We start from the raw sequence: 72,089 nt of genomic DNA, 5'->3' as shown, positions 1-72,089 counted from the left end.
AGCCATTCCAAACTCACCAGGCATCTATCAATACGACTACAAGACTGTCCTCTAAACCATGTATACTTGCGATCATTGAGCGTCAAGTCCACCAACTCCATATCATTTATCCATGCTCTGAAGTCTTCAGCGGTTGCTGATAAACCTATCGCCCCTTTCCTCTCATCCATATGCACAATTTCACTGAAATCCCAATGTAACAAAAGGGAATTTGGCACAACCTTGTAACATAACTTAACTCCTCCCACAATAATAGTTTCTCCTTTCTCACATGCGGTCCATATGCCAGACAAACAGCACAGTGAAAGTTATCTTTGGTCATCACACCCTCCACACATAACCACCTATCTCTTTTATAGCAATTTAACATTTTAAAAACCGAAACATCCCAAATTAAGAGTAATCCTCCTGATGCTCTGATAAACCCCATTTTGAGGGTTTATCTTGTATTAATTTTAGGGGATTTTATAACCTTTTACCCACATTTATCCATTGAAATAGCATGGTTTTATAACTTCTCCTTTAATTGTGCTTAAGAGTGAAAACATGCTTTTTAGGTCTTAAAATAACTAAATCTAATTCTCCTTGATTCCATTAGATGCCTTGATATGTTTGTTAAGTGGTTTAAGGTTTAGGAGGCAAAGATTGGATCAAGGGAATGAAGAAAGAAGCATGAAAAGTTGGAGAACTCATGAAGAAATGAAAGAACCGGAAAGCTGTCAAGCCGACCTCTTCGCACTTAAACGACCATAACTTGAGCTACAGAGGTCCAAATGATGCGGTTTCAGTTGGGTTGGAAAGATAACATCCGGGGCTTCGAAACGATATAAGATTTACCATAGTTGCTACACGTATGGTGGCGCGCACGTGCATAGTACGCGCACGTGCCGTTGCTGCCACCTGGTTCACTTAAAGCAAAATGTGGCCAGCGCTTTTAGAAGCCTTGTGGGCCCAATCCAACTCATTTCTGATGCTATTTAAGCCAAGGATTGAAGGGGGAATGAACATACTTTCATACTTTAGATGTTAGTTACCATTAGTCATAGTTTAGTTTTAGAAGTAGTTTCTAGAGAGAGAAGCTCTCACTTCTCTCTAGAATTAGGATTAGGATTAGGATTAGTTCTTAGATCTAGGTTTTAATCTTTGCTTTCTTCTACTTCTACCTTTCAATTCTTTGTTGTTACATTCATCTTCTTCCATTCCTTTGTTGTAATTTCCTTTATGTTGTTCTTATGCTTTGTTGTAGATCTACTATTGTTCCTTCCATTTTCTTTCGATTCAATAAAAGGTAATTCATAATAATTGTTCTTCTTTGCTTTTCTATTGTTGATCTCTTGCCTTTGTAGTTAGATCTCTCTTTAATTCTTGCAATTTATGTTGTTTACTTTTATTGCCTTTTATATGTTTGTTGAAATGCCTCTTCTAGATATAGTGTAGATTTTGTTCCTCTTGGCCTAGGTAGAGTAATTAGTGACACTTGAGTTATCTAATTCCTTTGTTGATTGGTAATTGGAGAGATTGCTAATTGGTTTGGAGTGCACTAAAGCTAGTCTTTCCTTGGGAGTTGGCTAGGACTTGTGGCTCAAGTCAATTCATCCACTTGACTTTCCTTTATTTAGTAAGGGTTGACTAAGTGGTAGCAATGGACAATTCTCATCACAATTGAGAAGGATAACTAGGATAGAACTTCTAATTTTCATACCTTGCCAAGAGCCTTTTATAGTTGTTAGTTTACTTTCTTGCCATTTATCTTTCATGTTTCTTATTAAAACCCCAAAATAACTCACAACCAATAACAAGACACTTTATTGTAATTCCTAGGGAGAACGACCCGAGGTTCAATACTTCGGTTTATAAATTTAGGGGTTTGTTTTAGTGACAAACAACTTTTTGTATGAAAGGATTATTGCTTGGTTTAGAAACTATACTTCGACAAGATTTTATTTGAGAAAATCTAAACCGTCAAAAATCCAATCATCAAAATGGCGCCGTTGCCGGGGAGTTGCAATGGTGTTATGTTATTGGTTATTGTATATATGTGAATAGTGTGAATAGCTTGATTTTTTTGGATTGCTTGCTAGTTAGGACTTTGTTTCATTATTTCTTAGTAGTTTTTGTTTTTATTTTCTCTTTCCACTATGAATTCTCATTTTGGCTATGAGTGTGATTACAACTATGTTGTAGGAAGTGGAGATTACAATGAAGAAACGTATCAAGGATGGGATAACAAAAGGTGGGAGGAGCCATATGCATATGATCAATCCTCATGGCAACAACCTCCACCAATGCACTATGAAGAAGAGCCATTCTATGATGCATACCAATCCAATGGCTATGGTGAATCTACTTGTGACTTTCAAGAACCACCACCATATGCCTATGATCCATACCCTCAACATAATTCTCAACCATACTCACAAGCCTCTTCTTACCAACCACCTTTATATGACCCTAATCCATATCCATCACACCAACCAACTTTTGAGCCATATGAGCCATATATGGAACCACCACAATATCAACCCTTTCAAGAGCCAACCCCATACCATGACCGAGATGAACCACCCCCAATATATGAAAATTTTCAACCACAAGATGAATTCTGCTTTCCACCACAACCTCCCATGGAAGAATACTCATATCCATTTAACCAAGAGCCATATGACCCCTATCATGATATCCAAGAGGAACAAAAGTCAAGGGATCACCTTAAGGAAGCATTGGATCAATTTAAAGCAACCATGGAGTGTGTTGTGCAACAAGTGGAAAGAGTGGAAAACATTGAACCACCACAATTCTACCAAGAAGAACCACCTTCCAATTATGAACCCTTTCCCCAAAATGATGAACCCTTCCACCCACCCCAATCTCTAATGAATGAAACCCTTGGTGTTCTTGTTCAAGAGCAAGAAGAGATGAAAAAGGATGTGCAAAATTTCATGGCCGCATTGGATGCGGTAACAAATCAATTAGCATCTCAATGCTTGAACACTCAAGGAACTCCCATGGCTACATGTGGAGAATCAAATGAAGAACATAGCATGAAGGAGAGATTGGAAACTCCGGTGGGAAATGAGGGAAGTTGCTTTGTATTGGAACAATTGGAGGAAGCTTTAATTGTTGAAGACAAGGAAAAAGTGGTAGAAGACTTAGGAGATGCGGAGCCTCCATGGGAACATAGAGTTGAAGAAAACCCCTCTAAGATGATTGAAATTGATGCTAGGGAGGAAAGTGCACACCTTCCAAGGCATATTCCATATGAAGACTTCGATGGGATAGAGCAAGAATTGAGTTCCCTTGGTGATGAAGAGCAAACATCAAGTCCTAGTGGTGGAGAATCCTTTGAACTTGAAGAACCTTCTCCCGGTGCATTTGAAAATGTTGTGGAGGTAAACTTCTTTCACCCTCCCAATTATAGTTTGATTAAGGGAAAAGGCTTAGATAGTATTAATGAACAAAGGATTGAATTAGAGAAATCTCGTGAAGAGGTGGAAGTCCTTAGAAATAGAAGGATGGGAGTGGAATATGCTTTGTCAAAATCTTTGGAAGCTTCTTTACCTAGGTTGCCATCTACTCCCTCACTTGAATGGGTAAAGTTCATTTCTATTAGCTTTATTGTCCCACTTGAGTATGGCTTGCTTGAAACGGATGGTCAACTTAGGATGCTTTGTGGGATGAAGCGTAAGCGAAAGATGTTTCGTGGTTGGCGTTGCAAATCAAGGCTCATTTTGGTTGATACTTCAAGAGTTGAATATAAAGGTGGGAATAGTGCTCAAATAGATGGGTCTAGGAGGATTGTCGGGCACTTCATAGAGAATTCATCTTGTTCACCACCCGGATGGACTAATAATAATGATCAACCTCAAGAAGGGTGTGAAAATAAAGTGTGGGATCCCGAATTACAAGAAGATGATCAACTTTGGGAGCCACAAGCTTGTGAAGAACTCCATCAACACTTGGCTCAAACCATGAAGAATCTTGGGGCACAATGGAGAACCAAGCATTGGTGGGAGTTCCAAGATGAGTACAAGCACAAGCCACCTTGATGAGGAGCTCCCCATAAGTCCAACTTAAGGACAATAAATAAAAGTGCTAGGTGGGAGACACCCCACCATGGTAAAATCCTTTCATTTTCTCTTTTGTACATATTGGTAGAATTAGTTTAATTTCTTGTTTTGATTGTTTTAATGAGTCTAATTGGTAGTTTAGTATGTTAAATAAGGTTTTATGGTATTTTGGTAGCTGTTTGGAGGTTTGGAATGCTTGGATTGGTGCAAAAACATAGCAAAAAAATGTTTGAAAAAAACAGAGCACCATCCACGCGTACGCGCACTGCGTGCGTACGCGTGCATCAAGCGTTTTGGACCATCCACGCGAGCGCGCCATGCACGCGTATGCGTGGATTGAGAAGTTCCACCTTCCATACCTTGACCCGAGAGTTAGGCCTGCACTGTGCGGAAATTGGGCCTGAGGCACAAACCTATTTGCGCGCTCGCGCACATGACGCGTACGCGTCACTCTCAAAATAAGCCATCGACGCGCGCGCGTCATGCGTGCGTGCGCGTGGATGCCCTTTCTTCCATCCATTTCTTTTCTTCTCCTCTTTCCATTTCTTTTCCTTCTCCTTTCTTCTTCCCTCCTCCAATCCCTCATCCAACACTTCCTAACATCATGGATAACCATTTATTTTAGTTGGTTAATTAGTTAGTTTTCATTTTATTTTCCCTCTTTTCATCATAAGTGTTGGATTATTGACTTTGTTTACTACACATTGTTGCCTCCTTATTGCCTAAATGCTATTTTAGCATGAATGTTTTTCGATAATCTTTGTTGGACTATTTAATTGAGGTTATATTTTGCTACTTGGTTTTGAGTTTTTCATGCTTACCTTTTTCGAATACCAAGTGATGAGAATTGCCTTCGAGTTTGTAACTCTTCTTGAATTACATGATTTGGCCACCATGTGATTTGAGCCTTATTTTGTGATTAGGCAACCTCTTGATGATGGATGATGATGTGCATTTACCTTAATGCATGGTATTTCATGATCATATGCATCCATATGTGTTTGACTTGAATGCTTTCATGCTTCTTTAATGCTTGTTTTACCTTACAAGTTTACTTAAAGCATCTCAAGCATACTAGAATGAGTAAAGTGCATGCTTCTTTGGTGACATAGCTTTTTATGCTAATGTGTGTTCTAAACTGCGCAATTTAGAATTCACACACTTATTTGTCATCAATGTCACACTAATCCACTCACTCAAGTCTAGTGATTTACCTCACTCCAACAAAGTATGCTTCCTTGATTTTGTATTGTCTCATCTTATGGTGTTATATTTTTGTTTTCCATGAACAATGCACCACAAGCAAACATGGAAGAGGAAGAAAGAACTCGCAGCAATCCGGAGATTCGCCGTACCCCCTTGCTCATCTTTGAGTGCACTGAGGACGGTGCAAACTTTTAAGTGTGGGGAGGTCGTCCGACCGGTCGGCGATTTTAGGTGACAAGTTTCTAATTCCAACACTTTTGCATTTTATTTTAAGATTTTAGGATTTTTACTTGCATTTTCTTATTTTTTGCATATATATACACAATAACCTTAGTCAAAATAATGAAAATTTTCAAGATTTCTATCTATAGGGCACGTCAATTGATTTGAGTGAAAACTCTTCATAGAACTTGCTTGAAATATATATATTGTGGATCATATTTTTGAGCTAAGAACACAAGCAAGTGAGATTTGAGCCTAATGGTGTGGTTACATCCTATAACCACTTATTTTCCTTCTTGTGTGCATTATTCTCTTTCTATGAATGTAATCTTTGATTTGTTTGATTCTTTATGTCCATTATTTTGTGTATTCATGCATTTATATGATTGAGGCCATCATTTCATTTAGCTCACTTACCCAAATAGCCAACCTTCTATATTCCTTTGTTAGCCAATTTGAGCCTACACTTAACCCACTTGTTCTCATTTTAGCACATTACAAGCCTTAAAGCGGAAAACAATAAATGTCCTTATTTGGATCTTTGATTAGCTTAGGCTAGTGTGTGTGAGTATCATTCAAGTGTGAGAATCTTGGGACATTGGGTGAATAAAAGGGTAATTTTGTATTATTTGTTGAAAATATTGAGAATTGGGTACATACTCATATATTGATCAAATGTAAAACCTTATGCATTGAGATTCTTGTATATAGAAAAAAAATGAGAAAAACAAAAGAAAAAGAAAAGAAAAACAATATGGAAAAGAAAAAAAAGGAAAAAAATAGAAAAAGAAAGAAAAAAGAAGAAAAATAATAAAAAGGGGACAAAATGCCCCAAAGTGAAGCTCAATAAGATCAATGCATAAGTGTTGTGAAATGAAAAAAAAAATGCATGAATATGCGAAAAGGTGAGAAATGGGTAGTTAGGTTAGCTTTGAAATTGTATAGGATGTCATAGGTTAGGTGGGAAGTTTAAGCTATCAAAGATTCAAATTTCAAGCTCACTTGACCAAATATGCATCCTACCTTGACCCTAGCCCCATTACAACCTATGAAAAGACCTCATGATATATGTATGCATGCATGAAATATTTGTCGATTGTTAGAAGAAAAACAAATCTTAGAAAGCATGATTAGGAGAGAATTGAGTGAATCAACCCTAATCACAGCTTTAGTAAATTCCACTCCAATCTCCTCCCAGCACCTTTTTATAAAGTTTATGTTATATCCATCGTTACCCAGCGCCTTAGACGATTCGTAATCCCATACTGCATCCTTCACTTCCTCCTCCGACGGTAGCATCTCTAATGCTTGATCTTCTTCTATCTCCAACCGGCTGACTAGACCATCTCGAAAGCTGATATTTAGCGTAGCTTCCTGTTGGTACAATTTCCTGTAGAAATCTCTGATGGTGACCTTGATCCTTGCACGACTCCTGACCAAACTTCTGTTAATGACGAAAGACTCAATTCTGTTATTTCTTCTTGTTGCTGATGCAATATTGTGGAAATATCTTGTATTCCTGTCCATCTCCTTGGCATGCCGAGATCTAGACATTTGTTTTCAGTGTATATCTTTCCTCGTATACCACAGTGCACAGCACCTCACTAGTGCCTTTCTTCTTGCTTCTACTATACCATCATAAACCCCATTACTGACCATGTCATTCACTTTCTTGATCTCATCCTCAAACCTTTTTATCTTTTTAGATATATTCCCAAAGTGCTGCTTGTGCTATCTACCCAGCGGTTTTGATAACGCCTTTAGCTTATCTAGGAACTGAGCATCTCCCAACACTCTCCATTCTTCCTTCACCATCCTTAGAAAGCCTTCATGTGTGAACCATGAATTTAGGCTGCGAAAAGGTCTTATACCCTGAACTATTCTTCTGTCTTCTACTATCAATGGACAATGATCTGATAATCCTCTCGGTCCTCCTCTAAGCCGAGTATCCAGGTATGCATCCAGCTATTCCAAACTCACCAGGCATCTATCAATACGACAACAAGACTGTCCTCTAAACCATGTATACTTGCAATCATTGAGCATCAAGTCCACCAACTCCATATCATTTATCCATGCTCTGAAGTCTTCAGCGGTTGCTGATAAACCTATCGCCCCTTTCCTCTCATCCATATGCACAATTTCACTGAAATCCCAATGTAACAAAAGGGAATTTGGCACAACCTTGTAACATAACTTAACTCCTCCCATAGTAATAGTTTCTCCTTTCTCACATGCGGTCCATATACCAGACAAACAGCACAGTGAAAGTTATCTTTGGTCATCACACCCTCCACACATAACCACCTATCTCTTTTATAGCAATTTAACATTTTAAAAAATGAAACATCCCAAATTAAGAGTAATCCTCCTGATGCTCTGATAAACCCCATTTTGAGGGTTTATCTTGTATTGATTTTAGGGGATTTTATAACCTTTTACCCACATTTATCCATTGAAATAGCATGGTTTTATAACTTCTCCTTTAATTGTGCTTAAGAGTGAAAACATGCTTTTTAGGTCTTAAAATAACTAAATCTAATTCTCCTTGATTCCATTAGATGCCTTGATATGTTTTTTAAGTGGTTTAAGGTTTAAGAGGCAAAGATTGGATCAAGGGAATGAAGAAAGAAGCATGAAAAGTTGGAGAACTCATGAAGAAATGAAAGAACCGGAAAGCTATCAAGCCGACCTCTTCGCACTTAAACGACCATAACTTGAGCTACAGAGGTCCAAATGATGCGGTTTCAGTTGGGTTGGAAAGCTAACATCCGGGGCTCCGAAACGATATAAGATTTGCCTATGTTGCTACACGTATGGTGGCGCGCACGCGCATAGTACGCGCATGCGCCGTTGCTGCCACCTGGTTCACTTAAAGCAAAACGTGGCCAACAATTTTAGAAGCCTTGTGGGCCCAATCCAACTCATTTCTGATGCTATTTAAGCCAAGGATAGAAGGGGGAATGAACATACTTTCATACTTTAGATGTTAGTTACCATTAGTCATAGTTTAGTTTTAGAAGTAGTTTCTAGAGAGAGAAGCTCTCACTTCTCTCTAGAATTAGGATTAGGATTAGGATTAGTTCTTAGATCTAGGTTTTAATCTTTGCTTTCTTCTACTTCTACCTTTCAATTCTTTGTTGTTACATTCATCTTCTTCCATTCCTTTGTTGTAATTTCCTTTATGTTGTTCTTATGCTTTGTTGTAGATCTATTATTGTTCCTTCCATTTTCTTTCAATTCAATAAAAGGTAATTCATAATAATTGTTCTTCTTTGCTTTTCTATTGTTGATCTCTTGCCTTTGTAGTTAGATCTCTCTTTAATTCTTGCAATTTATGTTGTTTAATTTTATTGCCTTTTATGTGTTTGTTGAAATGCCTCTTCTAGATATAGTGTAGATTTTGTTCCTCTTGGCCTAGGTAGAGTAATTAGTGACACTTGAGTTATCTAATTCCTTTGTTGATTGGTAATTGGAGAGATTGCTAATTGGTTTGGAGTGCACTATAGCTAGTCTTTCCTTGGGAGTTGGCTAGGACTTGTGGCTCAAGTCAATTCATCCACTTGACTTTCCTTTATTTAGTAAGGGTTGACTAAGTGGTAGCAATGGATAATTCTCATCACAATTGAGAAGGATAACTAGGATAGAACTTCTAATTTTCATACCTTGCCAAGAGCCTTTTATAGTTGTTAGTTTACTTTCTTGCCATTTATCTTTCATGTTTCTTATTAAAACCCCAAAATAACTCACAACCAATAACAAGACACTTTATTGTAATTCCTAGGGAGAACGACCCGAGGTTCAATACTTCGGTTTATAAATTTAGGGGTTTGTTTTAGTGACAAACAACTTTTTGTATGAAAGGATTATTGCTTGGTTTAGAAACTATACTTCGACAAGATTTTATTTGAGAAATTCTAAACCGTCAAAAATCCAATCATCATGCTCCAAATGAATTAACACACTCCCAACTAGCACTATCATTGCCCCAATTACCTGTTACATCAAACTTATTCACCATCTCTTTTTTGTTTCTATCAGATCCAACATATCTATTCTGAACTTATTCTTAAATCTTTTTGCCATATTCAATTTTACAGCTCCTCTCAACCCCCTAACTTTCCAAGAACTTAAAATCATTTATAAAATTTATTACACACCTGCTTACGAATTTTTGGCCGACTTCTTCTGATCTTTTCCTTTTGCTTTGACTGTCTTCGTTTTCATGCTAATTCTTCATTTTATTCTTGGAGAATTGCCATAATGACTTTTTCGTTACTGCACGGAATTGCACCTGATTCAGCGGCCAATTTCCAAGCCTCCTTATTCTCTGCCGTTTTTCTTCCCAACTCTGGCCTTGGGTGACTCCGTATAACACCGATTCTTTGTTTCTATCCAACCTAGCTTCAGCCTCATTTTCTGCTTGATTTTCATTCCCTATTCCTCGCCCAACATCATAATCTTCTTCCAACCCTGTCGCCACCTCCCTACCTACTGTGTCTCTGCGTTCAGCTCCCTCAAGGTACTCTTCAGTCGGTCCTCTTTTGTCTCTCTCATTCCTCATCATATTCTTTTTCAGGTGTTCAAAATCATAGTTCTGCTGCTGTGTTATAGTCTTCCCAGGTAGTGGATTCTCACCATTGCCGCGTCCACAACACTCAGCCACACGGTTCAGATGTCTAGCGTCATCGTTGGCTCCATGACAGTCATTCTTCACACTTCCATCAGCTCCTCCCGCTGCACAGCGGCGCACTTGCACTACCCAAGTGATCTGTGTGTCATCTCCGTAACCACGCCCGACACCGCCATCTTTAGGGTACAGATCCATGGTGCCACCACCTTCCTTCTGCCCGCCATTTTCTTTGTCTCCGCTAGCTCCGTGGGCTGCGCTGCGGCGACCTTGCATGGTTCCAGTCCGTCGCGATTCTGCCTCGTCCTCTCCCCTCCGAATCCGTCGCGACCCAGCAAGGGAAAAGGCATCATTCGCTGGTTCTTTCTCCGAAAAAATACTTAGCTCTTATTATTATTATTATTATGGTCAGCTGCAGTACTAAAAAGTGTTTTTCTTAATTTAATCAGGCTAATTCAACAATTTACTGAAAAATCACTTAAACAAATGTGCGGCTTATTTTTTTAATTGGATACAGCTTATTTTTTTATATATGAAAAAATATTAGTGTTACACAATAAAATAGAAGTTTATAAAGTATTTATATTATTATGATGTCAATGCAAAACATAATCTGCGATATACTTTTTTATTTTATTTTATTCATTTTTAAACAACACAAAACGTAAGTTACATTTTTTTGTTTAGAACAACACAAAACGCAGGTTGTGTTTTGTATTTTTGAAAATTTTTTGAAATAAAACTTGCAAAACATAGGTTGCATTTTTATAAAGCATAGGTTGTGTTTTGTTTAAATAAAATAGTTTAATCCGAGAGCCTTGCTTATAAATACCATTGTCATTCCATAATTCAATTGTACTTGTGTTTTTCTGCTCACAGTTAGCAGTGTCAAAAAAATTTGGGTGATGTGAGGATAAAGCTATGAAAGGTATTACAAATTTGTGAGTGTATTATAATAGTGAGATCATACCAAACATAAGGGAGGGAGTGATATTTATTTGTGAATGTCCATTTTCTTTTACTATTTCATGCACCATCAGTTTTGTAGAGTTACAAAATTATCTTTGTGAGAATATACAAAGTCACATGTTAGAAAGAAAAGGAGTTAAAGGCTATATAGTAGTGCGCTTAACCTTACAGAGTAGGCAGAGAATTGTGATCACTGTGATGTTGTGATTCTTGATTTATGATTGTGGAGAGATGGTAGATTTGTGAAATGAGCTCACTGTGATGTTGTAATGCTTGATTTATGTTTGTGGAGAGATGATAAAGATGATTGCTAAGTGATGGAAAGTATGGTTATATGTGAATTATGATCCTTCGGGCGAAGCTTGTGAATATTGTGCGGGACGCCTGATGAGCGGATAAATTATACGCTTTTGGCATTGTTTTTAGGAAGTTTTTAGTAGGATCTAGCTACTTTTTAGTATATTTTTATTAGTTTTTAAGCAAAATTCACATTTCTGGACTTTACTATGAGTTTGTGTGTTTTTCTGTGATTTCAGGTATTTTCTGGCTGAAATGGAGGGACCTGAGCAAAAATTTGATTCAGAGGCTGAAAAAGGACTGCAGATGTTGTTGGATTCTGACCTGCCTACACTCGAAATAGATTTTCTGGAGCTACAGAAATCCAAATGACGCGCTCTTAATTGCGTTAGAACATAGACATCCTGGGCTTTCCAGAAACAGATAATAGTCCATACTTTGCCCGAGTTTTGACGACGCAAACTAGCGTTCAAACGCCAACTTCCTGCCCTATTCCGGCGTTAAATGCCAGAAATAGGATAAAAGCTGGAGTTAAACACCCAAACTAGTATAAAAGCTGGCATTTAACTCCAAGAAAAGTCTCTATACATGAAAGCTTCAATGCTCAGTCCAAGCACACACCAAGTGGGCCCGGAAGTGGATTTCTGCATCATTTAGTTATTTTTGTAAACCCTAGTAACTAGTCTAGTATAAATAGGACATTTTACTATTGTATTAGAGATCTTTTTATCAGTTTTATGCTATCTTAGAATTTCATGGGGGCTGGCCATTCGGCCATTCCTGGACCTTCATCACTTATGTATTTTCAACGGTGGAGTTTCTACACACCATAGATTAAGGTGTGGAGCTCTGCTGTTCCTCAAGTATTAATGCAAAGTACTATTGTTCTTCTATTCAATTCAAGCTTATTCTTATTCTAAGATATTCATTCGCACACAAGAACATGATGAATGTGATGATCAAGTGACACTCATCACCATTCTCACTTATGAACGCGTGCCTGATAAACACTTCCGTTCTACATGAAAACAAGCTTGAATGCATATCTCTTGGATCTCTCTTCAACGATTCACATCGTCTCTCCTGACAATAGATCATCTAAATCCAAGATCAGAATCTTTGTGGTATAGGCTAGAATCAATTGGCAGCATTCCTGAGATCCGAAAAGTCTAAACCTTGTCTGTGGTATTCCGAGTAGGATCTGGGAAGGGATGACTGTGACGAGCTTCAAACTCGCGACTATGGGGCACAGTGACAGTGCGCAAAAAGATCATTGAGAGGACAGGAGGTAGCCATTGACAATGGTGATGCCCGAACATTCAGCTTGCCATGGAAAGGAGTATGAATGATTGAATGAAGACAGTAGGAAAGCAGAGATTCAGAAGGAATAACGCATCTCCATACGCTTATCTGAAATTCCCACCAATGAATTACGTAAGTATCTCTATCTTTATTTTATGTCTATTTGTCTTTTGATTATCAAAGCTTCATAACCATTTGAATCCGCCTAACTGAGATTTACAGGATGACCATAGCTTACTTCAATCTAACAATCTCCGTAGGATCGACCCTTACTCACGTAACGTATTACTTGGACGACCTAGTGCACTTGCTAGTCAGCTGCACGGAATTGTGAAAAGTGTGAATCACGATTTTGTGTACCAAGTTTTTGGCGCCGTTGCCGGGGATTGTTCAAGTTTTGACAATTGACGGTTCATCTTGTTGCTTAGATTAGGTAATTTTCTTTTTATTTTCTTTTCCAGAATTTTTAAGAACGAATTCTAGAGTTTCAGATGATGCCTTCATCATCACAGGAGCTAGTTGATTCCCATCAATTTGGCTTTTGTTTGTAATGTCTTGCTGAAGCTTGGCTAGCCATGTCTAATCTTTTTAGACTGAAGCTTTAGACTAACATTGCATGATTCCTGGAATTCTTATTAAAAATTTTGAGTTTCTTATTTTCTTTTTCAAAATAATTTTTGAAAAATAAAATAAAATAAAATACAAAAAAATTTATAAAACCATAAAACCAAAAAATATTTTGTGTTTCTTGTTTGAGTCTAGAGTCAATTTTAAGTTTGGTGTCAATTGCATGTTTTCTTTTTTTTCTTGCATTTTTCAAAATTTTATGCATTATGTTCTTTATTGATCTTCAAGTTGTTCTTGAGGATTTTCTGTGTTCTGATATTTAAATTCTCTTGTTTTGTATGAATTGTTGTTTTTCATATGCATTCTCAATTTGTTAGTGTCCATAGTATACAAACTTCTAAGTTTGGTGTCTTGCATGTCTTTCTTTTCTAAAATTTTTTCAAAAATATGTTCTCGATGTTCATCATGATCTTCAAAGTGTCCTTGCATGCATTATTTGTTTTGATCTTGCATTCTCTTGTTTTAATTCATTTTGTTGTTTGTCTCTCTCATCATTAAAAATTCAAAAATTCAAAAATATATCTTTTCAAGTCAATAATACAGGTAATTGAAGATTCAGAACATCTAGTAGAGGAATCACAGAGAAAAGCTGGGCGTTCAGAAAAACGCCCAGTAAGGAAGCATTTCTGGCGTTCAACGCCAGCCAGGGTACCTGGCTGGGCGTTAAACACCCAAAGGGGTAGTATTTCTGGGAGTTTAACGCCAGGATGGCACATAAGATTTTGTTTTCAATTCAAATCTTTTTCAAATCTTCATGTTTTAATTCTTATTTTTGAAATCATATCTTTCAAAATCAAATCTTTTCAATCGTATCTTTTCTAAAAATTCAAATCTTTCTCATTTTTCTTTCACCATTTTCAAAAATCTTGATTCAAAAATTTCAAGTTTGTTACTTTCTTGTTAAGAAAGATTCAATATTTGAATTTTAAAATCATGTCTTTTAGTTTCTTATTAGCCAAGTCATCAATTTAAAAAAAAATCTTTTCAAATTGTTTACCAATCAAATCCTTTTCAACCATATCTTTTCAATCATATCTTTTTAAAAATCAAATTTTCTTCAATCATATCTTTTCAATCATATCTTTTTAAAATCGATTTTTTTATCATATCTCTTTTAATTTGATTTCAAACTTTTTTTTCTAACTTCTTATCTTTTTAAAATTATTTTCAAATCTTTTTCAACTAATCACTATTTCTTATCTTTTTCAAAACCACCTAACCACTTTCTCACTTTTGATTTTCGAAAACCATTAACCATTTTTCAAATTTCTTTTTAATTAACTAATTGTTTTAAATTTTGATTTAATTTTTTTTCTAAAATTACCTCCCTCTCATCTCTTTCTTTTTAATCACTAACACTTCTCCTCTACTAGCAATTCGGACTCTCTCATTCCTTATATGTTCGAATTCGCCTCTATCACCTTACCCTTCTATTTTTATTTTCCTCTGACACCTTAAAGAATCTCTATACTGTGACATAGAAGATTCCTCTTCTTTTTGTTCTCTTCTTTCTCATATGAGCAGGAGCAAGGATAAGAACATTCTTGTTGATGCTAACCATGAACCTGAAAGGACTCTGAAGAAGAAGCTAAGAGAAGCTAAAGCACATCAATCCAGAGAAAACCTTACAGAGAATCTCGAAAAAGAAGTAATGGCCGAACCCAACAATAATAACAATGCAAGGAAGGTGCTTGGTGATTTTACTAGACCAACTTCCAACTTCCATGGAAGAAGCATCTCAATCCCTGCCATTGGAGCAAACAATTTTGAGCTTAAGCCTCAATTAGTTTCTATGATGCAACAGAATTGCAAGTTTTATGGACTTCCATCAGAAGATCCTTTTCAGTTCTTAACTGAATTCTTGTAGATCTGTGATACTATTAAGACCAATAGAGTTGATCCCGAGGTCTACAAGCTTATGCTTTTCCCATTTGCTATAAGAGACAGAGCTAAAATATGGTTGGACTCTCAACTTAGAGATAGCTTAAACTTTTGGGATAAGTTGGTCACGGCTTTCTTAGCCAAATTTTTTTCTCCTCAAAAGCTGAGCAAGCTTAGATTGGGTGTTCAAACCTTCAAGCAAAAAGAAGGTGAATCCCTCTATGAAGCTTGGAAAAGATACAAGCAACTGACCAAAAAGTGTCCTTATAATATGCTCTCAGAATGGACCATCCTGGCTATATTCTATGATGGTCTGTCTGAATTGTCTAAGATATCATTGGACCATTCTGCAGGTGGATCTATTCACCTAAAGAAAACACCTGCAGAAGCTCAGGAACTCATTGAAATGGTTGCAAATAACCAGTTCATGTAAACCTATGAAAGGAATCCTGTGAATAATGGGACGCCTCAGAGGAAGGGAGTTCTTGAAATTGATGCTCTGAATGCCATATTAGCTCAGAATAAAATGTTGACTCAGCAAGTCAATGTGATTTCTCAGAGTCTGAATGGATTGCAAAATACATCCAATAGTACTAAAGAAACATCTTCTGAAGAAGAAGCTTATGATCCTGAGAACCCTGCAATGGCAGAGGTGAATTACATGGGTGAAGCCTATGAAAACACCTATAAACTGTCATGGAAAAATCATCCAAATTTCTCATGGAAGGATCAACAAAAGCCTCAACAAGGCTTTAACAATAATAATGGTAGAAGAAACAGGTTTAGTAATGGCAAGCCTTTTCCATTATCCTCTCAGCAACAGATAGAGAATTCTGAGCAGAATCCATCTAGCTTAGCAAATATAGTCTCTGATCTATCTAAGGCCACTCTCAATTTCAAGAATGAAACAAGGTCCTCCATCAGAAACTTGGAGGCACAAGTGGGTCAGCTGAGTAAAAGGGTTACTGAAAATCCTACTAGCACTCTCCCAGGCAATACGGAAAAGAATCCCAAAAGAGAGTGCAAGGCCATAACCGTGACCAACAAGGCCATAATCACATCCTGGCCTAAGCGGCTAAACCAAGTTGTCCCTAACCATGTGCTTGTGGCGTGAAGGTGTCAAGTGAAAACTTGAGACTGAGCGGTTAAATTCGTGATCCAAAGCAAAAAGAGTGTGCTTAAGAACCCTGGACACCTCTAATTGGGGACTCTAGTAAAGCTGAGTCACAATCTGGAAAGGTTTACCCAGTTATGTGTCTGTAGCATGGATGTATCCGGTGGTGATACTGGAAAACAGAGTGCTTTGGGCCACGGCCAAGACTCATAAAGTAGCTATGTTCAAGAATCATCATACTTAACTAGGAGAATCAATAACACTATCCGGATTCTGAGTTCTTATAGAAGCCAATCATTCTGAACTTCAAAGGATAAAGTGAGATGCTAAAACTGTTCAGAGGCAAAAAGCTAAAAGCCCCGCTCATCTAATTAATACTGATCTTCATAGATTTTTTGGAATTCATTGTATATTCTCTTCTTTTTATCCTATTTGATTTTCAGTTGCTTGGGGACAAGCAACAATTTAAGTTTGGTGTTGTGATGAGCAGATAATTTATACGCTTTTTGGCATTGTTTTTAGTATGCTTTTAGTATGTTTTAGTTAGTTTTTATTATATTTTTATTAGTTTTTAGTTAAAATTCACTTTTCTGGACTTTACTATGAGTTTGTGTGTTTTTCTATGATTTCAGGTATTTTCTGGCTGAAATTGAGGGACTTGAGCAAAAATCTGATTCAGAGGCTGAAAAGGGCTGTAGATGCTGTTGGATTCTAACCTCCCTGCACTCGAAGTGAATTTTCTAGAGCTACAGAAGCCCAATTGGTGCGCTCTCAATTGCGTTGAAAAGTAGACATCCAAGGCTTTCCAGCAATATATAATAGTTTATATTTTTCTCGAGATTTAATGGCCCAAACAGGCGTTCCAATTCAGCTTCAGAATTCCCGGCGTTAAACGCCGGAACTGGCACAAAAGTGGGAGTTAAACGCCCAAACTGGCACAAAAGCTGACGTTTAACTCCAAGAAAAGTCTCTACACATGGAAGCTTCAATGCTCAGCCCAAGAACACACCAAGTGGGCCCGGAAGTAGATTTTTACGTCATTTACTCATTTCTGTAAACCCTAGGCTACTAGTTCTCTATAAATAGGACCTTTTGCTATTGTATTTGGAGAATCTTTCAATCTTCGGATCATCTTTTGATCATGTTTTTATGATTGAACCCTCTTTGGGAGGCTGGCCATTCGGCCATGCCTAGACCTTGTTCTTATGTATTTTCAACGATAGAGTTTCTACACACCATAGATTAAGGTGTGGAGCTCTGCTGTACCTCGAGTATTAATGCAATTACTATTGTTCTTCTATTCAATTCAGCTTATTCTTGTTCTAAGATATCACTTGTTCCTCAACTTGATGAATGTGATGATCCGTGACACTCATCATCATTCTCACCTATGAACGTGTGCCTGACAACCACCTCCGTTCTACCTTAGGTTGAGTGGATATCTCTTGGATTCCTTAATCAGAATCTTCGTGGTATAAGCTAGAATCCATTGGCGACCATTCTTGAGAATCCGGAAGGTCTAAACCTTGTCTGTGGTATTCTAAGTAGGATTCAGGGATTGAATGACTGTGACGAGCTTCAAACTCGCGATTGTGGGGCGTTAGTGACAGACGCAAAAGAATCACTGGATTCTATTCCGACATGATCGAGAACCGACAGATGAATAGCCGTGTTGTGACAGAGCGCGTTGAACATTTTCACTAAGAGGACGGGACTGTAGCCATTGACAACGGTGATGCCCAACATACAGCTTGCCATGGAAAGGAGTAAGAAGGATTGGATGAAGACAGTAGGAAAGCAGAGAGACGGAAGGGACAAAGCATCTCCATACGCTTATCTGAAATTCTCACCAATGAATTACATAAGTATCTCTATCTTTATTTTATGTTTTATTCATCTTTTAATCATTAATCCTCCATAACCATTTGAATCTGCCTGACTGAAATTTACAAGATGACCATAGCTTGCTTCATACCAACAATCTCCGTGGGATCGACCCTTACTCGCGTAAGGTTTATTACTTGGATGACCTAGTGCACTTGCTGGTTAGTTGTGCGAAGTTGTGATAAAGAGTTGAGATTGCAATTGAGCGTACCATGTTGATGGCGCCATTGATGATCACAATTTCGTGCACCAAATAGTAGCCACCATCACTAAGGTGCTTGAGTTTCATTCTCCATTCTTTTATTTTATGTTTGTTTTTTTTTCGGTATTTCGTTCTATTTTCTATTTTCTTTTCTAAGTTTTCATGATCACTATTAGGATTTCCTCGCTTTTTAGTTTAGTTATTTATTTTAGTATTTTATGTTTATTTTAAAAATATTTGTCATGTATCTTGCTCTGAGCTTAAACAAAAATCAAAAGAAAGAGAAGTAGTATAATACATGAGATTTTGAGTTATATATTGCGTGTTCTGGTTGCTTTGATATGGTGGCACTATCTCTATTATGAATGTATAAATTAACTGTGCATATTTGATTTTGGAGTCGAGTATATTGGTTCTTGAGGAACAGGAACTTAGAGAAGTATTATAAATTCTCTGAAATAAGAAAAAGATTGATTCTTGAAGCAAAACAAACAGCAAAAAGAAATGAAAAGAAAAGGTCCAATACTTTGAGCATCAATGGTTAGGAGGGTCAAAACTTTCTAGGGGAATCTAGCATCATTTGACATTTTCAGAACCCTATTTTCTCTGTAAGTTATGAGCAACTAAACCTCTCTTGGTTAAGGTTAGGAGCTCTGTTTATTTCTATGGATTAGAACTATTATTCTTCTTTTTTAATTTATATTTGATTCAATTATAAGGATTCTTTTTGTTCTTAATCTTATGAACTAGGTGGAACGAGAGTATGACCCTTTTCTACATGAGTTCCTGTGATTCTCGAGAGAGTTATCTCGCTTGAACTATAGCTTGAAAACAAATTCCTCTAAATTTGCTAATTGCATGAACTAATTTGGATATGTGACATATAATCCTGTTAGTCTTGGTTAATTAGGGTTTTCATTGCGCTGAACTAGTTTTTTGAACTTTACCCTGTAATCTGAATTAAGTGACCACGAGAGTGGCGGTTAATGAAGGTTTGATGAGTCTAAATCACTAAAAGATTAGTACTTAGACATTTATGGTTTGCCATAGAATGAACCACTCATTATTAAAATAGTTGGTAAGACATTTTAATCTGGAAAAGTAAACATCTCTGAGGCCTTAACCATTTCCTTATACTGTTTTCACACCAAACTGCTTATTGCTTTCTTTATTTTCTTGTTTATTGTTTATGCGAATTGCAACTCACTAAATCCCTTTTTTTATTTGCCTGACTAAGTCCAACAAGAAACCATTGCTTGTTCAATCCGACAATCCTCATGGTTTCGATCCTCACAAACCTGAGGTATTACTTGGAGGACTCGGTGTACTTGCCGATTAAGCTGTGCGAAATCTCTTTTCACCCACCAGCACAATCACCTCGTAAGCACATAACTAGGGTTTTGTTTTCCCATACATCGATGCTCAGAGCCTCTTTGGACTTCTTAATGTTTTGTCTTAAGGTAACTCTTTAAGCAGGCTTTCAATCGATAATCCGGTCCAGTTGGCCTAAGTTATCGCATAATGAAGCACCTCTTATTTTTACTAGCTCAAGTCTATCCTTAAGACAAAAATATCACTGGCACATACTAAGCCCTAATTATTGGTTCTCAGAGCCTTAGAACTTTTGATTTCTTTTGATCTTTCCCTATTTTTTTTCAATTGCTTCAAGGAATTGATAGTCAGATCCTCATAATATTTCTTTAAATTTCTAATTTTGAAAATTATTTTTTTGTTTTCTCAAGATTCAAACATTTTAGATTTCTTTAAATGTATCCACATATATTTAAGCACCTCCACAGTTTGTTTTTGAATTTATTTAATTCAATATTTTTTATCAAGATATCCTCCTTAAAAATAGTTATTGGAGAAAAAAGCATTCAAATTCTAAGTTTAAGATAACAAAAGATAGAATATGCTATGTATGCAAAGAAGAAAAATTAACAAAAAGAGAAAAATAAGGAAAACGATAACAGAATGAAAAGTAAAGGAGAAAGAAAATAACTAGCCATTAGTTGTAAAACCGGGATAAATTATCATTAATAAATTAATTATAAGCAAGTGGGTTGAGAAATTAATAATTTATAAATTGAAAATTTTCCGGTGGGAATTTAAATTAAAAAAAAATAAAATTGAGCGCGAAAATATAACTAATTACGAAAAAGCGCATACCGACGATAAAAATGACTGTACCGGCTTAAATCTATCAAGCACTACGAGTGACAAAAATTAAATATGAGCCGGAAAGATTAAGAAATTAAAATTTATAATTTAGGGAGTAAAAATAATTACAATACAAATTAAAACACTTATCTTAAAGGTTTTGGTCCAAAGTTAGGCCAAACGCACCAAAAATGGACTTGGGCCTTCATCGGGCCCAAGCCCACATATATGAACTCACCATTCAGCCAAGTTCATCCGCATTGCCCCTTTTCATTGAGAGAGTGCAGCTGAGGAGAAGAAGGGAGAGGAAGAGAGGGTGCCCTAGTGTGCACTATTTACACATACAAACAAATCACCATAACTTGCAATCCGGAATTCTGATTAACAAACTGTTTGTAGCCACGCGTTCATCTCGGAATCCTCTTCGATTCTATCCGAACAATGCGGTAAAAAAATCTAACATTCTTTTCTAGTTTCTTATTCTTTAGTAATTTGCATTTTTGGTTATGTGGGTATTGAGATATTATGATTTGATGCTTTAGGAGAAGTTCAAGCACAATCTCAACTGGAGTTTTAACCCAAGGTTGAGCAGCACAAGGTAGGAAAGTTCAATCCCTTTGTTATCCCTAATTTTGAGTAAAAATCCTAGGATAAATGATAAATTGATTATGTTGAATGGAATGAAATGGTTTAGTTGCTTGTTTGAGGATTGATGTTTGGAAGGGATTCAAGAGTTTGGAAACCACCAATATTAAGGTATGGGTTTAGGTTTCGGGTAGGTATTATGTAAAATTATGTGAATGCGTAGGTTAATTGCCCCTATGGTAGGATTGAATAGAACTACTTGTGTTTGTGATTAGTTGGCTGAATGTCGATTGATAGTTGTTGTTGTGAATCATGAATTTAAATGTTAATGAGCACAGATATGGGATATGATGAGCATGGTGTTTGTTGATGATAGGTTATGTGTTAGTCTAATTTGGAAAATTGAATGCTAAATACGAATACATGTTAGCTTAAGTGAAATGTGAATTTTGTTGCCTATTATGGCAATGTGTATGAATATTAGGCCGGAGACTGTGAATGGGGTGAGAAGTACCCCAAGAGGTAAGTATGTGAAAAGTGTGATTTAAAGAAATGAGTAAATTATTGAATTGAATAATGAGAAATTAGTTAATACATTAATAAAATTGTGGATAGATGGATGGATTGGAAATTGATATATTAGGTGTTGAATAGTTAAAAGGATAGAGAAATGGATAAATATATGCTGAGACTGTTTAGGAATGATTTTGGTATGATTTTGGTTAGAATTGGATTGAGGAATTGGTAAAATTGCATAATTGGTAAATTTGGTAAAATTCAAATTTTTAACTAATTTCGACGGGTTATAACATGGTTCTCAGACCCTCAAATCATGTAAAACTTGTCTTAAATTCAAATTAGGTCTGAGTAGTTTATGACGTTAAAAAAAAGACGAAAAATAATTTTTAACAAAAAAATTATGCGTGTTTGAAATTTGGGGTTAAAAAGAGAATTCTGCAGAAAATGGAGGTCATGCGTATGCATGACCCCATGCGTACGCATAAGGGGAGTTTACAGAATTGAAAGAGCTTCATGTGAGTAACATTCACGTACCATGTGCACGCACAAAACCAAGTCATGTGCACGCATGACTCATGCATACGCATGACTTACATTTCCAGAATTAAATGCTTTTCGTGAGCATACCATGCGCATGCACAGAAAAGGACTCGCGCGTACGCACGAATGTTCTATTTTGCTAAAAATATTTATTTTAACTATTTTTACCTATTCACTCTACTCTTTTACCTCTGTAACCCCTATTTTAAGTCCATTAACTAGTTCTAAGGTCCTCAATGAGTGTGAGGATACTAAATGGATTGAGTTAAAATATTCCCAAATAAACGTTTGGATTAACCGGAAGACATTATCGCGGGAATGGTGATTCGTCCCACCCACGGTGAGGATGATGGTGTTATCCCACTCACAAGTAATTGTTTATGAACTAGTAAAGAGTTGAGGTTAATAAATCTGATAATTTGTGAACGTGATTAAAATTAATGATTAAAGATTACTTGCCTGGGTAAGATGCAAGGATTGGATCTGTCCCACTTGCTTCGGGTTCAATGGGGATGGTGGCTTTGTTCTTCCCGCGGTGAGGACGGTGCTCTCATCCTGCTCATGGAATAATGATGAAAATTGATTAGTACATGAATGGGTTTATGTTAATTAGGTTGAATCTTCCAAAATTCGAATGAATTGTAAACTGGTTTAGGATATGATGATGGTTTCTTGCCTGGCAAGGACAGTGGTGTAATCCCACTTATGTAGTGCATAAACCACTATGTTTGGTTTCTTGCCTGGTAAGGACGGTAGTATAATCCCACTTGTACAATGCGTAAACCACTTTGTTTGTTTTCTTGCATGGCAAAGATGGTGGTACCATCCCACTTGCTCAGTGCGTAAAACCTTTAAGCGGAGATGGTGGTTTTATCCCACCTATGGTGAAGACGGAGGTTTCATCCTGCTCATGTGTTAATGAAATTGACAATTGATGGAAGATTGGGATTAATGAGTTAAATAACTTATGAAATTGTTAAAAGACACTAACAACGAGTGATTATGACCTAAATGGATGAAGGGGCAAAAACAGTGGCATGATCCCACTTACATACTGAATTATGTTTAGCAAGGATGATAGTGTTATCACAGTTGCATATTGGACTGTTTTGCAAGGACGGTGGTGTTATCCCGCTTGCAGGTCGACTTATGGTTGTAACTCAAGCAAGGATGGTGGTGTAATCCCTCTTGTTCGTGGTTCTATCTCCGTTTGTATAGAATATGGTGGAAACTATATCCCAAGAGTGTAGCAGACACTATATCACAAGAATATGCCAGACACTATATCCCAAGAGTGTGGCAGACACTATATCCTGAGAGTGTGGCAGATACTATATCACAAGAGTGTGGCGGGCACTATATCCCAAGAGTGTAAAAGTAAAACAGAGAGACAATGTTTGGGTTAGCTATCGGATGTGTCGAGTTCTGGCAGTTTAACCAACCCACGAGCTCATGGCCAGTAGGACAAACATGCATCATACTGTATTTGTTTGCCATTATTTGGGATTGCTTGATTGTCTTTGGGTTGCCTAATTGTTCTGACAAGTTGTTACTGTATTAATTGCCAAATTGTGCTTGACTTGTATTGCTTTACTTGTGCTTGTTATTACTATTGAACGGATTGCTGGATATTGGGTTTACTGAATTTGAACCACTGTGATGATGAGGGAACTGATGACTTGTGGTGAGGAGGGTTGAGAACCCAAAATTACTAGATATGCTGAGGCAGAGTTTGGTTGATGATTTACTTAAAATAAGTAAGATTAAGGGTATATATATAGCTAGGATTAGTCTGTTTATCCTGTTTTTAGATTAGTATAACCCTAGGCTTAGATCTTTTCCATTAGAGTTTTACTATTGCATAGAGAGTTTGTGTGATTTTTATATCGTCACTATTTGGATGCTACCCTTGAGAATCTTGAATGCTAAATGCTTGGATGCTGCGGATAGTGAGCTTGAATGATGAATTGAGAGAAGATAGTGATAATGAGAGTCAAGGATTTTGAAGATGCTTATGCTCTTAGAAAAACTAATCTTTTTTATTTATCTTGAAGTTTGCAAAGATCTTTCACGACAAAACCTTTAGTAACTGATTTTCAATTCCTTGACTCCTCAGTCTCTCAAACATTAATTAGGCATCAATTAATTAATCAAGAGATTAAGCACAAAACTGATTTTAGATTCAAATAAAATTTAAAAGTAGTCCTTAGTTCGAATTATATGTCACGTATTCAAGCTAGTCATATCCAGTAAAATCTTAAAAGAAAACATAATTTTCAAAAGTTGTTCTAATCCGAATTATATATCACTTATTCAAAATTAGAGTGGTTGAAAATCATGTATGTGTCACATACTAATTGAACCACTATTCCTAGCTGAATTCAAATATTCATGTGAAAGAATTTTCAAGCTTTGATTCAAATATCAAATTTTCCAATTATAATAAAGGAATCCAAGAAGAATAAGCTTACTTTTCGATCCACTAATTTGAATGAAGAACAAATAACTCAATCATGAAATAGATCAAAGTAAAACCTCGAAATCAAATAAACATAGATTAATTATCCATGAAAAACATAAATAGAGCTCCCAACCCTTTGACAAAGAATTAGTTACCATTGAAAAAGTAAGAAAAACAAGAAGAGAAGTAGTCCGAAGACTTGATTATCTCCTCTGTGAGCTATGCTCCCTTATTTATAACCTAAATTCTAGAATTCAAATTCAAAAATAAACTAATATTATCCTTCGGATAGAAAGGATAAGATAATCACTTATCTTCCAAAGAGAAAAATAAGATAACTGCTTATTAACTCTTATTCAATTCAAAAACGAATAATTCAAATAAAAAAATCTAACAACCAAATCTCTTATGCTTCTAGAGCAAATTAATAACTAATCTTCTAGATCTTCAACTCTTCTAAATGTGATTAAGGTTTTTTATGACGCGGATAATTAAGTTTGGGCCTTAATTGTTGCATCTTGAGAGTTGTAATTATGGTTAATCCGGACCTATATTAGTGAAAGATTGAGCAAAAGGCCCAAAATCACACTTGCAGAGGGACATATATGCCAGGCGTGGGCATCATTCACTGGGCATGGTAGCAGGCTTGCAAGGAGGCTGCCGAGCGTGCGTCAAGGTCGTTGGACATGGGGGATCTTCCGCCAGGCACAGTAGTCATCCGCCAGTCAAGCTACTGAAGCCTGGATGGGGTTCGCTAGCATGCGTGGCTTTAGTTCCTTGGGTCACTCTTCTGTTTCCTTTGTGCCACACTTTTGTATTTCTTTTGAGTTTTTCTTTCCATTTTTGCTTATTTTTTAATAAAAAACTCTTGAAGTTATAAAAACACTAACACAACCCCAAATATTTGACTAATTATTAATTTTCATGAGAAAACATAAAAAATTTGATTAAAATCTAAGAAAATAAATAAGAGAATAAAAGACCTTAAAAACTACTTAAGATGACGTGTCATCAAATATAGGAAATTGTTTCTCAAAAGGATTGTTGATGAGACAATTATTATGCAATAATTTTTTGTCGCAAAATACAAATAAATATATGAACTGCAAGTTAAAGAACTCCATCTATAAATTTAAGAAAATTTTATCATATTTCATATTTCATCAAATTATATGGTCTTTTGATATAAATGTAGTTGATAATTATGTATCAATTTAAAAGGAATAAGTATATTTTTTTATTCTTGTATTTTAGTGGCACATAGAATTATAAATAAAGTTATATACTCAATTCTAAGGGAGATAAGTATCATCTCATCAAGTATCTCAAGAATATTATAAAGTTCAAAAGTGCATAAATTTTTTATGCTTCAATAATAGTCTGATGGGTACCAAATCTGTACACTTACAGTTATTATGTACATTATTGGTATTTTTGGTAAAAATTTGAGTAAGTTAAGAATGGATCACTAAATAGTATAATAAAAAAAGGTTTTGTTATAACAAAACTTTACATGTTCACATATATGAAGTTAGAAAATAAAGATAGAGATCATTTAGTATTTTGATTTTGACTTTGTTAAATGTCAAGACAATTTTAATCCACTATAGGTATATTTATATGCTCATTGAAAGAGTTCTTTGAAAAAGTGTTGAGAAGACTCTTGTTACTCTTTCTATTAAAACACTTGAATATAAAATACCTTTTGAAAACATTCGAATAGGAAATTACAAACACTTGTCATAAATTATGAATATATATTTAAAAGACCACTTGAGTTATTTTTTTATAATGTGTTAGTAGTTTATTATTTTAAATTGTTGTTAAATAAGAGAGTTCAGAGTGTTTAAGTATCTTGTGAGGAAGTTATATATCACAAAATCTACAAATGCATACATATTTAGTTAGTATGGAACAAACACCCAAAGTCTTTTATGTGGATACTATTTATATGGTGTCATATCATTTTATGATATATTGTTTCAGTGAGAATGTGCATTTAAATGCTCATATGGTTTATACAAATTTACAAATATAGATATTTTTGCAGAAATAAAGTATTCAATTTTCTTTCACTCTGACTCGTGATCTCATAAAATGTTGGACCAATTGAAAATAGGCATACATGAGATCTTTTTTGCATGTAATTTCTGAATTTTCTCATCTAAATTTGATCTATGTTGTTCGGTATATTAGTGTGATGATCATCATGGTTTCATCGCGACACTAATATGATAAAGCTAGGATAATTTTATAATTAATATATGAGACAAACTGGATGTTAAAGTAATAATGGAAATAGCATTCTAATATGCACATAAAGTTTATAAGATGTGATTATATTAGGAAAATATATATGTATAGCCTAAGTGAAAGATTGTTAGAAAATTATTGATTTTTTAATTTATTTATGGATAATACATATATCAATTATAATCACAAATTAAGTTATTTCACAATAAATGACTTATATAATGGTGATCTCATTTATTGTCATAAATACTGAATTGAATAAGTCATTATTACTTTTGATTTGAATTTAAATGAGAATAAAATCAGAGATATTATTTTATTTAGGCTTTTGGGCTTTATGATTTAATGGATGACACACTCAAATATAAATAGTGACTTCAGAATTTTGGTCTCTAACACATCAAAACTACTTTCATAACTCCTTTTTCTATCAGAAGAGTTGTGATTCAGTTCTACTAGAAATACAGAAGACTTTGGTTGAAGATGAATTAAATAACCCCACATTAGAATAAAGAATAAGAAATCAAGATGGTGATCACGAATTTAGATATGTTTCTGTACTTTCAACTCTCTTTTTTAATGATTTAACATGAATAGTTTTTGAGATTCAAGAATCTAAAAATTTTCAACATTTATTTCCTTAATAAATTTTTATATTTTCTTCTTATGATGTTACTAAAATAGTTGTGAAGTTTACCGTCAAAAATGTTGTGTTATTACCGCCATGAAAAATTTGTGTCTATTGTTAATACATTTCTGTGTTTTATTTACTATATATTTCTTTTCAAAATTTGTGTTTACCTTTGAAATATTTATGTTTTTATTATCTTAAAATGTTTTTTTAAATAAATTTATATTTTTTTATATATTTCTTCAGAAAATTGTGTATTCATCTTTTTTAAGATGTTTGCGTTTTGTGTACAGAAATTCTGTCTTCTATACATTTTTCTTCTATTTGTCTTTATAAAATTTTTAAAAATACATAATAAATAAATAAAATACATAAGAAATTCATGAGAAGAAGAAGAAATATGAAAGAAAAAACTGAAAAAACAAGAAGACATACGGAAAAAAAAAGAGAAAACAAGAAGAAGAAATAGAAAAAGAAAGAAAAAAAAATGTAAAAACTAAGTACGTGAATAAAATAAGAACGAAGGGACATATATTTAAAAATATTTAGTTAAACTTAGTTACAAAACTACCTTTGTCATTTAATATTTCTGTTATTTTAATTTCAAACTCGACCTAAGCTCTATGATATAATAATTTGAAGAGTCATAAAGTTGCACTTATTCATTGATAATTAATAATTGGTGATATTTCAATAGGCATGCTCTATAGATACACAGAAGTCATTTTCCTTGAGCTAATGCTAGTTGTCATTTTTGAACTGCAACCTTTGACTACTATTTCTTATTATTTAATTTATGCCATGCATATAGGTGGTTCATATATTACTTTAGGGTTCAATTTCAACTCTCCAATCCACATACGCTAATTTATTAAGTAGTAGATAAATTTATCTCTTTATTAATTAATAGTTTTGAGTTTGAGTTTTGAAAGAATAAAAATTTATGATAAAAATATATAATCACAAATTTTCAATTGACTTAAATCGAATTTGTAAATAGTGAAAAGGATTATATAACATCACCAAAAGAAATATCCAAATTTATATATCTATGAAAATTTTTTAACAGATTTGTTTAGATAAATATGATGTAACACGTTGAAGAATGAATGAAGATGCATGCATGTAATAGGCTATAAGATTAGCAAGAGCGATTGAAATTAGACCATGGAATGTATAGAGCACTCATATATAAAAAGATGGATGGTACGTAGAAACTGGCACATGGAGCATATCTCAAATTCAGAATGCTTGCTGACAATCAATTATGTTGCTTGTAATAGGTGGGAACATGCATCTTAGAGATGATAAGTTTGAATTTTGTGGAGACATGAACTCCCAATCATTGTGCCTGTAGAAACTTTTTGAATTTAGGATGCTTCTAAGTTAAAGATTACGCAAACTTTGTTTTGTACTTGTGCAAGCAACATATTTATTAGAGAAAAATATGTTTTTTCTTATTTCAAACGTTTTCAGAACTTTGTAAATTTATTTTTAATATTTAATTTTATTTTATTTTCAACGTTTAAAATAAGTTCAATTTTATTTTAAATATTAAATTTTTGACTGTCCATAATTAATTAAAATTTTTGTTTTTTAGTTTTATCCTTGTTAATCCCCCCTCCCCCCCCCCCCCCCCGCCCCCAAATACTATGTAAATTCTTTTCACTTCTTCTCCTTCATTTCTTCACCCTTTCACCTCCTTTCTTTTTTACATTATCCTTTTTTTCCACCACATCCTCCTCCTCTCTCTCACCACTCTCACCTAAAGATTGTCCTCTTTTAATTTTTCAATTGTTGTTTAAATAAAGGAGAAAAATTATTAGAGAAGAAGCACAAGACTATAATTATATCTTAGCATTGATGATAGGATTTATGTGCATGATGACATAATAAGAAAAGAACAACATTAGAGTCTCCCAAATTAGCCAAAGTGATTGGCTTTATCATACTAGAATGCAATTGATTACATACAATATCTCCTAAAAGTGGTAGAAGATTTAGTATTTATTCGGACGTTATTATCTTAATAAAAAGAATTTAATAAAAAAATATTTTTTTCGTGTATTTGATAAATTTTTTATAGTAAAAATAAAAATATTAAAAAAATATTTTTTTAAGAAATTATAATTTATATCTTTTTTAATTTTTTTTTAAAAAAATACTTTTCATATAATAAATAAACAAAAGAATATTTTTATATTGTTATATCTAAATATAATTGTTAAATAAAAAGATCTTTTTATATAAAATATTCAAACATAAAATTATGTTTATTTTTTTATAAAATTTTAAAAAAATAACTTTAAAAAATATTTTTTTAAAAAAAATTCACCCAAATAAACCTTCTGTAAAAATTCACAATAACTTAAATCGTCTAACCACCACCACCTCAGTCAAACCACCACTACAAGAAATTTGGTTATTAATTATCATCGGATTTACTTATAAAATCCAATAGATTTAATTAGCATCGGACTCCATCCATAAAAAAGGAACTCGACCAAAACATGTTACTATTAGATTTGTTACATCCGACGTTAATTGATCAATTATTACAATCAACAGTTACGAACTAGATATTTATTATTACCATCGAATTTTTTCCTTGCTAAATTCAACAATAATGTTTAGCAATTATTTTTAAAAAATAAAATAAAATAAAATAATATATATATTAATTAGGACGGATTGAGAAAAATTTAATAATAAGAGCAAAATATACAAAAATAAAATTTAAGTATAAATATATTTATCATTTGAAATTAAAACAAGAATTATATACTCAAGCATATATATATAAATTTAAATTTATAATAAATTAATTAATTGATAAAAGATATATTAATCTAAAATAAAAAAATTCTAATTGTTTTTCTTTAATTTTCAAAGTAATAAAATATTTTTATTCTATATGTGTTCTTAAATAATTATTTAACTACATATTATTTTCTACTCATTTGCAAAAGTTTACTTGTATGATATTTATGGTATAAATAATTTTTATTAATCAAAACAATTACCATAGACAAGATCATTTATAACCATATATAATAGCAAAACATGATTTTGGTATCCAATTTTACTTTCCACTATTGCCCCATAATAAAAAGTGGTTATTATTATCATTTTCAAAACACTTGCCTTTTTTTCTTTCCATGTAGGTCTAAATAAAAAAAAAAAAGAAAATACTTTGACATACTTTGCAATCAACTTGCTGTAACATCAACTAATCTTCTCCTAACTCATTTTATCTATACATTCTTTACTAAAAATAATTTAAGATATTAAATATAAAATTAAAAAAAATAAAAAGTTTTGGCCATTAAAATTATATAAAAAAATAAATGCTTTAAATATAATTTTTATATTTACTTTAAATTAAATAAGATTTACAAATAAATAAATTTATAAATATTTATAAATTTTTATCTTGATTGTTACACATAATAACAACGTAATCATTTTAGTATTATACTTAAATTAATTTATTTAATTATTCTATACATTAAAAAAATTAAATAACTTATAAAAATTTTATTTTTATTTTTTATTTATTAATAATTTATTATTGATTAACTTTTTAATGTGTTATCCCAAATTTATAATTTAAAAATATTAGAAAAAAAAACTAACAATATAGTAGTTACTATTCTACTTTAAAATTAGATAAAGCTTTAAGAAAATCTCAAAAATTTTATTATTTGGAAAAATAAAAATTTTTAAATATATAAAATAACGATGTTAACATGTTATCGAAACTCATACATTTATATAACCTTTAACACAATAGAAAATAAATATTAATTTTTATTAAAGTAATAAATCAAAATTAATAAAAAATAATATAGTTTACCTTAAGGTACTATATTAAGTAGGTACTATATTAATCAAATATTAACCTTATATTAAACATCTCTAATTATTTCAGGTACTATATTAAGGTACCTTATGTTAACCTTATTGCTCGTTTACCTTAATGAAATTAAAAATGTTTAATATATTAATCAAGATATTATATTAAGGTACTATATTAATAACAAGTAATATCAACTTTTGGTTCTAAGGTACTATATTAATCAAAATGTTAACCTTTTATGCTTTTTTATGTAAGTTCAAAATTCATCACATATTTGTAATCAAATTTTACATGTCATATATTGAAAAGTTAGTTAGATTTTTTTTTATTGTAAAAAGTTTTTGTATGTTTTTATTTTTTTTTTTTCCCCGAAAGAAAAAGGAGTGGTGGAATTCCTTAATTTACAACGAACTGGCATATTCTTCTAATTAGGCTAATTAAAAAATATATTTAGAAATTGAACTGGAGTTATATTTATATATGATCAAAATGGCTGAATGTATTGATTCAAAAATCAAACGGATATAGTATGTTCTCGTGAAGTAACGGGGAATTAAAGTCACATAAGAGCCAAGTCTCTTATGTGCATGTTCTTTAATTTATGTGCTAAACATTTGATATTATTGGATCAAAAGAATATCCAACAATATGAATCACGAGTGATTTTGAAGGCAAGAAAATCATGGATCACTTGTATAAGCTAGCGTTATTGAACGTACGTTTCTTCCGGGGTAGCACTTGCTTGTCTTTCAAGCTAAGTTCTCTCCAGGAATTCCAAGAACAAAGTAGAGATAATTAATTATTTTCGCTTTCTTTCTTTCTCTCTCCTTATTTTTTTTATTTTTTAAGGCTAATTATCTGTAGACAAGCGAAAAATTGGAGGTGCATAACTAGATTCATCATATTCCAAAGACTACCAACACCAGTTGATTAAGTAATAATATACAAATAGCTAGTTCCTTTGTCAATAGTTTTGGAATTGAATCATAAATAGATCGATTAGAAAGACCTATTACTTTATGGTGCATACTATGATGAAAAGACACAAATTTATTTCTTTAAGTGATAGTTAAATATTATTATTTAGCTAGGAGAATAGTATATTTTATTTTTATTAATAAAAAAAAATTAGATACTTCTCTCGTCATTCTCTTCGTACAAAAACCTCTCCATTAAAGAATTATCCTTGCTTACTTTACACCATTTATTGATGGTAATGGCAAGAATGTGGATCAATGCATTATATCTGAATTTAATAGTTTTTAGTGAATGTTATAGTTATTTACGAGTATTTTTAATTAATTACAATTTGAAATTAATTTTATATTATTACTATAAAATAATTTTACACATACATTTATTATACATCATCATATTAATAAAAATAACTATATTTTTATACTGACTGCACAAAGATGCAGGCAATGGATGAATAAGGATGCAGACAATGGAGAGTGCTCTGATATGTCTACTTCAAGAGCAAGGTGGGAACACAACTAGAAAAATGGATTAATACAGACAGATTTAATCTTTATTACAGACGGATTTTTTGTTTCCGACGGATTTTGTCCTTCTGTAAAAGCTCCGTCGGAAATTATTTACTAACGGATTTTTTCCGTCAGAAACTTACCGACGGATTTTTACTAGTTACCGACGGATTTTCTCTCTATAAATTCTCCATCCATTTTTCGAAGGCGACGAACTTTCCGACGAATTTTTCGTCCATAATTACAGACGGATTTTCAGACAGATTTTTCATCTGTAATTACAGATGGATTTTCAGACGAATTTTCTGTCTGTAATTACAGACAGATTTTTCGTCTATAATTTGAACTTTGAAAAATCATTTCACTCTAATGACAGACAGAAAATCCGTATGTAAGGTAAAATAGATTTTTTTATTTTTATAATTACAAAATAAACTTATTTTTATACAAAATAAATATAAATTTAATACAAATTTTTATCTAATTTGTATTCGAATATTTATAATATTTTAAAAAATAAACAGATTCATCGTATTATCAAACTAAAAGAAAAATACTATCAACAAGCAAATCAATATAATTCAAAACATAAACAAAATGTATTGATCATCAACTATAATTCTTCCTTTATCCTCCAAAGATGCCAAAGATTTCTGCAGATTTTGTTTTGTTTTTTCTTTTGTTTTTTATTGTTATTTTTGGAACATTTCTTAATATTAGTAGGTTAAATTATTTTATATCTGAAAAAATAAATTGATGGGTAAATAGAATTAGCAAAATTATTAATAAAATTCATATAATTATCCAAATATCAATAAAATGTACTCCTTATTAAGATTTGCATAGTCAACACCAAAAAAGTGTATATTTAAAAAAAACTTCCACATTCCTAAGATCTACTTTCTAATTTGTCCCTCCAACGAATTCATCCATGCGACAACGTCTGATGGCAGCTTCCACTACTAGAAAATTAGTTATTACAGACGAATATTTCCGACGAATTTTATCCCACGAAAATACAGAAAAAATTTCAGAGAGATTTTTTGTCGGAAAACAAAAAAAATGGATTAGCATAAATTACAGATAGAAAAGAGAATCCGTCGATAATTTCGTCGGAAAAATTAATTTTTCTTTCCATGAGAAATGGTTACAGAAGAAAATTTTGTTTGAAATTAAGTAGACGAAAATGGTACATTTTATTAAATTATTACATACGGAAAATCTGTCTGTAATTTAAATTTTTCGTCGGTAAATATTGAGATAACCCTAATTTTATCACCACCCATTCACACTCCATTCGAACATTGCTGTAGAAGGTGTTGTCAAACTCTTCGCCCTCATCCCTCGAACTCTTCTCCTCTGGTAGAAGGTGCTGTTGCCACTGGCGGGACAGACCGTGGGTGCCTTCGTCATCTGGGGAAGCTCTACTCGGCCCTCTTCGTATCGTTCATCCTCTCCTCGCCGTCGCACGAAGTTTTGAGTTGAACTCGTGGCATCGCCGTCGCGAAGGGTTCTTCCCCTCCTCGTCGTGCGTTATTTCTGATTCTTTGCTTCTCGCCATTTTTTATTTAGGATTAAGCTAGTGTTTGCCTTTGATTTTGTGATTTCATTTCCGATTTTGTGATTTAATCTCTGCGTTTGCTTGTTTCTCCTAATTTGGATTAACTCATCGAGTTCTTTGATTATTCACCATGAAAGAGCCACTGTGTGTCAAGTTTTGTGATGACTTGATTGTTTATTTGACAGTTCATGAATTGCTTCCCATGGCACTGCCCTTGCTGATTCAGAGTTTGCTGAGAGTTATGGTGAAAGTGCTACAGGAGCCGTAGTTCACAGGACTCTGCGATTTTTGCGGTGCTGAGCTAAGTTTGAGGTTTGGTTTACTTATCATAGAGGATTGTAATTGGTACTTCTATGCGATTTGGTTTATGCTGTAGACAATGGGGATTCTTAATTTATGTGTCTCGGTGTATATGAGTGCTGATAATTGGTGTTATAATTTATGTACTTTCAATTGGAGAGTTTTTCCTCTTTGGTGATGTTTTTTGCAATCTTCATTAGGTGAATTTTTGGAAATTTGAATCTTTGAATTGAAAGTGTTGGGCTTTGGGGGTTTTGTATCTAGTCTGTTAATGCTTGTTTTCTGAACTTCTCCTAATGCCTCTTTCTGTGTAGAAGCATGTCTATTCTTATTGTTTAGTAAGAATTAGGGTTTCTTATATGTAGTTGTTGGATTGTGATTCTCCTTACATGGAAAGGGTACTTTGTACTATTCAATTTGTGTGTTTGTTCTATAACTTGAAAGCTTATGGTTACTTCTTAATGACAGTGTTTCTATTTATTTGGTTGTTTGACTTATATTAGTTTCAGATTAGTTTTCCTTTTGCTGATATATATGTTTGCCACTAACCTCTCTTTTTAATTTAGATCTACAACTACAGTTGTCCTGAGGTGAGCAAAATGTATCAGTTTTCGGCATATTCAGAAAGGTTTTGTTATTAGAGGAACTCAAGTGAAGTTTGGAAGTTTATAAGATCAGGGGTATAACTGTGCTTAATCTACCTGTTACATAGAGCTCGTAAACTGTGTGAAGAATATTTTCATTTAGTAGTTGTTGTTGTAGTGGTGGTGATTTTTTCGTGACACATAACTACACTTTTGATTAATAATATTGATGAAAGAGGTGAATTTTCTTTCAGATTTCATGCCTTTGAAAATATCCTAATTTCAACTCCAGTTTCTTCAATGGATTTAGATTCAGCCAAGTTCCCACTATCCTCAATGTAAAGGAACAGTGCCCTGATCTTGTAAATGGGCTGGAAACCATGAACTTTGGATTCATGAATGACCCTTTTCTTCTTCCACCTGATCAAAACAATGCTCAAAATCCTACTTCTTCTATTTTTAATAAATTGAGAGTCAAATTTCCTATAAAATATAAAATTAAAATTGAAATAAATTTCTCAATTCTTGTGGCAATACTTCAAGCTTTGTGCACCCATCATGATTAAGTATGCTTCAGCCTTCAGAAGACTATAATAATTTTGATTAAATTTAAAATTAAATGCAGAAATAATTCCAAGATTTTAATCAAAGTTCTGCATCAGAGTCTTTTTCTCCAGTGTTGTGAACAGCTTCTTTGGCAATATTTATAGCAGATTTGGCAGATTCAACAACTGTCTCTTTGCTCTTCTCCAAGTTAGGAACAAGTACAAGTACAATTACTTACTTAATTAAAGCCCTTCTTGTTCTTCTTTTATATAGCATACTCTATGGTTATAAGCTTACACGGTTATAGTACTATATTATATTATTATTGTTGTTGTTATTGTTAATTTATTATCTCTCTCTCTGTGGTGCTAGAAGGTGCTGAATTAAGGAGAGAAGAGAGAAAGAATTTTGGAAAAGGTTTGAAGTGATTGGATTTCATAGTTATATGCATTAAAAGCTATCTAAGGCCATAGAGCAGTTACAATGAAATATATGCACGGCTTCAATAATAATAATAATATCAAATACATGACGTAAACTACAAGGTTTGCACTTTCCATCTACTTCTAACTTCTTTCACTATTTACCTTATTATTTTTCAGATCACTTCACTACACTATTGCTCTTCTTTTTTTTTAGTTTGTGGCCTTAATTCTTTATCCTTAATTATGTTATGTGTTTTGATTTTTCAGTGTATATACATGCATGATTCAAGAATGTATGTGTGTTCTTTCATTTCTTTCTTTCTTTAATTTTATTCTTTGTTTATATTGAAATAAAGTATTATTGTGTATGATTGGATCTGAAGATGAGTGGATCAAGTTAGGAACATGTGCTTTTTTTCTTGGCTGCATGTTCTGCTTAATATTATATTTGTTCCCTAAATAAGTTGTTAGTTGTGTTGTTAGCTTGTTATTAATTGCAATAAGTAGATTATTGATTGTCAATATGTAACGATTTTCATTTTTCAATGTAAAAAACCAATGTTGCTAATTTTATTTCATCTTTTTGTACGACATGCTACCCATGAACAGGTGGAACCTGCGACCCTTGTGCCATTAGCCAATCAATGCAAAAAAGTATTTCTGGTACTATAGTTTATCTTATCCATTTCAATGTGGTGATTGAGTTAGGTACTATAGTTTATCTTATCCATTTCAATGAAGAACTGGTTTAGTTCTGAAAATTAAGTTCATCAATATGTTTGTCATGACCTGTTTCTTAAATTGAGTTTGTTTTCCTCTCAGAATAGAATCAGATGAAATTTATGCTTGTAGCACACTTGTTATTTGTATTTAATATTATTTTAATATTGTCTTTTAATATATATGTAGGTCATGGCTCCTCGGGTCAAAGGTAAAGGTGTCAAGGGTCATAGAAGTTCTTGCACCACTGCCGCAGCCGCTATTTCAACCACCTCCACCTCTTCTGGGACTTCAGTTGTGCCAGATTTTCAGATAGGATCACTTAGCCAGCAACCGTATTTGATGGTACCTAATCCAGGATACACGGTTTAAGATAATATGGATGAAAACGACATTGTTTTCATGGTTTTTATATTTGGGTGTATGTTCATTAATGATATTTTGAGAGGGCTTAGATCATTGTGTTTTCCTTTAAGACGTACTTTGATTCCAGAAGATAAATGCCACTTGATATGGCATCTTGTCAATTCTTTTCATGTTGCCGGTGTTGCTTGTCAAATATAACCTTAATGGGTTGATGCTTTGCCATGTTCTATATTGGTAAATAGCTAAATAACTAGAAATGTTGATGTTATGTTTGTTTAAAAATAATGTAGTTTTTTGGATTATTAGTGGGATTTTGGAACCTGAGGATTAATGGATATATGTCTTTTTATAGAATGCTTTGAAGTTTGGATTTTGATATAGGGACCGTGTAACTAAAGCGGTTCAAATTTGAATATTTAGCTTCTCAGCCTAAGAGTTTTAGGAAGTTAGATCACAGAGCTCTGAGTTGAATAGTTTTCCTACTGCTTACACAAAATCAACTTCTACCCCTCACTTAATTATCTATTGAATTGCATTTTCAAGTGAAAACTCTGAATGGTGTATGGTGTGTTTCATTTCAGTGAGAAATATATGGTTTGAGGCCTTATACAATTGCCTAGAAAACTCATTATTCATTTCTTACTTTTACTTTTTATCTAACCTGCAACTTTGATGTAGATATATGATCACCAGCATCACATGGGCCTTCTCATAATTGAGAGAAGGGAATTGGCTTCCAAGTATGAGCAAGTTAAGACCTTGGCTGAGTCTTCTGAGTTAATGCATAAACAAAGGGAGCTTGGGAATTGAAGGAGGTTGATCTTAAACAAAGGGAAGACCAAATCTTGGAAAGGGAGCATGATTTGGATGTTCAGTCAAGGTCACTGAGTGATAAGGAGAAGGAACTGGAAGATCTGTCAAGTACTCTTGAAGAAAAAGATAAAAGCTTGAGAGCTGCTGAGAAGGAATTTGAATTAAAAAATCCTATTGCAAAAGGAGAAACATGAAATTGAAAAAACAAAACAAGATCTGCAGAAGTCTTTGGCATCTTTGGAGGATAAAGGAAGAATTATAGTTGATGATCAATACATTTTGTTTATGTTTGAATTATATTGATTTGCTTGTTGATAGTATTTTTCTTTTAGTTTGATAATACTTTGAAGAAAAACAACGGCTGTAAAGTAGCAGCGGTTTCAAACCGTCGATAAATTTGTGCCGAAATCAATGTTGGACAGATAGCGACAGTTTTAAATCGCCTATAAATCATGCGCCACTATTTTTTGGTTTCGTGGCGGTTGTGTTAGCGGTTCGTTAGAACCACCGCAAAATCATATTACCACCTCCTATCAAGCGACGCTTAACGAACCGTTAAAATTTTATTTTGCGGCAGTTTAAAACTACCGCAAAACCCTAAATGAATCGTCACAATTTTGTGCTTTCGTTGTAGTGTATCTAAAAAAATTTGAATTGATAATTGTGTAAAATGTTTTATATTATGTATATTAAAATTAAATTTTTATAACTTTTGAGAGATTGTGTTGAAATGAAATATGATTATTATTTATAACAGAAAAAATATATTGATTATATTTTTATTTAGAGGTGAATGGTAAGCATTTATTGAAAAGGAAATTTAAATTTAATATTAAAATATTGACAAATTTCGTATAACTAGGAATATTCGCACACGATATAACTAAACTGAAAATAAAATGTAATTTTTTTTATATTATTTTATATTAAAATAATACTAATTAATTTTTATTTTATTTTACTAAAAATGCTGACCCGTATGATTCTCTATACTAAAATGCAGATGCCAATATTCCATAGCCTCCCAACATTGCATGTGATGATGATTAGGTTACATGTACTAAACATGAATATATAATGAAAGAAAAGGTCGAAGAAAAAAGATAATTAAATTTTTAACCGTGTTACTTATATATTAAAATTAGTTATTAAAATTAATTATTAATATAAAATATATATTAAAATATAAATATATATTAAAAATAGATTAAACTATATATATTAGGAACTGATCATTTTAAAATATATACGTAACATTTTTTTTAAATTTCACATAGCATAAAAAAACCCGAAACTGGTGGTACCTGCTAAGGATAATAATCTGTCTTTATTATTTACTGCTAATTAAGATAGCAATTTATCAATCAATTAATAGTGGATAATGATAAATGTATATATATCTATAAAGTCTTCATGGGCCAAGTTGTCCGTCATGATATAAAGGAATGGCCGGTTTCGTGTTGTTCATCTACGTATACGTGTACTCTTCCACTTTAACAAAATAATTTTGTATTATTATGATCTTCTTAAGGTTACAGGATAATTTAATTAGCATCTTCAATAATGATCCATATCTCCATTTCTTATGGGATAAAACGTGCATGCCAATTATTGGAGCGTGGCCCCTTGCCACTTCATGAACATTCTTCATTCTGTCGATATCTATATATTGACATCTGAATTATAATTTCAGGATATGACTTCGCTAATAAGACGAAACCATCCTAGTTTGGAGACATGTAAAACCAATTTGATCCACATTTGACAACTCCATTTACATAAATTATAATATACGTGCAGTGTCATCAATTCAATAAAGAGTGAATACCTGTCCCCATTTCTAATAATATTTTTGAAAAATTATAAAGAAAACATTTTCGATTCTTAATTTTTAATTTTATGAAACAGATTAATCATTTCGTTAATAATTTCTCTCTTGAATTAATAGAATATATCTATGTAGCATATTAATTAATTAATTTATTTATTAAGTATCGATTAAAATTAATTTTATTAAAAATTTTGTTATCTTTTAGAATAATTATTAGAAATTATTTACAATTTTTTTCTCTATTTTTAATTATTTTTTTACATACATTCACTAAATTAACGAGAATACTAATTGTTGTTATCAATCTTATCTATTTATTATTAATTATTTTAAAATGTTAAAATTTAATTTTTTAATATTATATTTACATATTTAGTTAACATAAATATTTTTATTTGTTATATTTATTTAGATGAAATATTATGTTAATTTTGTTAGTATTGCAAGTGTGAGGAGTGTTGAAGTTAGTCGCACATCAAAGAAAATAAGGAAGAGTGAGGAGTTTATAAGATGAGAGACCCATTTACTTGACATCTTAAGGTTTTGAGTTCGACGTGGTGTTTTTTCATCTTATATTTTCTCGCTTGATTCCTCCCCGAATCTTCCCGATTGTCGAGAGCTCCCCACGGTTGGCCCAACAAATTTTTCATTATCTATTATATAAAATAGTATATACAATTTTAATATTAATAACTTTATGTGAATTATAATGATTAATTTAAATTGAGTATACCTAAAATTTAACATAATCTTAATAATATAATATCTTAACAACTTTATTAATCAACAATGCAAAAATTTTTTAAAAAATATATCTTTTATTTAATCTTTATAACTAAACAAATTTTAAAATTATTAATATTTTTTAATTATTACATAAAAAATTTAGCTAATGTATATTAAAGAGATAACAAAAAATAAAAAAAAAACCTTAAATAACGGTGACAATTATTTTCAGAAAGCAACAAAGCTTCTAATAAAAAATCTATTAATCTTAATTGGTATTTGACGGACAAATTAATAGTTAAACATGCTATATAAACATGTTCTATATATAAACTCAAAAATAAAATTAACGAAGTAACTAATCAATCTTACACAAATTAAAATCAAGAACCTTAAAAGATTTTTTTTTAATTGAAAGCCTTATTATCTTTTGCAACAATTATTAGGAACGTTTAAGACTTTTTCTCCACAATAAGCTACAATGTAACTTTACAACTCAGACGCAGAACACATATCTTCAAGAACGACAACATTAAGCAAATGTAGTAAAGATTTTTTAGGGAAAAACTAAGCAGCCAAGTGTTTTAATAACCAAGTCATCTACGTATATGCGCTGTTTAACCACTTTCTTCAACGTTAACCATGACCTCCTCTTTGTTGAGACCCGTCATATTGGCCCTGAACATGTGCGCTTCTGTCATCTCCTTCCAATAATCCACGTCTCTGCTCAGAAACAAGGGGTCCTCCCGTGATCTTGATTGCTATAATTATGTTCCTTCTACGATTTTGTCATGTAATTAAGTTGTTAATGATTAAGGAAGACAAGAATAAATAATAAATTGTTTACTTTTAGGAAGCTTTGGGGAAGTGAGGAGATTTATTGGCCAAAACTTGTGGATTAAATTACAATTCTTCATTCTTCATGCTCCTTATTACAGTGACACAAATTTAAAAGTTTTTTCATACATATTGTGTCCTGACGAAGAAATTTTTGTACTGTTTATGTATTTTGATCTCTAGAACTTTAATTTATAAACTATATATTGTCCTATTGAAATTCCTGTCATTTCAAAAAATTTTTTTATTACGGTTAATAAATTTTAGTATTATCTTTGTTTTCGATAAATTCTAATTAGTTAAAAACTTTTATGTGTCATGATTAAAAAATTTTATATATCACGGTAGAACTTTTTTATAACTTTTAATTGGTTTAAAAATTGTGTCATGGTTAAAAAATTTTTATTGTCAAAATAAAATTTTTTCTGTGTCATAATTAAGAAATTTCGGTACTATTTTTTGATAAATTTTACACAATTCAAACTTTTACTTTCTCTTCTTTTTTTATCATTATCATCTTTTTCTTTTTCGGCTTCTTTTTCATATTTTTTAAAATTTTTTTTGTTTCACGTTCTTAAAAAAATAAAAATAAGAAAAAAAACAAAGAAGAAAAAGAAATAAAAAAACTGTAAAAAAGAGAATTGTGTGATTTACGCACAAATTATGTGAATAATTTTTATTGGATTTGTGTTAATTTGGTTAGACTTAATTACCAAAAATACTTAAAGTGTAGCAAGACTCTAAATTTTATTGATCATGTAATATTATTTCTTTATTTTTTAAATTTTATTGATTATGTAATATTATTTCTTTATTTTTTTTCCTGATTATTTCAGTTGGAGAAATCTTTTATGTCGAATAATTGAGTTAATATCAAGGTTGCTAGAAGCGGACCAGTCATTGAACCGGTCGAGTGACTAGTTAAATGTTCAATCTTTCAACCAAAGTCGAACCATGATTGAACCGGTTTAATTAAAAAGCCAGAAATTTAGTTTCAAAAGAGTGATTCTCAGCAGTAGATAGTTTCCACGTATGCAAATTATCTCTCAAATGTTGATACAAAACATCATCAATGAAACAAGTCTTAAGACACAGAATACAGAAAAAAAATGTTCTTCTTCTTTCTAAGCTTACATAGCTCAACGTAGGGATGCCCTTGGGCTCTAACATTTCTCAGAATTTTCTTTGCCAATTGTTCTTTCAGCTCAACAATAGTAGTCTTTTAAAGCCCTTTTTTCATTCCTCTCATTTCGAATTTCCTCCAAAAGCAACCAAACCTGAGATTCAATACTACAGACTTCAAGAACCACCATAAACACTCAGATACAACGAGAATTGCTCTGAAATCACAAAAAACACATGCTTCTAATGCTTCTTCCATATCAAGATTCCACAAAAACTCATGCTAGCTCAGCTCCAAATCCTAGGGATTCCAATTTCCACAACAGCAAGATAGAAAAGATTTCTCATACTGACAACAACATTCAAAAATTGAACTCTGAAAAAATAAACAAGTAAAAGAGTAGAAACCAGTACTTGGTAGACAGATCGATGGAGTAGCAAGTGAACAAGAAAGCGAGGTAGATCTTAGATATGGCCGCCATGATAACACTGGATCTCAGATCGGGGAAACTGTAAACTTGCTGGCTACTGCTACTAATTAGAAGCTCAAATTAGGAGCTAGAGACGTCGATGCTAACACTGATGCCGACACAGGTACCCAACAACGGTGAAGAATGAGGGCACGAAACAAAGTAGAGATGGAGACACAAAGAAAAGTAAAGCAAAGAGCTAGAGAGTCAGAGATCCATAGTTGAAGGTGTGAACCAGAGTAAAGGAAGGAGAAGTAGGCAAATGCAAGAGAACGGCGACGAATGGTGGATGACAGTGGTGCAGAGCATTAGAGCAGTGAGAGAGTGAAAGTTGAGAGAGGAGAACGGTACAGAGAGTGAGAGTTGAGTGAGTGGCTTCGTTGGGTTAGGTTATAGCCTCAAAACGACGCATTTTACTATTTTAGGGCATGTTAAAAAACCAAGGTCTAAAAAAACCCGGCTGATTTGTCCCTGTTAGTCAATTAACCACCGGTTCAGCCAGTTTTTTGCCGATTTTATATAAGATGGTTCCGGGAGTCAACCAGACCGACCAGATGACCAATTTTTGATTAACCCAGTCGAACCGGCCGGTCCAATCTAATTTTCAGAACATTGGTTAATATATGTAATAACAATATTGTTGTTTTTTTTATTTACTTGTTTAATTTAATGATTTATTTCTTTCAGGTGTGCTATAATGTAAGTGTAAAATAAATTTTCATAGCTAGCTAATTTAGCATTCTTGCATTATAATGACCGGAATTCACACCCCTCAAAATTTTGATTATGAACCCGATCTTTTGGCAAGCGCACCAAAATTATCGCCAAGTAGTAACCCACAGTGGAGTGGGATCATATCCACAGAGATTGGTAGATTTGAGCAATTTTAATTAATTGGTGAATTAGTCAAGCTGAGCAATATAGAGTATGATTACAGAATTGTAAATAAATAGGAAAGTAAATGACTCAAAAGTAAAGAGAAGCAGTAAAGTGCATAAAAGAAAATGGCAATAATGTAAAGTGCAGAATCATAAATGACTTAATTATAAAATGGGAATGGGGATTGACATAATTATAAAGAAAGCTATAAAGAAAGTAGAAGATAAGAATAGGGGGATTCATTGAGATTGGGAGATATTGTTCTTTTTGGATTAAATCTAGCTCATCTCATCTTCAATCATGCAACTCATTGACCTCTTGGCAATCATGATTGATTGAGCCCCAATCCCTTGGTGACTCAATCTCTCAGATCTTGATAATCAGCCAATTCCTTGGTCTAATTGCTCATGAAGAGAGATATGCTTGGTCCCTGATTATACCACACATCATCATAGGTCCAAGTAGTGGGTGGATTATATGTCACCATATCATATCACCAAAACCCAGATTCTACTCAAGTGTAAGAAAGGATTTCAAGCTAGTTTCATGTTTCCTCTTCCAAGGTTCCCATGAAACCCATTTCGCATTCAACCTCTTTCCCAAGATGATTGAACACTAATCATTAAAACGAAATTCCTTCTAGCAAATCAAAGAGAAGATGAAGAGAAGAAGAAATTCACTATCATTAATCCATCAAGTACAACAGAGCTCTCTCTCCCAATGAGTGAGAAGTTAGCTACTCATAGCTAAAGGAAAAGTACAAGAGATGGAAGAAGGTGAAAAGTAAATCTAACTATGCTTTCAACAAAAGCTACTATGCAACTCCAATAACAAGAACACCTTTCTTAGTACTTCCAGGGGTTATTTATACTACTACTACCACTACTAGAATTAAAAAAGTACAAAAAGAAAAGAAAAGTACAATTGGAGGGAAAAAGAAACTCAATAAACGTGACCTCCAGTGGCTGGCGTGTGACCGGCGCTTCAATGGCGTGCCACGCCTAGCTCCAATTTTGGCTTGGCGCGCCACGCCCAACTCTTCAAGTGGCATGCCCCTAACATTGGCATCCCTGGCGTGCCACGCTTTCGAGCTCAAGTGGCACGCCCAGGGTTCTCTAAGCACTTGTGTAGCTTGGCGTGCCATACCTTCGAGCTCAAGTGGCGCGCCCAGACCCTTTTAAAACCTAGGTTAGCCTGGCATGCCACACCTTCAAGCTCAAGTGGCACGCCCAGGCCTTCTCCTTCTTCTCCTTGTTTCTGGAAAGTTGAACTGGCGTGACACGCCCAGGGTCTGGCATGCCACGCCAATTTGTGTGCTTGGTTCCTTCGTTGGCATGCCACGCCCAGAACCTAAGTGGCACGCCCAGGTCTTCTTCTTGTTGGTTGGTGATTCTAGCATGCCACGCCTGAGACTTGAGTGGCACACCCTAGTAAGGAATGATGGCTGGCGTGCCACGTGATGAGTGGATAATTTATACGCTTTTTGACATTGTTTTTAGGTAGTTTTTAGTATGTTTTAGTTACTTTTTATTATATTTTTATTAGTTTTTATGCAAAAATCATATTTCTGGACTTTACTATGAGTTTGTGTATTTTTCTGTAATTTCAGGTATTTTCTAGCTGAAGTTGAGGGACCTGAGCAAAAATCTGATTCGGAGGCTGAGAAAGGACTGCAAATGCTGTTGGATTCTGACCTCCCTGCACTCAAACGCGTTTTTCTAGAGCTACAGAAGTCTAATTGGCACGTTCTCAATTGGGCTAGAAAGATAACATCTTGGGATTTCCAGCAATATATAATAGTTCATACTTTGCTCGAGATTTGATGGCCCAAACTGGCGATAAAATGGCCACCAAAGACCTTTTTTTTGGCGTAAAACGCCGGAACTGGCACCAGAACGGGAGTTAAACACCCAAACTGGCATCCAAGCTGGCGTTTAACTCCAGAAAAAGCCTATGCATATGTAAAGCTCAATGCTCAGCCCAAGTACACACCAAGTGGGACCCGGAAGTGGATTTCTGCACTATCTGCACTTAGTTACTCATTTTCTGTAATCCCTAGTAACTAGTTTAGTATAAATAGCACTTTTCCTATTGTATTCGGATCCCTTTTTCAGACTTTTATGATATTTTTCATATTTGGAGAGGCTGGCCATTCAGTCATGCCTAGACCTTTTTCTCTTATGTATTTTCCAACGGTGGAGTTTCTACACCTCATAGATTAAGGTGCGGAGCTCTGCTGTTCTTCATGAATTAATGCATGCAAGTACTATTGTTTGTCTTTCAATTCACGCTTACTTATTCTCTAAGTATACTCTCGTACTTAATTCAGTTAAGTCAGAATGAAGGGGTGACCCGTGACAATCACCCACTATCTTCGTTACCCACTTAGCCAAGATCTGCATGCGTGACAACCACAAGCGGTCTACTTGATGTTCAACGTAGTCATTGGATGAAAGCTGGAGTATAGTCTCTTGGGTTTCTGATCCACGGATTTGACTCGCCTCTCCTAACAACAGAGTATTCGAATTCGTGAGATTAGAACCTTCGTTGTATAGGCTAGAACCAATTGGCAGCATTTTTGAGATCCGAAAAGTCTAAACCTTATCTGTGGTATTCCGAGTAGGATCTGGGACGGGATGAATGTGATGAGTTTCGAACTCAAGACTGTTGGGCGTAGTGACAGTGTGCAAAAGGATAGAGAGATCCTATTCCAACACAAGTGAGAACCGATAGATGATTAGTCGTGCGGTAGCTATGCCTGGTATTTTTCATCCGTGACAAGAAATTCTACAGTTGATTAGCTATACAGAAACCGTAGCTGGATCATTTTTACTGAGAGGACGGATGGTAGCCATTGACAACGGTGATCCACCAACATACAGCTTGCCATGGAAGAGAGCACGCATGATTGGATGAAGACAATAGGAAAGCAGAGGTTCAAAAGCAACAAAGCATCTCCAAACGCTTATCTGAAATTTCCACCAATGAATTACATAAGTATCTTTATTTTAATTTGCGTTTTATTTATCTTTTAATTATCAAAACTCATAACCAATTGAATCCGCCAGACTAAGATTTACAGGATGACTATAACTTGCTTCAAGCCGGCAATCTCCGTGGGATCGACCCTTACTCGCGTAAGGTTTTATTACTTGGACGACCCAGTGCACTTGCTGGTTAGTTGTATCGGTGTTGTGAAAAGTGTGATCACAATTTCGTGCACCAAGTTTTTGGCACCGTTGCCGGGGATTGTTCGAGTTTGGACAACTGACGGTTCATCTTGTTGCTTAGATTAGGTAACCTTCTTTCTTGTTTCAACCTTTATTTTCTTTTCAAAAAGTTCCAAAAAAAAAGATATATTTTTTTAATAAAATCATAAAACCATATATATATATATATTGTGTTTCTTATTTGAGTCTAGTGTCAAATTTTAAGTTTGGTGTCAATTGCATGTTTTAAGTTTTCTTAAATTTTCAAAAATATATGCATTGTGTTCTTCTTGATCTTCAAGTTGTTCTTGATGATTTTCCTTGTTTGATCTTTAATTTTTCTTGTTTTGTGTCTTTTCTAGTTTTTCTTGTGCATTTTCGAATTGTTAGTGTCCCTAGTACAAAAGTTCTTAAGTTTGGTGTCTTGCATGTCTTTCTTTTCTTAAAAAATTTTCAAAAATATGTTCTTGGTGTTCATCTTGACATTCAAAGTGTTCTTGCATGCATTACTTGTTTTGATCTTAAATTTTTATATTTTGTTCCATTTTGTTGTTTTTCTCTCTCCTCATTAAAAATTCAAAAGTCAAAAAAATATCTTCTCCTTTTTCATCTCACAATTTTTGAAATTTTGAGTTGACTTGGTCAAAATTTTTTTAAAATTTAGTTGTTTCTTGTTAGTCAAGTCAAAATTTCAAATTAAAATATATATATATATATATATATCTTTTTAGTAAATAATATAGAGAAATGAAGGTTCAGAACATAAAGCAGAAGAATTACAGAAAAAAAGAGCTCACTGGCGTTAAAATGCTAGTAAAGGTATCATTCTGGGGGTTAAATGCCAGAATGGACAGCATTCTAGGCGTTTAACACCAGAAACAGCAGCATCCTGGGCGTTCAGAAAAATGCCCAGTAACAAGGGATTTCTGGCATTTAACGCCAGCCAGGGTACTTGGCTGGGCGTTAAACGCCCAAAATGGCTACCAAATGAGCGTTAAACGCCCAGAATGGCCAGAACAGCAAGGGGGAGGAAATTTCGTTTCCAATTCAATTTTTTTCTTTTTGAATTTTCGTGTTTTAATTCATAAATTTAAATGGCTATCTTTTTCATCCCATTTTAAATTTTAAAATCTTATCTTTTTCATATTATCTTTTATCAATCATATCTTTTTATCTTATCTTTTTTATTTTTCTTTTAATGTTTTCGAAAATTTTAAAATAAATTTTCAAAGAATCTTTTTCTTAATTTCATTTCACATTTTCGAAAATCCCTTTAACAATTAATGTCTTGATTCAAAAATTTTAACTTTGTCACTTTCTTGCTAAGAAAGGTTCAATCTTTGAATTCTAGAATCATATCTTTTAGTTTCTTGTTTGTCAAGTCATCAACTTTAATTTTAAAAATCAAATCTTTTTAATTTCTTTTTCAATTCTTTTTCAAAATAAATTTCAATCATATCTTTTTAAAATTTTAATTTCAAAATCTTTTTCTAACTTTTTATCTTTTCAAAATTTATTTTCAAATCTTTTTCAACTAGCTATTTGACTTGTTTATTTTAATTTTAAAAAGTTTACTATTTCTTATCTTTTTCAAAACCACCTAACTACTTTTCCACTTCCAATTTTCGAAAATCACTAACCATTTTCTTCAAAAAATTCTTTTTAATTAACTAATTATTTTAAATTCTAATTTTATTTTATTTCTTTTTTTTCGAAACTAACTTGATCATGTAAATAAAAAGAAAAATATTTTTCTTTTCCCTCTCCTTAAAATTCGAATACTCTGTCTCTCATCTCTTTCTATTTATTCTATTTAATTGCTAACACTTCTCTTCTACTCATAATTCGAACCCCTCTCTCTTCTCTCTGTTCAAATTACTCATCTCCTCTCTCTTCTCATTCTTCTATTCTTCTATTCTTATACTCACATAAGGAATCTCTATACTGTGACATACATGATTCCACTACTCCCTTTATTCTCTTCTTTTTCATATGAGTAGGAACAAGGATAAGGACATTCTTGTTGAAGCTGATCCTGAACCTGAAAGAACTCTGAAGAGGAAGCTAAGAGAAGCTAAAGCACAACACTCCAGAGATGACCTTATAGAAAATTTCGAAAAAGAAGCAGACATGGCAGCTGAACCCAACAACAATGCTAGAGATGCAAGGAAGATGCTTGGTGTCTATACTGCACATACTTCCAACTTCTATGGAAGAAGCATCTCAATTCTTGCCATTGGAGCAAACAACTTTAAGCTTAAGCCTTAATTAGTTTCTCTAATGCAGCAGAATTGCAGGTTTCATGGACTTCTATCGGAAGATCCTCATCAGTTCTTAGCTGAATTCTTGCAGATCTGTGATACTGTTAAGACCAATGGGGTTGATCCTGAGGTCTACAGACTTATGATTTTCCCCTTTGCTGTAAGAGATAGAGCTAGGATATGGTTGGACTCACAACCTAGAGAAAGCATGAACTCTTGGGACAAGTTGGTCACTACTTTCTTGGCCAAATTTTTTCCACCTCAAAAGTTGAGCAAGCTTAGAGTGGATGTCCAAACCTTCAGACAGAAAGAAGGTGAATACCTCTATGAAGCTTGGAAAAGATACAAGCAATTGATTAGAAGGTGTCCTTCTAACATGCTCTCAGAATGGAGCATCTTGGATATATTCTATGATGGTCTGTTTGAATTGTCCAAGATGTCATTGGACCACTCTTCTAGTGGATCTCTTCATCTGAAGAGAACCCCTGCAGAAGCTCAGGAACTCATTGAGGGCGGTTGCAAATAACCAGTTCATGTATACTTCTGAAAGAAATCCTGTGAATAATGGGATGACTTAGAAGAAAGGAGTTCTTGAGATTGATACTCTGAACGCCATATTGGCTCAGAACAAAATATTGACTCAACAAGTTAATATGATTTCTCAGAATTTGACTGATTTGCAAGCTGCATCTGATAGTACTAAAGAAGCTTCCTCTGAAGGTGAAGCTTATGACCCTGAGAATCCTGCAATGGAAGAAATGAATTACATAGGAGAACCCTATGGAAACACCTATAATCCTTCATGGAGAAATCATCTAAATTTCTCATGAAAGGATCAACAGAAGCCTCAACAAGGCTTCAATAACAATAATGGTGGCAGAAATAGGTTTGGTAATAGCAAGCCTTTTCCATCATCTTCTCAGCAACAGACAGAGAATTCTGAGCAGAGCCTTTCTGGCTTAACAACCATTGTCTCTGATCTATCTAAGGCCACTATCAGTTTCATGACTGAAACAAGGTCCTCCATCAGAAATTTGGAGGCACAAGTGGGTCAGTTGAGTAAAAGAGTTACTGAAACTCCTCCTAGTACTCTCCCAAGCAATACAGAAGAGAATCCAAAGAGAGAGTGCAAGGCCATCAATATAACGAAAATGGCCGAACCTATAGAGGAGGAAGAGGCAGTGATTTCCAGTGAGGAAGACCTCAATGGACGTCCACTGACCACTAAGAAGTTCCCTAATTGGGAACCAAAGGAATCTGAGGCTCATATAGAGACCATAGAGATTCCACTAAACTTCCTATTACCATTCATGAGCTCTGATGAGTATTCTTCCTCTGAAGAAGATGAAGATATTGTTGAAGAGCAAGTTTCTCGGTATCTAAGAGCAATCATGAGGTTGAATGCCAAGTTATTTGGTAATGAGACTTAGGAGGATGAACCTCCATTGCTCATCAATGAACTGAATACCTTGGTTCAGCAGAAATTACCTCAGAAGAAACCAAATCCCGGAAGGTTCTTAATACCTTGTACCATAGGCACCATGACCTTTGAGAAGGCCCTGTGTGACCTGGGGTCAGGTATAAACCTCATGCCACTCTCTGTAATGGAGAAACTAGGAATCTTTGAGGTACAAGCTGCAAGAATCTCACTAGAGATGGCAGACAAATCAATAAAACAGGCTTATGGACTTGCAGAGGATGTCTTAGTGAAAATTGAAGGCATTTACATCCCTGCTGGCTTCATAATCCTAGACATTAGAAAGGATGAGGATGAATCTATCATCTTTGGAAGACCCTTCCTAGCCACAGCATTGGAAGACCCTTCCTAGCCACAGCAAGGGCTGTGATTGATGTGGATAGAGGAGAGTTAGTCCTTCAATTGAATGAAGACTACTTTGTGTTTAAGGCTCAAGGATCTTCTTCTATAAACATGGAGAAAAAGCATGAAAAAGCTTCATCCAATTCCCTCCATACAGTGTCAAGCAGAGCCCCCACACTCAAATTCTAAGTTTGGTGTTGGGAGGCCACAATCATGCTCTGAGGATCTGTGAAGCTCTGAAAGAGCTCACTGTCAAGCTATTGACATTAAAGAAGCGCTTATTGGGAAGCAACCCAATCTCATTTATCTATGTTTATTACTTTTTCATTTTATTTTCCATTATTAGTTTATGTTTTCTTTAGGTTGATGATCATGTGGAGTCACAAAAACAGCTGCAGAATTAAAGTGGAATAAAAAACAGCATCACAAAAAGCACACCCTGGAGGACAGGCTTACTGGCATTTAAACGCCAGTAAGGGTAGTAGAATGGGCGTTTAACACACAGTCTGGCAGCATTCTGGGCGTTAAACGCCAGAATTGGCAGACAGACTGGTGTTTAACGCCAGAAAAGGAGTGTTTGGTATCTAACTGGCGTTTAATGCCAGAATGGCCAGCAGAGCTGGCGTTAAATGCCAGAAATGGCACACAGAGGGCATTTAAATGCCAGAAAGATGCAGGGATGAAAAATCCTTGACACCTCAGGATCTGTGGATCCCACAGGATCTCCACCTATCCCAACTCACTCTTTCTCCTCTTCACACCTTTCCATAACGCTCTTCCCCAAACACCATTCACCTATCAAATCCTAACCTCTTCCCTATAATCTCTTCACCACTCACATCCATCCACTATTCCCCAAAAACCCATCATAAACCCCACCTACCTCACCATTCAAATTCAAAAGTTTTCCCTCCCAACCCACCCCCTCTCACACGGATTCTCTCTCTCCCTTACCCTATAAATACCCCTCTTTACTCCTCCACTTTCACACATAAAAAACACTTCATCACCCCCTTGGCCGAACCATTCATACCCTTATATATCCTCCATTTCTTCTTCTTCTCCTCCTTTCTTTCTTCTTTTGCTCGAGGATGAGCAAATCTTTTAAGTTTGGTGTGGGAAAAAGCTCTGCTTTTTGTTTTTTCGTAACCATTAATGGCACCCGACGCCAGAGAAACCTCTAGAAAGAGGAAAGGGAAGGCAGTTGCTTCCACCTCTGAGTCTTGGGAGATGGAGAGATTCATCTCAAAAGTCCATAACGACCACTTCTATGAAGTTGTGGCCAAGAAAAAAAGTGATCCCCGAGGTTCCCTTCATGCTCAAAAAGAGTGAATATCTGGAGATTCGATGTGAGGTTCGGAGAAGAGGTTGGGAAGTTCTCACCATCCCCATCCAACAAGTCGGAATCTTAATGGTTCAAGAGTTTTATGCTAATGCATGGATCACTAAGAACCATGATCAAAGTGTGAACCCGAACCCAAAGAATTGGCTCACAATGGTTCGAGGGAAATACTTGGATTTTAGTCTGAAAACTGAGGTTTGCATTCAACTTGCCAATGATGCAAGGATATCCTCATCTTTTCACTAGAAGGGTCAACTTTGATCAAAGGTTGGACCAAGTCCTCATGAATATCTGTGTGGAAGGAGCCCAATGGAAGAGAGACTCCAAAGACAAGCCAGTTCAACTAAGAAGGCCTGACTTCAAACCCTTGACTAGAGGATGGTTGGAGTTCATCCAATGCTCTATCATTCCTACTAGCAACTGGTCCAAAGTAACTGTATTTCGGGCTATCATGATCCATAGTATCATGATTGGAGAGGAAGTGGAAGTTCATGAGATCATACCTCTAGAAATATACAAGGTGGCTGATAAGCCCTCCACTTTGGCAAGGTTAGCCTTCCCTCATCTCATTTATCACCTATGTAATTCAGCTGGAATTGTCATAGAGGAAGGTATCCTCATTGAAGCAAACAAGCCCATAACTAAAAAGAGGATAGAGCAAACAAGAGAGCCAACCCATGGACCTCAGTAAGAGCACGAGGAAGCCCCTCATCAAGAAATCACGAAGATGCCTCAAGGGATCATTTCCCTCTACACAACTATTGGGAGCAACTCAACACCTCTTTAGGAGAATTGAGTTCTAACATGGAGCAACTAATGATGGAGCACCAAGAGAACTCCATTATCCTCCATGAAATCAGAGAGGACCAAAGAGCCATGAGGGAGGAGCAACAAAGGCAAGGAAGAGATATTGAGGAGCTAAAGCACTCCATAGGATCTTCAAGAGGAAGAACTAGCCGCCGTCACTAAGGTGGACCCGTTCTCTAATTTTCTTGTTCCTATTTTTCTATTTTTTGTTTTATTTGCTTTATGTTTTGTCTGTGTTTTTGTCTTTATTACATGATCATTAGTGTTTAGAGTCTATGTCTTAAAGCTATGAATGATTCCATGAATCTCGCACCTTTCTTAAATGAAAAATGTTTTTATTTGCAAAAGAGCAAGAAGTTCATGAATTTCAAAATTTATCTTGAAAATAGTTTAATTATTTTGATGTGGTGGCAATACTTTTTGTTTTCTGAATGAATGCTTGAACAATGCATATTTTTGATAGTGAAGTTTATGAATGTTAAAATTGTTGGCTCTTGAAAGAATAATGAAAAAAGAGAAATGTTATTGATAATCTGAAAAATCATAAAACTGATTCTTGAAGCAAGAAAAAGTAGTGAAAAATATAAAGCTTGCGGAAAAAAAAATGGCGAAAAAGAAAGAAAAAGAAAGAAAAAGAAAAAGCTAGCAGAAAAAGCCAATAACCCTTTAAAACTAAAAGGCAAGGGTAAAATGGATCCAAGGCTTTGAGCATTAATGGATAGGAGGGCCCAAAGGAATAAAATACTGGGCTAAGCGGCTAATTCAAGATGTCCCTAACCATGTGCTTGTGTCATGTAGGTCCAAGTGAAAAGCTTGGGGTTGAATGGTTAAAGTCATGATCCAACGCAAAAGAGTGTGCTTAAGAACTCTGGGCACCTCTAACTAGGGGCTCTAGCAAAGCTGAGTCACAATCTGAAAAGGTTCACCCAGTTATGTGTCCGTGGCATTTATGTATCTGGTGGTAATACTGGAAAACAAAATGCTAAGGGTCACGGCTAAGACTCATAAAGTAGCTGTGTTAAAGAATCAACATACTAAACTAAGAGAATCAATAACACTATCTCAATTCTGAGTTCCTATGGATGCCAATCATTCTGAACTTCAAAGGATAAAGTGAGATGCCAAAACTGTTCAGAAGCAAAAAGCTACTAGTCCCGCTTATCTAATTGGAACTAACCTTCATTGATATTTTGAAATTTATTGTATTTTCTCTTCTTTTTATCCTATTTTGTTTTTAGTTGCTTGGGGACAAGCAACAATTTAAGTTTGGTGTTGTGATGAGCGGATAATTTATACGCTTTTTGGCATTATTTTTAGGTTGTTTTTAGTATGTTTTAGTTACTTTTTATTATATTTTTATTAGTTTTTATACAAAAATCACATTTCTAGACTTTACTTTGAGTTTGTGTATTTTTCTATAATTTCAGGTATTTTCTGGCTGAAGTTGAGGGACCTGAGCAAAAATCTGATTCAGAGGCTGAGAAAGGACTGCAGATGCTGTTGGATTCTGACCTCTCTCCACTCAAATGCGTCTTTCTAGAGCTACAAAACTCCAATTGGAGCGTTCTTAATTGATATGGAAAGCTAACATCTTATACTTTTCAGCAATATATAATAGTTCATATTTTGCCCGAAATTTGATGGCCCAAACTGGCGATAAAACGCCCACCAGAGACCCTTGTTTGGCGTAAAATGTCGGAACTGGCACTAGAGCGGGAGTTAAACGCCCAAACTGGCATCCAAGCTGGCGTTTAACTCCAGAAAAAGCCTATGCACGTGTAAAGCTCAATGCTCAGCCCAAGTACACACCAAGTGGGACCCGAAAGTGGATTTCTGCACTATCTGCACTTAGTTACTTATTTTTTGTAATCCCTAGTAACTAGTTTAGTATAAATAGCACTTTTCCTATTGTATTCGGATCCCTTTTTCAGACTTTTATGCGATTTTTTATATCTGGAGAGGCTGGCCATTCGGCCATTCCTAGACCTTTTTCTCTTATGTATTTTCCAACGGTGGAGTTTCTACGCCTCATAGATTAAGGTGCGGAGCTCTGCTGTTCTTCATGAATTAATGCAAGTACTATTGTTTCTCTTTCAATTCACACTTACTTCTTCTCCAAGATATACTCTCGTACTTAATTCAGTTAATTCAGAATGAAGGGGTGACCTGTGACAATCACCCACTATCTTCGTTACTCACTTAGCCAAGATCCGCGTGCCTGACAACCACAAGCGGTCTTCATGATGTTCAACGTAGTCATTGGATGAAAGCTGGAGTATAGTCTCTTGGGTTTCTGATCCACGGATTTGACTCACCTCTCCTGACAACAGAGCATTCGAATCCATGAGATTAGAACCTTCATGGTATAGGCTAGAACCAATTGGCAGCATTCTCGAGATCCGAAAAGTCTAAACCTTGTCTGTGATATTCCGGGTAGGATCTGGGATGGGATGAGTGTGACGAGCTTCAAACTCACGACTATTGGGTGCAGTGACAGTGTGCAAAAGGATAGAGAGATCCTATTCCAACACAAGTGAGAACCGACAGATGATTAGCCGTGCGGTAGCTGTGCCTGGTATTTTTCATCCTAGAAAAGAAATCCGACGGTTAATTAGCCATACAAAAACCATAGCTGGACCATTTTCACTGAGAGGACGGATGGTAGCTGATGAGCAGATATTTTATACGCTTTTTGGTAGTATTTTCATATAGTTTTTAGCATATTTTATTCACTTTTTGCTGTATTTTTATTAAATTTTATACAAAAATCACATTTCTGGACTTTACTATGAGTTGGTGTATTTTTTTGTAATTTCAGGTATTTTCTGACTGAAATTGAGGGACCTGAGCAAAAATCTGATACAGAGGCTAAAAAAGAACTGCAGATGCTGCTGGATTCTGACCCTCCTGCACTTGAAGTGGATTTTCTGGAGGTACAGAAACCCAATTGTCGCTCTTTTGATTGTGTTGGAAAGTAGACATCTTGGGCTTTCCAGCAATATATGATAGTCTATACTTTGCCCGAGATTTGATGGGCCAAACTGGCGTTTAAACGCTCACCAGAGACCCTTTTCTGGCGTAAAACGCCAGAACTGGCACCAAAGCTGGAGTTAAACGCCCAAACTGGCATCCAAGCTGGCGTTTTAATCCAGAAACGGCACATGCACGTGAAAGCTAGGAAGATCAGCCCAAACACTCACCAAGGAAGCCCTGGAAGTGGATTTCTACACTCTCTGCATCTAGTTACTCATTCTCTGTGAACCTAGGTTACTAGTTTAGTATAAAAAGTACTTTTAGATATTTATTTTGGGACTTATGATATTTTTGACAAATCCTATTGTATCTTCTATAGTATGAACCTCTAAACCCCATAGGTGGGGGTGAGGAGCTCTGCTGTGTTTCCATGGATTAATGCAATTACTACTATTTTCTATTCAATCACGTTTGTTTCTATTCTAAGATACTCACTCATATTTCAACATGGAGAATATGATGATCCATGACACTCATCATTATTTCCCAACTTATGAACGCATGTCTGACAACCACTTTTGTTCTACATAAGCTCAACGTAGTCATTGGGCGATAGCTTGAGTATGTATCTCTTGGGTTTCTAATCCACGAGTTTGACCTGCATCTCCTAACAATAGAGCACTCAAACTCGTGAGATCTGAACCTTCGTGGTAGAGGCTAGAACCAATTAGCAGCATTCCTGAGATCCGGAAAGTCTAAACCTTGTCTGTGGTATTCCGAGTAGGATCTGAGATGGGATGACTGTGACGAACTTCAAACTCACGAATGTTGGGTGCAGTGATAGTGTGCAAAAGGATAAATGTATCCTATTCTGACACAAGTGAGAATCGACAGATGATTAGCCATACGGGAGACTGTAGAGGACATGTTTTCACTGAGAGGATGGATGGTAGCTATTGACAACGGTGATCCACCAACATACAGCCTACCATGGAAGGGACATGCGTTTTTGGAAGAAGAAGACAGTAGGAAAGCAGAAATTCAAAAGACAGAGCAACTCCGAAACCTCAACCTGCTCTCTATTATTGAATAACAAGTACCATTCTTTTCATGCTCTTTTACTTTTTACAAACAAAATCCTTTTTATTATTAATCTTCTGACTAAGAGTTACAAGATAACCATAGCTTGCTTCAAGCCGGCAATCTCCGTGGGATCGACCCTTACTCACGTAAGGTATTACCTGGACGACCCATTGCACTTGCTGGTTAGTTTTGCGGAGTTGCAAAAGTGTGATTGCAATTTCGTGCACCAAGTTTTTGGCGCTGTTGCCGGGGATTGTTCAAGTTTGGACAACTGACGGTTCATCCTTTTACTTAGATTAGGAAAATTTTTTTATCTTTTTTGGTTTAGAGTCACTAGAGTTGCATCATCTATTTTTTTTCTTTTCAAAAATCTTTCAAAAATCCTATTTTTCTTTATTAATTTTTTATTTTTCTTTCAGTTTAGTTTTATGTTTTAAGTTTGGTGTCATTTGCATGTTTTTAGTTTTTCTTCATATTTTTAATTATGTGTTCTTAGTTCTTTCTTGATCTTCAAGTTGTTCTTGTTTGGTATCTTTTGTTGCTTGTTATCTTATACATTTTCGAATTATCAGTGTCCAAAGTATAAATTTTTTTAAGTTTGGTGTCTTCTGTGTTTTTGTTTTCTTAAAAATTTTCAAAATTTGTTCTTGGTGTTCATCTTGATCTTCAAAGTGTTCTTGGTGTTCATCTTGACATTCAGATTTTTCTTGTTTGTTTTCTTTGTTTTGATCTAAAAATTTTAAGTTTGGTGTTATTTTACTATTTTTCTCTTTCCTCATTAAATTCAAAAATATATTCCTTTATTTACTCATTATTTTCGAATCCCTTGAGTTGACTTGGTCAAAATTTTTAAAAATCATATCTTTTTCAAATCATAATTTTTTTAAATTTCTAAAATCATATCTTTTTCAAAACTTCCTAACCACCTTCCCTCTCTTTATTTTTTTCGAAAATTCTCATAAAAAATTTTCAAATCTTTTTAAATAATTAATTATTTTAGTTTTCAATTTTATTATTATTATTATTTATTTCGGTCCGAAAATGAAAAAAATTATATATTAAAATAAAATTTTATTCACAATTCACATCACCTCCCTTTCTCCATCATGGACCTAAGTGGAACTGAACAGTCCAGAAGGACTCTGGGGTCATATAGTAACCCCACTACTACTTCATATGGGGGTAGTATCTGTATACCCCCCATCAGAACCAGTAATTTTGAGCTAAATCCCCAGTTTATTATCATAGTGCAGTAAAATTGCCAGTATTCCGGTCTTCCATAGGAAGAACCTACTGAGTTTCTGGCACAGTTCTTACAGATTGCTGACATGGTACGTGATAAGGAAGTAGATCAGGATATCTACAGATTATTACTGTTTTCATTTGCTGTAAAAGATCAAGCCAAAAGGTGGTTAAATAATCAACCTACAACAAGCAAAAAAACATGAAAACAGTTATCAGAAAAATTCCTGAATCAATATTTTCCTCAAAAAAGGATGACACAATTAAGGCTGGACATCCAAGGCTTTAAACAAGAGGATAATGAATCCCTTTATGACGCTTGGGAGAGGTACAGAGAGATGCTAAGGAAATGCCCATTTGAAATGTTTTCAAAATGGGTGTAGTTAGACATCTTCTACTATGGGCTTACAGAAAAGGCCCAGAAATCTCTAGATCACTCAGCTGGTGGATCTATACACATGAGAAAAATAATTGAAGAGGCTCAAGAGCTCATAGATACGGTTGCTAGAAATCAGCATCTGTACTTAAGAAGTGAGTCTTCTATGAAAGAAGAGGCTAAGACAGTATCCACTGAATTTAGTCCTCCAGAACAAGTTGCTGAACTCAATCAACAACTCTTTTCTATAACAAAACAGCTAGCAGAATTTAAGGAGATGCTACGAGAAACCAAAGATGCTAACCAGAATATGGAAAAATAATTAAATTAGACAAAACAGCAATTATCCAAGCAGATAATAAAAGACTGCCAAGATGTTCATTTAAGGAATGGAAAGACATTGAACATCTCAAATCAAAGCAGTAGGAAGCCAAGAAAAGAACATCTGACAGAGGATGACCAATTCACTACCCAAAATCCCTCTGAGGATGATGCATGGAAATTTGTCTCTCAACAAATTTTCCGTCGACAAGTATACTGAATTATCGTCAAGTAAAAACTCACTATAGAGTGAGGTCGAATCCCACAAGGATTGATTGGTCAAGCAACTTTAGTTAGAAGAAATTGCTAGTTGAGCTAAACAGGATTTAGATTGAGATGCAGAAATTTAAATGACTAGAAAGTAAATAACAGAAATTTTAAGTGCAGAATCTTAAATGGGGAATTGGGGTAATGCTCATAAAAGTAAAGGGCAGAAATTAAAGAGAATGGGTAAGATCAGAAATGGAGAAATCATTGGGTTTAGGAGATGTTGCAATTCTCCGGATCAAGTTCATTCTCATCTCCTCCTCAATCAATGCATTCATTGATCTCCTTGGAAATCTTAAGTGATTGAATACCAATTCCTTGGTAATTCAATCTCTCAAATCTTGATCAATAGCCAATTCCTTGGTCAATTGCTCATGAGAAGAGATGAAGTATGGTCACTGATTATACCACATACATTTCCCAATTCAAGTATTGAGGGGATTATAGTCACATATCCATCCCAACCCAAATTGGTCCAGCATGAGAAAGCAATTCTAGCATGATCTCTTCATTCCTCTTCCAAGGCTCCAAAGAGATCCAATTATGGAGAGTTTCTTTTCCAAGATAACTAACCAATTGAATTAAGATTGAAAGCTCTCTAGTAAAATCAAGAGAAAAGATAGAAGAAGAAGAATGAAAATTAATATTGATCCATCAAATTACAGCAGAGCTCCCTAACCCAATGAAATGGGTTTAGTTGTTCATAGCTCTAGGAATCAAAAATGGTAGAAAAGAAGAATCCATGATAGAAGTACAGAAAAGTAAATATGCAGAGAGTAGTTCCCCCAAAATGCCAAACGTCCTCTACTATTCAAAACTACTCCTATATATACTACTCTTCATGATCTTCTAGTGAGTTCTTCAAGTCTTGGATGTGGGCTTTGGACTTTGAGTTGAAGCAATTCTCATCTTTAGTGGGCCCAGCTTGCAGAGAAATATGAATTAGGCTCAGGCACTTAGTGAGATTAATCGTGGAATATATTTCTGGGTGCGAGAACGTTAGTGGCATTCACCTTTTCCCCTAACGTTCCACCCTCATATGCCCATGTTATTCTCAATTCTTGGCCAACGTTAATGGGACTCACTTTTCCCATTAACGTTGGCTTGTGCCCCTTTTCGCAAACGTTAATGGGAATCACTTTTCCCATTAACGTTGCTTGCCCTTTTCCTCCCACGTTAGGTCTTACGTTAGCTTAGCTAACGTAGCTCTTAACGTGGGCACTTATCACCTTCGAGAGCGTTAGTGACACTCACCTTTGTCACTAACGCTCCATTTGCCTTAATCCCCTACGTTAGAGTCCACGTTAACTAAGTTAACGTGGCTCTTAACGTAGTAATGAAGCCATCTTCCAACGTTAGTGACAAAAGTGAGTGTCACTAACGTTGGCTCCTTGAACCCCACTCCACGTTAACTTTCACGTTAACAATCTTAACGTGAGAGTTAACGTAGGCAATGAAAATGATTCAACGTTAGTGACAAAAGTGAGTGTCACTAACGTTGGCATTGTTGATCCTTATCCATGTTAGAGTTCACGTTAACTTAGTTAAGATGACTCTTAACGTGGGGCATTGCCTAGTTTCCCAACGTTAGTGGTGTTCACTTTTACCACTAACGTTGAGGAGAAACATTATTGGAGTTCACGTTTCTCATTAACGTGGAGTCCTCCTTTCCTTCTACGTTAAGTACCACGTTAACTTAGTTAACGTGGCTCTTAACGTAGGCTATGAAATGGCTTTGCAGGCGTTATTGGTGATCACTTTTCTCATTAACGTTGCAAGTCAATTGCCATCCCACGTTAGTAGTCACGTTAACTAAGTTAACGTGAATGCTAACGTGATTCTTCCATGCTTCATTTGTCCTGAAACCAAGCAATTAAAGTGCATCAAAGCTCTAGCCAAAATCATGAGATCATGCATCACTAAAATATCATGTAATTCTAGCAAAAATCTCATGAAATCATGCAAAATTCACAATAGTTGCTTGAATGAAGGTGTAAGTGTATTTTCACCCAAAACTTGCCTTGTTTACTAGGAAAAATGCATGAAACTATCCTAAAATAGTAAAGAAAAAGTCAGTGAAACTGGCCTAGATGCCCTGGCATCAGAGGACCGTAAGACCCAGAGAAGAATGGTTCTGGCGTTCAAACGCTAGAAAAAGGGTCAAAAACTGGCGTTAAATGCCCATTTAGCTGCCAACTCTGGCGTTCAAATGCCAGAAAAGGGCAGCAACCTAGTGTTAAACGCCAATAAAGATGCCAGTTCTGGCATTCAAACGCCAGAAAAGGGTGGCAATCTGGCATTAAATGCCCATTCAGCACCCAATTATGGCGTTCAAACGCCAATGAGGGATCAGGCACCTGCAAGTGCTGATAACAACCCTCCTAAGCACACTTCTCCAACCACTTCTGTAGGTAATAAACCTGCAGCAACTAAGGTCGAAGAATATAAAGCCAAGATGCCTTATCCTCAGAAACTCCGCCAAGTAGAACAGGATAAATAATTTTCCCGCTTTGCAGACTATCTCAGAACTCTTGAAATAAAGATTCCATTTGCAGAAGCACTTGAGCAAATACCCTCTTATGCTAAGTTCATGAAAGAGATCTTAAGTCATAAGAAGGATTGGAGAGAAACTGAAAAAGTTTTCCTCACTGAAGAATGTAGTGCAGTCATTCTGAAAAGATTACTAGAAAAGCTTAAAGATCCCGGAAGCTTTATGATACCATGCACATTAGAGGGTGCTTGTACCAAGACAGCTCTATGTGATCTTGGGGTGAGTATCAACCTGATACGTGCATCCACTATCAGAAAGCTTGGTTTGACTGAAGAAGTCAAACCAACCCGGATATGTCTCTAACTTGCTAACGGCTCTATTAAAATGCCATCAGGCGTAATTGAAGACATGATTGTCAAGGTTGGGCCATTCGCCTTTTCCACTGACTTTGTAGTGCTGGAAATGGAGGAGCACAAGAGTGCAACTCTCATTCTAGGAAGACCTTTCCTATCAACTGGACGAACTCTCATTAACGTCCAAAAAGGGAAAGTGACCCTGAGAGTCAATGAGGATGAGTTTAAGTTGAATGCTATCAAAGCTATGCAACATCCAGACACATCAAAATAATGCATGAGTGTTGACATTATTGACTCCCTGGTGGAAGAGGTCAATATGGCTGAAAGTTTCGAATCAGAGCTAGAGGACATTCTTAAAGATGTTTAGCCTGATCTGGAGGAACCAGAGGAAACAGAAGAACCTTTAAAAACTCCTCAGGAAGAGGAGAAACCTCCTAAACCCGAGCTCAAACCACTAACAACATCCCTGAAATATGCTTTTCTGGGAGAAGATGATACTTTTCCGATAATCATAAGCTCTACTTTAGATCCACAGGAAGAGAAAGCACTGATCCAGGTGCTAAGGACACACAAGACAGCTCTTGGGTGGTCCATAAGTGATCTTAAGGGCATTAGCCCAGCTAGATACATGCACAAGATCCTATTGGAGGATAATGCTAAGCCAGTAGTTCAACCATAGAGGCGGCTGAACCTAGCCATGAAGGACGTGGTGCAAAAAGAGGTCACTAAGTTACTAGAGGCTAGGATTATTTATCCTATTTCTGATAGCCCCTGGTGAGACCTGTCCAAGTTGTCCCCAAGAAGGGAGGCATGATAGTGGTTCATAATGAAAAGAATGAACTGGTTCCTACAAGAACAGTTACAGGATGACGTATGTGTATTGACTATAGAAGGCTCAATATAGCCACCAGAACGGATCATTTTCCTTTGCCATTCATAGATCAGATGCTAGAGAGACTAGAAGGTCATCCATACTACTACTTTCTGGATGGCTATTCAGGTTACAACCAGATTGTAGTAGATCCTCGGGACCAAGAGAAAATAGCATTCACATGTCCATCTGAAGTATTTGCTTACAGACGGATGCCATTTGGCCTATGCAATGCACCTGCAACCTTTCAGAGATGCATGCTCTCTATCTTCTCTGATATGGTGGAGAAATTTTTGGAAGTCTTCATGGATGACTTCTCAATATTTGGAGACTCATTTAGCTCCTGTCTTGACCATCTAGCACTTGTTCTGAAAAAGTGCCAAGAGACTAACCTGGTTTTAAACTGGGAGAAATGTCGCTTTATGGTGACTGAAGGAATTGTCCTTGGGCACAAAATTTTGAACAAGGGAATAGAGGTGGATCAAGCTAAGGTAGAAGTAATTGAAAAATTACCACCACCTGCCAATGTTAAGGCAATCAGAAGCTTTCTGGGGCATGCAGGATTCTATAGGAGGTTTATAAAGGATTTTTCGAAAATTGCCAAACCTCTGAGCAATCTTCTAGCTGCTGATACACCATTTATCTTTGACACAGAGTGTTTGCAGGCTTTTGAGACTCTAAAAGCTAAGCTGGTTGATGAGCGGATATTTTATACGCTTTTGGGGGTAATTTCATGTAGATTTTAGTATGTTTTAGTTAGTTTTTAGTAGATTTTTATTAGTTTTTAGGCAAAAATCATATTTCTGGACTTTACTATGAGTTTGTGTATTTTTTTGTGATTTCAGGTATTTTCTGGTTGAAATTGAGGGAGCTGAGCAAAAATCTGATTCAGGCTGAAAAAGAACTGCTGATGCTGTTGGATTCTAACCTCTCTGCACTCGGAATGGAATTTTTCGAACTACAGAAGTCCAATTAGCGCGCTCTCAATTGGGTTGGAAAGCAGACATTCAGGGCTTTCCAACAATATATAATAGTCCATACTTTGCACGAAAATAGACGACGTAAACTGGCGTTCAACGCCAGTTCCATGTTGCAGTCTGGCGTTCAGCGCCAGAAACAGGTTACAAGTTGGAGTTCAACGCCAGAAACAGGTTACAACCTGGCGTTCAACTCCAGAAACAGCCCAGGCACGTGAAAAGCTTAATTTTCAGCCCCAGCACACACCAAGTGGGCCCCAGAAGTGGATTTCTGCACTATCCATCTTAGTTTACTCATTTTCTGTAAACCTAGGTTACTAGTTTAGTATTTAAACAACTTTTAGAGACTTATTTTGTATCTCATGACATTTTTAGATCTGAATTTTATACTCTTTGACGGCATGAGTCTCTAAACTCCATTGTTGGGGGTGAGGAGCTCTGCAGCGTCTCGATGAATTAATGCAATTATTTCTGTTTCCCATTCAAACATGCTTGTTCCTATCTAAGATGTTCATTCGCGCTTCACTATGAAGAAGGCGATGATCCGTGACACTCATCACCTTCCTCAATCCACGAACTTGTGCTTGACAACCACCTCCGTTCTACATCAGATTGAATGAGTATCTCTTAGATTTCTTAATCAGAATCTTCGTGGTATAAGCTAGAATTGATGATGGCATTCATGAGAATCCGAAAAGTCTAAACCTTGTCTGTGGTATTTCGAGTAGGATTCAAGGATTGAATGGCTGTGACGAGCTTCAAACTCGCGATTGTTGGGTGTAGTGACAAATGCAAAAGGATCAACGGATCTTATTTCGACATGATCGAGAACCAACAGATGATTAGTCGTGCTGTGACAGAGCATTTGGACCATTTTCACTGAGAGCATGGGAAGTAGCCATTGACAATGGTGACACCCTACACACAGCTTGCCATGGAAGGAACTTTGCACTTTTGAAAGTGAGGAAGCATTATGTTACAGAAATTTAGAAGACAAAGCATCTCCAAAACTCCAACATATTCTCCATTATTGCATAATAAGTAATTCAAATTTTTCAACATCATTTACTATTTTTATTCCAACTTTGTATTATTTAATCCATGTCCTCTTGTTCATTTGCAAGTCAATTGATAATCATAACTGGTATCCTGACTATGAATAATAAGATAGCCATAGATTGTTTCAAGCCAACAATCTCCGTGGGATCGACCCTTACTCACGTAAGGTATTACTTGGACGACCCAGTGCACTTGCTGGTTAGTGGTACGAGTTGTGAAAAGTGTGATTTACAATTTCGTGCACCACTGGTCATAGCACCAGTCATTTCTGCACCAGACTGGACATTATCATTTGAACTAATGTGTGATGCTAGTGACCATGCCATCGGTGTAGTATTAGGACAGAGGCATGACAAGCTTCTGCATGTCATTTATTATGCTAGTCGTGTTTTAAATGACGCACAGAAAAATTACACAACCACAGAGAAGGAGTTGCTTGCAGTGGTTTATGCCATTGACAAGTTCAGATCTTATTTAGTAGGATCATAAGTGATTGTGTACACTGACCATGCTGCTCTAAAATATCTCCTCCCAAAGCAGGATTCAAAACCCAGGCTCATAAGATGGGTGTTGCTTCTGCAAGAGTTTCATATAGAAATAAGAGACAGAAAAGGGACAGAGAACCAAGTAGCTGACAACCAATCCCGGATAGAACCAGTAGCAGGAGCATCCTTCCCTCCTACTGAGATCTCTGAAACCTTTTTGGATGAGCAATTGTTTGCCATTCAGGAAGCACCGTGGTTTACAGACATTACAAACTATAAAGCTGTGAGATTCATACCCAAATAGTATAGCATGCAGAAAAAAAATTGGCTTCTGATGCAAGGTACTACTTGTGGGATAAACCATATCTCTTTAAGAGGTGTGCAGACGAAATAATCCGTAGATGTGTGCCTAGAGAAGAGGCGCAGAAGATCATATGGCACTGCCATGGATTATAGTATGGAGGACATTTTGGAGGTGAGCGAACAGCCACAAGGGTTCTCCAATGTGGCTTCTACTAGCCTGCTCTCTATAGAGACTCCCGAGAGTTTGTACATAACTGTGACAGTTGCCAGAGAGCTGGTAATTTGCCTCATGCTTATGCCATGCCTCAGTAAGGGATCTTAGAGATTGAGTTGTTTGATGTATAGGACATTAACTTCATGTGACCTTTCCCACCATCATTTTCAAACACTTACATTCTGGTGGCAGTAGACTATGTATCTAAATGGGTAGAAGCAATTGCAACACCCACTAATGATACTAGGAAAGTGCTGAAATTCCTACAAAAGCATATCTTCAGCAGATTTGGTGTACCTCGAGTACTAATCAGTGATAGGGGCATTCATTTTTGCAATAAACAGCTTGACTCTGCTATGATCCAATATGGAATTAACCACAAAGTAGCAACCCCATATCACCCGCAGACAAATGGGCAGACTGAAGTCTCAAATAGAGACCTAAAAAGAATCCTGGAATGGACTGTAAATACCCATAGGAGGGATTGGGCAAGAAGTCTGGATGATGCTCTGTAGGCATACAGAACTGCATTCAGGACTCCTATAGGGACCTCTCCATACCAGCTTGTGTATGGAAAAGCCTGTCATCTGCCAGTGGAACTGGAACACAAGGCCTACTGGGTAACCAGGTTCCTAAACCTTGATGCTAAGGTAGCTGGAGAGAAGAGATTACTCTAGTTGAATGAGCTAGAGGAGTTCAGACTCAATGCTTTCGAAAATGCCAAAATTTACAAGGAGAAAGCAAAATGATGGCATGACAGAAAGCTGTCATCTAGAGTCTTTGAGCTAGGACAAAAGGTTCTGCTATTCAACTCTAGGCTCAGATTGTTTCTTGGGAAACTTCCCAATGGAAGGGACCATATGTGATTATAAGTGTGTCACCATATGGATATGTAGAGCTTCAAGATATTGACTCTGACAAAAAGTTCATTATTAACGGGCAAAGAGTCAAATATTATCTTGAAGGCAATGTTGAGTGATGACTTACATCATCTACCCTTTTTCTTGCATAAAAAGGACCATAGAAGAGGCATAATCTCATTTGATCATTGCAATTCATGCCTTAATTGATGAATATCATAGTATATTTGGTGGACGAAAATGTGATTCGTACTCTTTGTACTTGTATGAAATTTAATTCGAGATAATAGCTCTTTACTATGTGTGGTCACAACTCCGTTCAACTAACCAGCAAGTGTACTGGGTCGTCCAACTAATAAACCTTACGTGAGTAAGGGTCGATTCCACAGAAATTGTTGGTATGAAGCAAGCTATGGTCATCTTGTAAATCTCAGTCAGGCGGATAGTAATTGATTATGGATTTTCGAAAATTAATAAATAATATACATAAAATAAAGATAAAGTTACTCATGTAATCCAATGATGGAGATTTCAGATAGGTGTATGGAGATGCTGTGCTTCTCCTGAATCTCTGCTTTCCTACTGCTTTTATCCAATTTTATCACTCCCTTCTATGGCAAGCTGTATGTAGGGCATCACCGGTATCAATGGCTACATCCCATCCTCTCAGTGAAAAAGGTCCAAATGCTCTGTCATAGCACGACTAATCATCTGTCGATTCTCAATCAGGTTGGAGTAGAATCCCTTGATTCTTTTGCGTCTGTCACTAACGCCCAGCCTTTAGGAGTTTGAAGCTCGTCACTGTCATTCAATTCCAGAATCCTACTCAGAATACCACAGACAAGGTTAGACCTTCCAGATTCCCATGAATGCCGCCATCAATTCTAGCTTATACCCCGAAGATTCTGTTTAAGGAATCCAAGAGATATGCGCCCGGTCTAGGGTAGAACGGAAGTGGTTGTCAATCACGCGCGTTCATAGGTGAGAATGACGATGAGTGTCACGGATCATCACATTCATCAAGTTGAAGTGCAACAAATATCTTAGAATAGGAATAATTCGAATTGGATAGAAAATAATAGTAATTGCATTGAAACTTGAGGTACAGCAGAGCTCCACACCCTTAATCTATGGTGTGTAGAAACTCCACCGTTGAAAATACATAAGTGAAAGGTTCAGGCGTGGCCGAATGGCCATCCCCCCAAAACGTGATCCATAGTCTCCTCAGATGAAGAATAAAATAAAACTGAGACCAAAGATGTCTAATACAATAGTAAATTATCCTATTTATACTAGACTAGCTACTAGGGTTTACATGAGTAAGTAATTGATGCATAAATCCACTTTCGGGAACCACTTAGTGTGTGTTTGGGCAGAGCTTGATCTATCCACGAGCTAAGGCTTCTTTTGGAGTTGAACGCCAAGTTGTAACGTGTTTTGGGCGTTCAACTCCGGGTTGTGACGTGTTTCTGGCGTTTTACCCCAGACAGCAACATCAACGTCAGGTTACGTCGTCAATTCCCGAATAAAGTATGGACTATTATATATTGCTGAAAAGCTCTGAATGTCTACTTTCCAACGCCATTAAGAGCGCGCCATTTGGAGTTCTGTAGCTCCAGAAAATCAATTTCGAGTGCAGGGAGGTCAGATTCCAATAGCATCAACAGTCCTTTGTCAGCCTCCTATCAGAGTTTTGCTCAAGTCCCTCAATTTCAGCCAGAAATTACCTAAAATCACACAAAAACACACAAACTCATAGTAAAGTTCAGAAATGTGAATTTAACATAAAAACTAATGAAAACATCCCTAAAAGTAGCTTGAACTTACTAAAAACTACCTAAAAACAATGCCAAAAAGCGTATAAATTATCCGCTCATCACAACACCAAACTTAAATTTTTGCTTGTCCCCAAGCAACTGAAAACCAAATAGGATAAAAAGAAGAGAATATACTATAAATTCCATAATATCAATGAATATTAATTCTAATTAGATGAGCGGAGCTTGTAGCTTTTTGCTTCTGAACAGTTTTGGCATCTCACTTTTTCCTTTGAAGTTCAGAATGATTGGCTTCTCTAGGAACTTAGAATTTCGTATGGTGTTGTTGATTCTCCTAGTTAAGTATGTTGATTCTTGAACACAGCTACTTATGAGTCTTGGCCGTGGCCCTAAGCACTTTGTTTTCCAGTATTACCACTGGATACATAAATGCCACAGACACATGATTGGGTGAACCTTTTCAGATTGTGACTCAGCTTTGCTAGAGTCCCAGTTAGAGGTGTCCAGGGCTCTTAAGCACACTCTTTTGCTTTGGATCACGACTTTAACCACTCGGTCTCAAGCTTTTCACTTGGGCCTTCATGACACAAGCACATGGTTAGGGACAGTTTGGTTTAGCCGCTTAGGCCTGGATTTTATTTCCTTGGGCCCTCCTATCCATTGATGCTCAAAGCCTTGGATCCTTTTTACCCTTGCCTTTTGGTTTTAAGGGATATTGGCTTTTTCTGCTTGCTTTTTCGTTTTCTTTCTATTTTTTTTCGCAAGCTTTTGTTTTTCGCTGCTTTTTCTTGCTTCAAGAATCAATTTCATGATTTTTCAGATTATCAATAACATTTCTCTTTGTTCATCATTCTTTCAAGAGCCAACAGTTTTAACATTCATAAACAACAAGATAAAAAATATGCACTGTTTAAGCATTCATTCAGAAAACAAAAAGTATTGTCACCACATCAATATAATTAAACTAAATTCAAGGATAAATTCAGAATTCATGTACTTCTTTGTTCTTTTGAATTAAAAACATTTTTCATTTAAGAGAGGTGAAGGATTAATGGAATTATTCATAACTTTAGGACATAGTTACTAAACACTAATGATCATGAAGTAGAGACACAACATAGATAAACATATAATATAAAAACCGAACAGCAGAAAAGTAAGAACAAGGAATGAATCCACCTTAGTGGTGTCTTCTTCTTGAAGGACCAACAATGTCCTTAAGCTCTTCTATGTCCCTTCCTTGCCTTTGTTGCTCCTCCCTCATTGCTCGTTGATCTTCTCTTATTTCATAGAGAATGATGGAGTGCTCATGATGTTCCACCCTTAATTATTCCACATTGTAGCTCAAATCTTCTAGGGAAGTGGTGAGTTGTTCCCAATAGTTGTTGGGAGGAAAGTGCATCCCTTGAGGCATCTTAGGGATTTCTTGATGATGAGCTTCCTCATGCATCTCTTGAGATCCGTGGAGGGTCTCTCTTGCTTGCTCCATCCTCTTCTTAGTGATGGGCTTATCCTCTTCAATGAGGATGTCTCCTTCTATGATAACTCCAGCTGAGTAACATAGATGGCAAATAAGATGAGGAAAAGCTAGCCTTGCCATGGTGGAGGACTTTTCGGCTATTTTGTAGAATTCATGGGAGATGACTTCATGAACTTCTACTTCCTCTCCAATCATGATGCTCTGAATCATGATGGCCCGATCCACAGTAACTTCAGATCGGTTGCTAGTGGGGATGATGAAGCATTGAATGAACTCTAACCACCCTCTAGCCACAGGCTTGAGGTCCAGTCTTCTTAGTTGAACCGGCTTGCCTTTGGAGTCTCTTTTCCATTGAGCTCCTTCCACACATATGTCCATAAGGACTTGGTCCAACCTTTGATTAAAGTTGACCCTTCTAGTGTAGGGGCATTCATCTCCTTGCATCATGGGCAAGTGGAATGCCAACCTCACATTTTCCGGACTAAAATCTAAGTATTTCCCCCGAACCATTGTGAGATAATTCTTTGGACTCAGATTCACACTTTGATCATGGTTCTCAGTGATCCATGCATTGGCATAGAACTCTTGAACCATTAAGATTCCGACTTGTTGCATGGGGTTGGTTAGGACTTCCCAACCTCTTCTTCGGATTACATGTCGGATCTCCGGATACTCATTTTTCTTGAGTTTGAAAGGGACCTCAGGAATCACCTTCTTCTTTGCCACAACATCATAGAAGTGGTCTTGATGGCTTTTGAAGATGAATATTTCCATCTCCCATGACTCGGAGGTGGAAGCTTTTGTCTTCCCTTTTCCTTTTCTAGAGGATTCTCCGGCCTTAGGTGCCATTGATGGTAATGGAAAAACAAAGATTATGCTTTGACCACACCAAACTTAAAATATTGCTCGCCCTCGAGCAAGAGAAGAAAGAAGGGAAGAAGAAGAAGAAGAAAATATGGAGGAGAGTGAGGAAAGGTGTTTCGGTCAAGGTGTAGAAGAGGGGGTTTGTGTTGTGTGAAAATGAAGTAGAATGGAAGGGTATATATAAGGAGGGGAGTGGGTGTAGTTTCGGTCATTTAGGGTGGGTTTGGGTGGGAAAGATTTTTGAATTTTGAAGGTGGGTGGGGTTTATGGGGACGAGTGGATGGATGTGAGTGGTGAAGGGGGTAATTGGGAAGAGAGGTTTGAGGTGATTGGTGAAGGGTTTTTTAGGGAAGTGTGTTTATTGGAAAGAGAGAATGAATGTTGAGAAGAGGGGAGAATATGTTAGGTGGTGATCCTGTGGGGTCCACAGATCCTGAGATGATCCTGTGGGGTCCACAGATCCTGAGGTGTCAAGGATTTACATCCCTGTACCAATTAGGCATATAAAATGCCTTTGCACACCATTCTGGCGTTTAAACGCCGAAGTGATGCACACTCTGGGCGTTCAATGCCCA

At 35.3% G+C, this 72,089-nt stretch overlaps 1 protein-coding gene across 50 annotated transcripts; it reads left to right on the top strand.

Moving 5' to 3' along the window:
* Positions 1-34,158: 34,158 nt before the first annotated feature.
* LOC112702996 (uncharacterized) lies at positions 34,159-38,701 on the top strand. Of its 50 annotated transcripts, none has more exons than XR_003811149.2 (9): positions 34,177-34,424; positions 34,643-34,769; positions 35,324-35,437; positions 36,055-36,105; positions 36,263-36,432; positions 36,580-36,605; positions 36,922-36,975; positions 37,222-37,377; positions 38,077-38,701. XR_003811149.2 is itself a non-coding variant. In XM_025754267.3 (3 exons), exons 1-3 carry the CDS (start codon positions 36,871-36,873, stop codon positions 38,206-38,208), a joined length of 393 nt encoding a protein of 130 aa, XP_025610052.1. In that variant the 5' UTR covers positions 36,741-36,870; the 3' UTR covers positions 38,209-38,701. The 50 variants fall into 50 exon arrangements, 1 of the variants encoding a protein (XP_025610052.1); XR_003811148.2 differs by having other exon boundaries at positions 36,055-36,111; XR_003811147.2 differs by having other exon boundaries at positions 36,055-36,111; positions 36,260-36,432.
* The last annotated feature ends 33,388 nt before the right edge of the window (positions 38,702-72,089 follow it).

Source organism: Arachis hypogaea, chromosome 7, assembly GCF_003086295.3.
Source record: "Arachis hypogaea cultivar Tifrunner chromosome 7, arahy.Tifrunner.gnm2.J5K5, whole genome shotgun sequence".
Lineage (NCBI taxonomy): Eukaryota > Viridiplantae > Streptophyta > Magnoliopsida > Fabales > Fabaceae > Arachis > Arachis hypogaea.
This window is presented reverse-complemented; position numbering and strand designations above follow the sequence as displayed.

Excerpts from the sequence above, each read along its gene's own strand:
- LOC112702996 (XM_025754267.3), top strand. The coding sequence starts at position 36,871 with ATGTTGCTAATTTTATTTCATCTTTTTGTACGACATGCTACCCATGAA. Across the intron at positions 36,976-37,221 it reads AATGCAAAAAAGTATTTCTG|GTCATGGCTCCTCGGGTCAA; the intron begins GTACTATAGTTT and ends ATATATATGTAG. Across the intron at positions 37,378-38,076 it reads GCCAGCAACCGTATTTGATG|ATATATGATCACCAGCATCA; the intron begins GTACCTAATCCA and ends ACTTTGATGTAG.